At 33.7% G+C, this 54015-nt stretch overlaps 1 protein-coding gene across 1 annotated transcript; it reads left to right on the plus strand.

Annotated features, from left to right (window-relative positions):
* The first annotated feature begins 28303 nt into the window (after positions 1-28303).
* Positions 28304-28954, plus strand: LOC18040612 (NEDD8-conjugating enzyme Ubc12). The gene has a single exon (XM_006431732.2). It carries the CDS (start codon positions 28312-28314, stop codon positions 28861-28863), a length of 552 nt encoding a protein of 183 aa, XP_006431795.1. The 5' UTR covers positions 28304-28311; the 3' UTR covers positions 28864-28954.
* Positions 28955-54015: the final 25061 nt, after the last annotated feature.

The following is a 54015-nucleotide window of genomic DNA, read 5'->3' on the forward strand; positions in this document are numbered from 1 at the left end:
AAAAAAAAGAATATATAAGGCTTTTAAAGCTTTTATGTCAACAAAATAGACAAATCAAAATAAAATTAAAAATTAGCACCGTTAAAACTAATTTCACAAATAAAAATGAACAATCAATCCGTGGCAACTAGGGGTGGGCAAAATCGGATTCGGGTCGGGTTCAGGTTAACCCGATTGGATTTTGGGTTATTTGGGTTGGGCAAAAATTAATCCGAATAGAACCCGAACTTATAACCCGACTTGATCCAATCTAAATTTAATCAGATTAGATCAGGTTATAAATTCAGATTGAATTCAAGTGGAATTAGGTTGGGTTTAAATGGAATCAGGATGGTTGCTACTTGTTATATACTATAGTTACCATAGATAATTATACATTATCAAAGCTTCAAAAGCAGGCTCTCAACCTCTCAAAAGGGGAGTGACTCGGGTCGAGTTGGAGGCTTAAAGTAGCAGAATGCAGATTGGGTTTCGATCGGCAACAAATTGGTGGCACTTGGCAGTTGGCAGCAGATCGATGGCCACAGACCCGCAGCAGTAGATCGATGGCCACAGACCCGCAACAGTAGATCAATGGCCACAGACCCACAGCAGTAGACGGGTGGACGAACAACAACAAATCCAGGACCAAATCGGGAGCGTGGCAACAGATCGCGGACCGGCAGACGCGTAGCAGCGGACAGGCATGGAGACGCGTAGCAGATCAAACACTTCTTGAGGGTGAGGCTGTGGCTTGTGTGGCCTCCGTTGGCGACTTGGCGTTGGGTGTGAGTGATTGTGTATGTGTTTTGTGTAATAAGGAAAGTTGTGTTTCTGTCTTGTGTGTGTATTTTAAAATGTGAATATGTGTTTGTGTGTATGGCGTAGGAGAACAACTTGGTGTTTGTGTGTATGGCGTTTATGTGCTTAGGTTTAGGTTTATGATTTTTTCTTAAGAAGCCCGATCGGGTTTTCGGATCAAATCGGTTTTACCCGATCGGGTTTCACCATTTTCATCCGATCGGGTTTCCTTTGCGACCCGATCTGATCCGATCCGAACCCGAAATGTTTTAGGTTGGTTTGGGTCGGGTAATTTGCCCACCCCTACCGGGAACGACACCAAAAACTTATTGATATAAATTCAAATGCTATTGGTGTCAATGTGCAAGTGTACACAATAAGTAATATAATGATGAGTATTCAAGATCGTCTCCACAAGGATTGATGTTATCGGATTTACCACAACAATTCTGACAGTGCAGTTTAGATTAAATTAAAATAAAATAATTAAAGAAACTAATAAACTAACTAAATTAAAAATGCAATAAAGGAAATCTTAAATCAAACACAAAGGTGCAAAGGAAATGAGTAGTTGAGTGGTTAAACTCGCTTAATGGTTTAGATTATTTTTCTAATGTTTGGCTCGGTTGCAGCATCTGATACAACACTGGGCATAATCCTTATGTATCCTCAGCTGTCTTATATTAGATATCTTATATCTATATGCAACCTAACAATGACCAATTGTTATGCCAACATAAGATATAACATTACACGCTTAGGTTCTAATTACCCTACAAGGTGAATCCCTAAGTCTAGTTCATCACTAATTTTATATTAAGCATGCCCTTTTAGAATCAAGTAAAACTCAATCTAGGAAACCTAATCTAAAATCAAGTATTGTTCTGATATGTTCCACTAAGACAAACTTTTTTGTGGCCTCTTTTTTAGCTTGTATCATTAAATGGGTGATTAGCCGAAATAATGAATAAAATAAGTTTGACCAAAACAAAGTGCCATAGCAAACATGCATCAACATATAAATTCAGTTAAGGAACCATTAAAGTTATTTATTACTCAACCACAAGTAAATTTACTTCATAAGTTGTGAAAGAAAAGTAAACAACAAAGTTTCAGCCATTAAATACATTCTCATGACTAAAAAGTAAATAAGAAAACAAAAAAAGAATAAGAAGGATTGAGTTCCCGATTGATTTCTACAAATTCTCCTTTTGTGCAGCCCTCAATCTCTCTCTTGGATTCTGTTTTTCTTTTGTTTCTTTGTGGTTTTTCTCTTTGGGTGACGACTCCCCTTATTTTTCTTATGATGTGTGCTTCTTTTATAGTTGAAAATTAGGGTAAACAGAAGCCTAGGGCGCGTATCTTCTAGATTAGGAAACTGCAGATCATAATATTATGAGTATCTCACGTAAAATTTTCTTTGTTGTTATTCTATGATTGCTACAACATTGGTTGCTACACCAACGATTGCTACAACAAAGGCTACAGCAACTGCACTGTTCTATATTTGTTTCAATTCTTCTGTAGCTAAGTTCTTTTCTATATATTGCAAGTCTATTGCAGCAGCATTCCTTCCTTGAAATTTGAGCTTCCAATCACCTACAATTATGCACACAAAATTATTCTAAAACAACGCAATTTATTAAAAATAAACTAAAATGGTTATTCATGCAAAATAAAACTAAAATACAATAAAACATGTCATTTACTCTCTAAGTAATAATGATTTAGTCTAAAAGTACCATGATAACTCTTATTTCATATGAGAAAGACTTGGCAGTAGAAAAAGGCAATAGGTGGAAGAAGAAAAGCATTGCTCTTAAAGCCTCAAAACATGAGAGTGATGAGGAAAGCAAGTTGGATGATGATGAGATGGCTATGGTGGCTAGGAGATTCAGTCCTCCAAGAAAACTAGTGAGCGAAGAAAGTTCAAAGACTTCAATAATCAAAATGAGAAGAAAGAGCCAATCACTTGCTATGAATGCAAGAAGCCCGAACACATACAATCAGAATGTCCTCTTCTCAACAAGCTCAAGAAGAAAGCAATGGTAGCCACATTGGATGACATTGATGAGGAAATAAGTGATGATGAAGAACAACAAGAGATAACAAATCTAGCTCTCATGGTAATCGGGAAAGAATCATTTGATAAACTTGATGAGGTAAGTGATCTTCCAACATATGATGAGCTATATAATGCCTTTAAAGAATTGCATGATGATTGGATAAGAATAGGTAAAAAGAATGCATCCCTTAAAAAGAAAATGCTAGAAATTTCAAATGAAAATGATGCTTTACAAAAATGCAATGATTCATTAAATAAAAAGATTAAAAGACTAGAGTTAGATAATAAAATGTTACACGATTAAGCTGCATCACTTAAGGGTAAACAAAGTTTTGCATATGAGTATGAAAAATCACATGTTGATGAATTGATGATAGAAAATGAATTGCTTAAGAAAAAGATTAATGAAATAGTGTTAAAATTCACAAGTGGTCAAAAGAACTTAGAAAAATTTTTGAGCACTCAAAAATATCATAAGAATTATTTTGTTAAAGCTACATCCACAAGTCATCATAAGATTATATGTCCGTTTTGATTACAATAATGACATATGAAATATAGATGTCCAGTGAAAAGGAATGCATATTTTCTCTGCAGGGTTTAAAGAAGAAGAATAATAAATGGTACTTGGATAATGGTTGGTCAAGACATATGACTGGAAACTATACATGGTTTCCAAGTTTTACCAAAATAAAAAATGGTGGAGATATTTTCTTTGGAGATAATTCAAAGGGAAAGATTCTCGGAATTGGTAATGTTAGTAAAATTTCCTCAACTCTTATTGAAAATGTATGTTTGATTGAAAATTTGAAACACAACTTGATTAGTATTAGTCAATTGTGTGACAAAGGTTATAAAGTTGTTTTTGATAAAACTAGATGTGTTATTGAGAATGCATGTGATAACGAAATTTTGTTTATTGAAAATAGATGTGGTAATGTTTATACCACCATTGACATTGAGTGTGCATTTACTCATGATAAATGTTTTTCTGCATTGCATGATGATGGTTGGCTATGGCATAAAAGACTAAGACATGCAAGCATGGATTTAATTTCAAAGATTTCCAAAAATAATTTAGTTAAAGGTCTTCCAAAAATCGATTTTCAAAAAGATAAAATTTATAAAGCATGCCAATTTGGTAAACAAATCAAAACCTCTTTTAAAAGCAATCATCTTTCTACTTCTAAACCTCTTCAACTACTTCATATAGACTTATTTGGACCTTCAAGATATTCTAACTTTATGCTTTTGTAATTGTTGATGATTTTTCTAGATACACATGAGTATTATTCTTAGCTAATAAGGATGATGCTCTTGATGCTTTTAAAGTATTTTGTGAGAAAAATCAAAATGAAAAAGGGTATGGTATTGTATACTTTAGGAGTGATCACCGTGGAGAGTTTAAAAATCTTGGCATCGTGCATCAATTCTCTTTACTAAGAACTCCACAATAAAATGGAGTTGTTGAGACAAAAAATAGGTTTATTCAAGAAATGGCTAGGACCATTTCGAATGAAAATGAATTACCTAAGTATTTTTGGGCCGAAGCCGTCAACACCACTTGTTACGTTTTAAATTGTGTATTGATTAGACCTTATATTAATAAAACTCCCTATGAGCTTTGCAAAGATAGAAAACCTAACATTGGTTATTTCAAAGTTTTGGATGCAAATATTTTATTTTGAACACAAAATACAATCTTGGTAAATTTGATCCAAAATCTAATATTTGTATTTTTCTTAGTTATTCAAACACAAGCAAAACTTACAGAATTTATAATAAAAGAACTTTGGTTGTGGAAGAATCTCTGCATGTTACATTCGATGAGTCTAACCCTTCCTTTATGGAAAAAGTTGTTGTTGATGATGATGCAGATTTACAATAAGAAGAATCTATAAAAGACAAATAAGATGATACATCACGAGAAAATCAAAAGGAGCAACAAGAAGAAACTGATTTGAAGCAAGATGAAGGTACTTCTCAAACACTCCCCAAGGAATGGAGATATGTTTCTTCTCACCCTTAAGACTTAATTTTATGAGATCCATCACGAGGTGTAACCACTGGATCATCATTTAGAAATACTTGTGAGCACGTTGCATTCCTACCTCAAATTGAACCAAAATCCTTTGCGGATTTGGAAAATGATAAATTTTAGATTATGGCAATCCAAGAGGAGTTGAATCAATTTGAAAAAAATAATGTATGGGAATTAGTTCCTAAGCCGGAACATCAATCCATTATAGGCACTAAATGGGTATTTAGAAATAAAATGGATAAATCCGGTGCGGTTGTAGGAAATAAAGCTAGATTAGTGGCTCAAGGTTACAACCAAGAAGAGGGAATTGATTTTGATGAAACATTTGCACCTGTAGCAAGATTAGAATCCATTAGGATGTTATTATTTTATATCAAATGGATGTCAAAAGTACATTTTTAAATAGTTATATTATGGAAGAAGTGTATGTGAAACAACCCTCTAATTTTGAAAAAGAAAAATTTTCAAATCATGTTTATAAGTTGTCAAAAGTATCGTATGGATTAAAATAAGCACCTAGAGCACGGTATGATAGGCTTAAAAATTTCTTGCTGGATAATAGTTTTTCAATGGGTAAGGCTAACACAACTCTCTTTATTAAGCATAAGAATCAAGATATTCTCATTGTTCAAATTTATGTTGATGATATTATATTTGGATCTACTAATGAGTTTCTGTGCAAGGAATTTTCATCTTGTATGAGTAAGAAATTTGATGAGTATGATAAGATAATTGAAGTACTTTCTTTGACTTCAAATAAAACAAACCGAAGAAGGAATCTTCATCAATCAAGCCAAATATCTAAGAGATTTACCATTAAGCTTGACAATGATGAAAAAGGTAAAGAAATTGATGTCAAAATATATCGAGGTATGATCGGATTCTTACTTTACTTGACTGCTAGTAGGCCTGATACTATGTTTAGTGTATGCTTGTGTGCAAGATTCAATCATGTCCTAAAGAATCTCATTTGCTTGCGGTAAAAAGGATTTTTCGTTATTTGAGTGGAACTATAGATCTTGGCCTTTGGTATCCTAGGGGAACACATATAAACTTAAGTTGTTATGCCGATTTTGCTAGATATAAAGTTGATAGGAAAAGCACTAGTGGAACATGTCACTTTTTATGTCACTTTCTAGTCTCTTGGTTTAGCAAGAAACAAAATTTAGTGGCACTATCAACTACCGAAGCTGAGTATATTGCAGTTGGAAGTTGTTGTGCTCAAGCCTTATGGATGAAACAAACTACCTATTATGTGTGATTAATATCATAAATTTTTCAAAGAATCTTATCCAACACTCAAGAACCAAGCATATAGGGATTAGACATCATTTCTTGAGAGATCATGTTTAAAAAGAGGATATTTCATTGAATTTTGTTTCAACTGAAAAAAACTAGCTAATATTTTCACAAAACCCCTTAATGAAGAACAATTTAAAAAAATTAAACATGAGCTTGGAATGTTGAATGTTGCACAATAGCTTGGCTTTATATGATATTAATCTATTTTGTTGTTTGTGATGAGATTGCTATTAGTTGTTTGAATTGTGTAAATTTGTGAATCATGCATTAAATTGGTCTTTAAGACATTTTGGATCCATGAAATGATTTAGAAATGAATTAATTGTTGACCAAAATTAAAATAGATGTGCAAAATCTTTAGTTAAAGAAAACGGATTGTCATTTATTCAACAAACGAATAACCGTTTTGGGACAGAAGCTAGGAAAATATTTAGGAAGATAATGATTCGCTGACTTCTAACTAACGGCTTGCCATTTTCATAAAACTTTTGGGGTACATTCTTAGTGAGGTTCGCACTCTCTCGGTATAGCAGCAACTTGCATCTCGCTTTAATTCTTTTCAGGAGTTCATCTTAGATCAACAGCAGGAGCTTCGTGATGGTCCGAGGCGCATCCTCACTGCCCTTGGTTTCCCTCCCGCTGAGTCTTTATCGCAGCCACCTCTGTAGTTTACCCTCCTATGTCTTTAGTTTTTCCCTTTCGTTTCGCACATACATTTCTTATCTAATATTTTGGATGATATTATCTGTATATTTTGGATGATTTTATATGTTGGATGGTATTTGGATTGTGGGGTATTCTCTAATTTCACTTGATGATTTTCCTGATTGTGGCTATATGCATGTTGGTTCTATACATGGTTTTGCGTTGTTGGATTGTTGGAGTTGAGAAAATTTGAAGTGGTTGTTGGAGTTGAATTGATATGTGAATATTTGGAAGTGTTTTCAAAATTTGTTGTTTTTTAGGATATGTTCATTTTTATGGGGAGATTCTGCCAAAAAAAAAATTAATCTTTTTTTCTTTTTCACAATAAAGAGGGAGAAATATATCTTTTTGATAAAAACATAATGTTTTTGATAAAAACATGTTGAATACAAAATTGATTTGCAACTTACTAAGGGGGAGCAAAATTGCCTAATCTTGAAATGTTTATAATCATCAAAAAGGGGGAGATTGTTAACTATTTTGTTTTCATAATAATGATTTTGATGATAACAACCATGCTTTAAATTGATAAGTTTGAAAAAATGTTGTTAATTGGATTAATTTTTTAAGCTGTATAATTTTCAAAGCATAGAAAAACCTTCCGGCAATAAATGGCAAACTGTTTATTGAAAACGGCAAACCAATTACATTCCAAAGAGTGAATTTCTAGATAAGGGCAAATCGTTTACAGAAAACGGCAAACCGATTACATTCCAAAGAGCAAATCTCAGATAATGGTAAACCATTTATGGATAATGGTAAATCGATTGTATTCGAGAGAACAAATCTCAAGTAACGGAAAACCGTTTATGGATAACGGTAAACCGATTCCATTCCAAAGAGTAAATCCTAGATAACAGCAAACCGATTATGGATAACGGTAAATCGATAACAATCCAAAAAACAATCATCTTGCAAATGGTAAACTGTTTATGACAAATAGATAATTGACATCTTTGGTCAAGATTCTGGAGCAATAACGGTAATCTGACTTATTGCTAACGGTGTTCCAACAATTTGAATTTTGGTGCAATGGTCACTTGCTCAAGTCAAAACGTCGATCTGACTGGGTGCAAAAAGTCAATAACGGCTAGTTTCAGCTCTATCTATAAAACGTCTCAATCAAACTCAAACAAAAAGTGATTCAACCGTTACCATTGAGTTCGCTATTGAGTATACAACTATTATTGAGCTTCAAACTTGATTGCATTTCATTTTATTTCACACATTAAGCTATCATTTGTAATCAAACACATTTTGTGAGAGAGATTTATTTGTAATCCTTTTTTAAAAATCAAATTGAGAGGTTGTAAGTGTTGGGATACACTTGGGTTAAGAGATTAGGGATAATCTCTTGTTGTAAAGATTCATTGACACCTTGGAAGTCAATTGTAAGAGTGGTTGAAAGCTTAGAAGCTTTCTTAGCGAAATCCTCAAGCCTGGTGAGCTTGGAGGCATGGACGTAGGCACGGTTAGCCGAACCACATAAAAATGATCTATTTTTCTTTACTCTTTTATTATTGTGCTATATCAAATTTATTATTTTTTATTTTATTAAGGCTTTAGATTAAATTGTTGTATGATTTGTTTAGCTTTATTTTTAAAAATCTCAATTCACCACCCTCTTAAGTTGCCTAGTTATTATTTCATCTTCTTGGGGTATGCTAATGGAGTAAAAGGGTCTCGTCTGTGGGATCCCACTGGCCATTGCCTACAAAATAGTCATCAGCAAAGTTGTTATCTTTGTAGAAGATCAACTGCAAATGAGAGATGAAAATGATAGCACTGTGAAGAAAAAGCCAGATATTGTACCGTTATATATGGAAAATAATCCAGAAGATTTAGATTCTTCTAAAGTAACACCGAAGCACGAGGAATAAGAACCAGTCGAGTCCGAGGCCTAAATAATTCGACAGTCAACTTGTGAGAGACGACCGCCAGCGTGGCACTCAAAGTATGTTATAGAGATCAATATTGCATATTGTCTTCTAATAAAGGATGGAGAGCCATCAACTTTCCATGATGCTTTAAATGGTTTAGATGTTACATTGTGGATGACAGCAATGCAGAAAATTGAAGCTCTACAGAAGAATAAGACATGAGAACTTGTACCATTACCACATGAAAGAAAAGCCATTGGGAACAAATGGGTCTACAAGATCAAGCGTGATGGCAATGATTAAACGAAGCGGTATCGTGCAAGATTGGTGGTAAAATGATATGCTCAGAAAGAAGGTATTGACTTCAACGAGATATTTTCTCTGGTGGTTCGACTTACGATAGTCAGAATGGTCTTGACAATGTGTGCTACATTTAACCTACATCTAAAGCAGTTAGATGTGAAAATTGCATTTCTTTATGGAGAACTTAAGAAGAGATATATATGCTCAAATGAGAAGGTTTTGCTAAAATAGGTAAAGAGAACTCAATTTGCAGGTTGAACAAATCTCTATAAGGTCTCAAACAGGTGCCGAGGTATTGGTATAAGTGATTTGATTCCTTCATCATGAGCCTTGGACACAACAGACTCAATTCATACCATTGTGCATATTACAAGAAGTTTGAGGATGATGATTTCATCATTTTGCTGTTGTATGTAGATGACATGTTGGTAGCAGACCCCAATAAAGATCGAGTTTAAGAATAAAAGGCACAGTTGGCTAGAGAGTTTGAAATGAAGGACTTGGGACCAGCAAACAAGATTCTAGGGATATAGATTTACCGAGACAAAAATAACAGGAAGATTTGACTTTCTCAGAAAAATTACTTGAAGAAAATCTTGTGGCGCTTCAACATGCAAGATTGTAAGCCAATTTCTACCCCACTTCCTGTTAATTTCAAGTTATCCTCAAGTATGTGTCCTACCAATGAAGCAGAGAGGAATGAAATGTCTCAAGTACCGTATGCATTAGCGGTGGAAAGTTTAATGTTCGCTATGATATATACTAGACCAGACATTGCACAAGTAATGAGAGCAGTTAATTGATACATGACGAATCCTGGTGGAGAGCATTAGAAAACTATTAAGAGAATTCTGAGATATATCAGGGGAACCTTAGATGTTGCATAATGTTGTGGAGGATCAGAGTTTACTATCAGGGGCTTTGTGGATTCAGATTTTGTAGGAGACCTTAATAAAAGAAAATCCACTACTAGCTATGTGTTTACATTTGTAAGAGCAGCTATAAACTAGGTTTCAAAACTACAGACCATTGTGACTTTATCTACAACAGAAGCAGAATATGTGGCAGCTACACAAATTTGAAAAGAAGCTATTTGGATGCAAATGGTATTGGAGGAGCTTGGGCACAAATAAGAGAAAATTCATATGTTTTGTGATAGTCAGAATGCCTTGTATATTGCAAGGAATCTAGCCTTGCATTCCAGAACAAAGCATATAGAAGTATAGTATCATTTTTTTCGAGAAGTAATGGAAGACGGAAGTGTGGATTTACATAAAATCTATACAAAGGAGAACCTAGCAGATGTTACGACCAAGCCAATCAATAATAACAAGTTTGTATGGAGTAGATCCTCGTGTGGCCTAACAGAAATGTAAGCAATATAACAATGGCGAAACAAAAAGGATGGTGTAGACATATGATTGATTCTCAATCAAATCTCCAAGTGGGAGAATGTCAAGAAAAATTACCTTTAATAAAGAAAGACTCAATAGAATCTTGCCTCAAGTCTTTCGTTAAGGCTGACATTTTATCATAGTTTAATTTATGTTTTTGGGCATTTGTAAAGAAAGACCTAGTAGCACATATCAGTCGTTGCATTTAGTGTCCCCTCTGCCCCCCCAAAGCTTAGGAATTTGCATTAATACGGTAAAATTGGTTAGTAATATAATGTAGGCCACATCGGTATGAAATACAATATTTAAGCGTCCATAAAAAAACTTCAGTTAGAGCAATGTCTATCAATATAATTATTCAAAGATGCAGACTTTTGCATTTTATGGGAGAATGATTAAATACTAGATAATGCCGAAAACAAAACATTGTACCTAACAAAGAATTGTTCCCCATAAAACTCGACTTCAATTTTCCTTATTTAATTTATTGTCGCACTCAATTTTGATGCAATGAAGGTAAAATTTAATGAAGTAAGACTTGTGCTAAAGTATTTGTTCTCTAATCCATCAATGTTTTTGTTGTACCCATGGTGGTAATGACTTAAGCATACGGCCACATGTATAGTGACAACTACCGCTTAAATAGTTTATGCTGCATTTATTAAACTAGAATCAGAATGAAATAGAATCCGAATGGGCAGGAATGGGAATGGGTTGGAATTGAAATGGAGAATGGCAATCAAAATTGGGGGTGGGCATCGGATCGGATTCAGATAAATCTGATCCGGTTCGATCCGATCTGATCCAATCCGAACTAATTCGGATCGGATTCGGATCAATCCGAATCATCCAATCGGATCTGTACTATAAACCAAAAAAAAATTAAATAAATAAGCTAAAGTGCTAAAAAAATAAGTTTAACTCATGTTCGGACTTCGGCCATCGGATCACCAGTACAGTCAGTCACCACTCACCAGTCACCAATTCACACTTCCCATTGTTCACTCACTCTCAGATCTTACATCTCAGTCAAGACTCACAGCACATGTCACAGCCAACTGAGCCAAGTACCAACTCAAACTGTCAAACTGATATTAACAAAAGACATAGGAATCAGCGAGCATGAGCAGCAGAGCAAAAGTAAAATGCCAAAACCAGCTTCATCTCGTCATCCGTCTTGAACCTATTAACGAGTAACGACCATGCCAAAACTCAGTTGCCGCCGGCCTGCTAACATCAATCGACTGGAAGCTAGTCGATTTTGACTGAAACCCAGGCGAACAGAACCCAATTAATCGACCTAAACCTAGCTGAAACCTAGCTGACAGCTACCTCTTCAACCACCGAACTGATCACGTCCAGCGCTGGCCAGTTGCCACGCCAAACGCCGATAATCCACTTCCACTATTCCCGAGCACCTAGCAACTTTATTCATGGTAAGCAATTAAACCCGACCCATGACAATTGAAAGTTAACACAACTCACTTAGAATTTCATGCTTCTTTTCGACTTTTAGGGTTTTTTTAGTTGCATTGCGGCCTTGCGGGTAAGTTGGTAACTGCTTGGAAAATGCCCCCAAATGGTTTGGGCCAAACCCGAGAGCAAGCAGCTAACTGCTTACAAACTGCCCCCAAACCCGAGAGCAAGCGGCTAGCCGCTTTCTCACGGGTTTAAGGTTTTTTCTTCCCCTTTCTCTTGCTTTCTTCAACCTCTCTCCATTCTCTCTCAAGGCCTAACACATCTGTATCTATGCAATTTGTTTGAAACTTGGAAATTAAAAAAATTATTGTTCTTGAATTATTCTGTTTTGATGTATGATTATTCATTTGTAATATTAGTTGAGAAAGACATGAATATGTATTGATGTAAAATTCAAATTTATTAATTATTAAATAATCATCATTATTTAATGTATGATTATTCATTTATAACATTAGTTTATTAATTATTAATAAACTAAGGAACAATATCAATTCTTTAAAATTAAAAATTCAACTTCATACCGTACATTGTGGTAGTAGAATTATTTTATGATAAGTTAATGTCATTAATTGCTTTATTTCCAAATAATAATTTAATGAATGAATTTGTATAGCTAGTAAGCTAGGCTGAAGAGATTATATATAGTCAAAAGTTATATTTATTTTTTAGTTGAAAATTCATAAATGGAAGTTACAGAACAATGATGATTGATTTGATTTTTGTATTTTCAGATGACTGGACATTCAAAATCAAATTCCAATGATGATGATGAAGTTGAAAGTGTACAAGTACCCACAGAAAAGACAAATACAAGGCGGAAGAATTCAACTTAGAGACGACCAATGAAGAAAAGATCTGAGACATGGAATCATTACACTGTACTTGAGGACAATCAATATAAAGCAAAGTGCAACTGTTGTGGCAAGATATATCAGTGCCATTCTAGGTTTGATGGGATTAGCAATGTGGGAACTCATTTAAAAGTATGTGAAGCATACTTGAACGTGAAGCGAGAGCAAGATGAAAGACAACAAAAATTGGCAGCCGAGAGTGGTGAAGGAAATGCAAGTAATATGGTTTTGGCCAAAGGATGGAGTCAAGAAGCTTGTAGAAGGGCAGCCAGTAAAATGATTATCTTGGGTGAGTTGCCGCTTAATTTTGTTGATAACAAAGGGTTTAGGCATTTTTGCAATGTAGTTATTCCTCAGTTTATTAGGCCATCTCGGAGAACTATTAGTAGAGATGTTATGGATATGTTCTTGGAAGAAAAGGAAATTTTGAAGAGTTTGATATGTAAGAATAAGCATAGAGTGTCTCTTACAACTGACATATGGACTTCAGTTCAGAACATGAGTTATATGGTAATCACAGCTCACTTTATTGATAGTGATTGGTGTTTACATAGGAAGATTATTAGTTTCAGCGTGATTGAAGACCATAAAGGGAAGTCGATTGGCAAAAAGATTGAGACTTGTTTGATTGAATAGGGAATAGAGAGGGTGTGTGCTATAACTGTTGATAATGCATCGGGCAATGATGTTGCTATTGATTATGTGAAGAACCAAATGCTTATGTGGAAGAATGTTGATGCACTTGTGTTGCGGGGTGATTACATGCATGTGCGTTGTTGTGCACATATCTTAAATTTGATTGTCACTGGGGGTTAAAAGAGTTGCATGCCTCAGTTGTCGGTATTCGGAATGCTGTGAAGTATGTAAGACCATCCACTTCGAGATTAAAAGCATTTAAACAGTGTGTAGATCATGTGAAAGGCCCTAATGGAACTGTGGTTTTGGATTGTATCACTAGGTGGGAATTCCACTTATTTGATGTTGATGACTGCTTTGAAATTTCGGGAGGCATTTGAGAGGATGGCAGAAGTGGATAAACCGTATGAAGCATACTTTAGAGAGGAAGAAAATGGGAAAAAAGGGTGGGGCCACCTGAGCTTGAAGATTGGGAACATGCCGAAAGAATTGTGAGGTTTTTAAAGATCTTTTATGATGCTACATTGACTTTTTCAGCCTCTTTGAGTGTCACTTCTAATCTTTGTTATGATACAATTGGCTTAATCGAGAATTCATTTAGTGCATTAGAAAAAAGCAAAGATGTTTATGTGCATTTGATGGCTTCTAGTATGAGGGAAAAATATGACAAAATTGGGAGTGCACGGAGAAAATCAACATAATCTTGATTATTGCCTCAATACTTGATCCACACTGCAAAATGGATTTTACTAAACATATTTTTAGTATGATATTTTCCGATGATAGTGCGAAGATTGAATAAATGGTCGCGGTGATGAAAGACTTTTTGAATTCACTTTTTGATGCATATAGTGGATGGAACTCCTCACCACCATTGCCTAGTAAGAGTTTTTGTAGTGGCAGTGCCAGTGGTGGCGATGGCGGTTCTAGTTCTTCTCCGCACCTTATAGATGACTTGGATCGGCAACAAGGGTACATAATAGAACATGGTGATGATACTTTACGAGTTGCTCGCCCTTTTCTTGGATATGCTAAGAAAGTTTTAATTCAAAACGAGGGCAAGCTTGTGACGAACGATGTGGAAAGATACTTACTTGACCCGATTGAAGATTCTAGTAATGATAAACTAAAAATTTTATTATGGTGGAAGGTGAACGGGTTGAAGTATCCGATATTGTAGAAAATAGCAAGGGATATCCTTGCAATTCCGGTATCCACTGTGGCTTCGGAGTTCGCCTTCAGCACTGGGGGTCGTATCATTGACGAATATAGGAGTTCTTTAACTCCCACTATGATTGAAGCATTGATTTGCACTGAAAATTGGTTGCAGTCTAAACTTTTTGCCACTCCTATCTATGACCTTAATCAAGAGTTGAAAGATCATATAATACCTTTTAAATTTATTATAACACATTTTTTATATTACTCATGCACTAATTATAATTTATTATTTTTTTTTCATTTTAAAGAGTATGTACAATCACAAGCTTCAGCAATTACAACGATGGGTGCTAGTATTCGTCATGATATTTGAATAGGTAAGGTAACTCTTAAATTTAATAAATCTTTTGGTTTCAAGGTATTATATTTATAATTGTTTTACTTTTGGTTTTAAGTCAATTGTAACATGATAATTGTTTGTGATCTTATGTTAGGAAAATTGAAGTTGGTAGTTGGAAAGCAAAAGTTAAGGACTCATCAAAGTGTGTTGTGAGTTTAATTTGATGTTATTGTACTTTTGGTTTGAGGAACTTGTAGTCTATCTAAATGTTTTTGGATGATAATTTTTATTTTGGTTTATTTTATTGTTGGATGATATAATGATAATATTTATTTTGTGATTTTGTGTTGTTTATTTATTTGGAAACTTGGAGAAATATTTAATTGTTTATTTTGTGTTGTTTGTTGGGAGACTTAGAGTAATGTTTATTTTGTGTTGTTTACTTGGAGACTTAGAGTTGGAGCAAAGTTTATTTTGTGTTGTTTATTTAGAGACTTGGAGCAATGTTTATTTTATGTTGCTTATTTGGAGGCTTGGACTTGGAGTAATGTTTATGCACCTAACTTGTAAGAGCATTACTAATTAAATGAAATGGGAGTGTTTGTACAAAATGAATGCATATGAGAATATAAATAGGTCGTTGATTATAAATTATTAGATTATTAGATTTGATTACTTAAATGTTTTCATTTTAATGGTTTATAACTTTATATTTTTTTTATTTTTGTGAATGGAAACTTTGCTTCGGTTTGTTTTCTTGGTATATGTCAATGCCATATTGTCAAGGAAACAATACAATATAGATTGTCATTTGTTAGCTTGTTTTCATTTTTTTTTTTATGGTTAGTAAGTTTTCATTAATTATAGATTTCATAATTTTTTGTGAGAATTGTGAAAAAGGTCCAAATCTGATTTCAATCCGAATTAATCCGAATCCAAAATATAATTCGAATCCGAAAATTAATCCGAAATCCAAACTCATCCGATCCAATCCGAATCCGAATTCAATCCGAATTTTCATTTGATCTGAATTTGATCCGAATTATTCGGATCGGATTGAATTCGGATGAATTTTTTTCAATCCAAATTATCCGAAATCTGATCGGATTCATCCGAATTCGATCCGAATCCGAAATTGCCCACCCCTAATCAAAATAAGTTGTTTACTGGAATTGTAAGAATCAGAATTGGAATGAGTTGGATTGCTATTAATGTATTTACTTTGTCTTGAAATCGGAATCGGAATAAATTAGATTGTTACAAATTAATAAAAAGTATTTAATGATAATGACAATAATATTCATTAAAACAATAAAATTAATAAATTTTAATAATAATAATAATAACAATAATTAATAATAAATAAAATAATAAATTTAATATAATATAATAATAATAATGTCATTATTATTATTATTTTAATATTATTTTATTAAAATTTGTTAATTTTATTATTTTCGCAGATGCCATATTTCATAAGGCACCTAACCATGCCACGTGTCCATCCTATAAGATAATAGAAGTTATTCTGGGGAAATAACATCCAAGTTATTCTGAGATAAATAACACCCAAGCTATTCCGGGGAAATAACACCTAAAGAAAAATTCCCCTGGAGCTTATCAAATGACAAGAGGGGGAATTAGTTCTGCAATCCATTAGTCTAGGGAAATCATGCCCAAAGGTCATACAAGTAAGGAAACACAAAGGAGTGGAATAATTCCTTAGATCAAATGCACCTCCACGTGTACAAAAATTATAGGTGACACATGTCGTTAGATTGAAGGTTCAAAGCAAAACTCTAAATCCACATCACTCATCATTTATAAATAGAGACCCATCTCTAAGAGAAAAGAGGTCTTTGGCCTCCAATAGCACTGTTCATACTTAGAGAGAGAAACCTATCTTCTCCATTTTTCTTCTTTCTTTAATCTTAATTAAACACTAACTTGGGCGTTGGAGTGCCTTTTTCAAGTACTCACCCCTCCGGATTCGAGGCCAATGATCGTGACAAGTTCTCCACAAACTAAAATACATGTGAAGGTAAACAAATCAACACTTTCATTGGTGTTGTCTGTGGGGAACTTGCAAAATAAAAGTCATTTTCTCTCACTAAAACCCAAACAACCACCACTCTACACCCACTTTTTCAGATTAGATTTGATTGTGTATGGTTGTAAAAAGAGGTGAATACTTGTATTTATTCATTAAAAATTGGTTTATGTATGAGACCCAAACTTCAAGCAAGATTAAAAAGGCAATAAAGCCAAAAATCCAAGCTCAAAAATGGAGGTTTCTCCTCCAAGTGAGTTACTGGAGATAAGGAGTAAAGAAAATGAAAAATCTATTTAGTCAACATTAAACTTTGACCGAACAATATAAAGTCAATATGGTTGAAAAGGGTCAAAATGGTCTCTGAAACTAAACCCAAGGCCAATTTATCTTTTATTTTATTTATCTTCATTTTCCTTTTAATTATGCTAATTATGCTGACTTATTTACATTTTTGCCATTTTGTTTATTCCCTCAGAATTTCTTCATTTTTCTATGAGTAAGGCTAAGGAAAACCCAAGCATTCACCTTACCAGGGGGAATATATGAAGGTTATTAAGTTAACGTGGATCAACATAACTCTATGTTCTAATCTAACAACTATGATTCCGCATCTAACATATTAACACATTTCATTTTCAATTTTCTTATGCCATTCTTGACTTTACTTGATCTACCCATAAGTAAGGCTAAGAAAAATCCAAACATTCACCTCCTCATAAGGAATAAACAAATGGGTATTACGACAACATGGAATAATCTAACTTTCCTAACATATTATGCAACTAATGATTACTCTTAAGTTATTTGTAAATTTCATAATGTTAGATGCTAATTCTGGAAGGAAGTGGAAACTATGGAAAACCCAAAAGAGTAGCCCAAAAAAGCTAAAAACATGCAGAGAGGCAAATTGCCTACTAAAAGAGAAGGATAGAATCCACACAAAACAAACCTAAAAGGGCACATAGAGAACTGATTGTGATGAGGAGTAGAGATTCCAAAGGTGCTTACAGCAGGAAAGGAAATTTAAAAGATTCTAAGGAGACTCCAGAAAAAATATCCAAGTGGCTTCCACACAAATGATGTCATGGTAGCATTCCTCATGGAAAAAGCTAAAGACCATTTGAATGACATTCTAGACTAGTCTAAATGTTTATTCAGATTGATAGCTTGTAAAAAACGAACATTTCATTTTAGCTATTACGACTACATGAATGATTTCAACTCTTGAAAATATTGATCAAATTAATAATGCACAACACAAGTGACTGATCATAAAATAATGTACTAATGAACATTTGCATACATAAACATTCATATTTATGCATTGTTAACATATGTACATTCATAATGTTGATTTTGATGATAATAAACAAGATTAAGAATGATTAAGCTTTTAAAGCTCAAATTATTTTTTATACTTTTTAAATAAATGAAATTGGTTGTTTTTCAAGTTCATGATCTAATTGAAAAAGTTTTGAAACTCTAGAAATGGAATTATTTGTAAAGTTTTATGATAATTTGGGCCATAGTATAATTATAGAAAGTTTTGAGGTAAAATTATAATTTTATAAAATAATTTCACTGTAGCAAACAACTAACCATTTGTTTAAAACGGTAAACTGATGATTTCTAGAAAGCTTGTTCTACAAAGGGTTGTTAAAATAATGATTCTAGAAAACAACGGCAAATTGTTTATGGAAAACGGTGAACCGATAATTTCTAGAAAAGAATTGGATTCTAATCGTGATTTGTTTAGCAACGGTGAACCGATAATTTACAGAAAAGAGTTGGATTCTAATCGTGATCTGTTTAGCAAGAACGGATAGCTAAAATTTATTTTGCAGGTCTTTGGAAATAAATGGCTAACCGATAATTTCAAACGGTGGAACCGACTATTTGAAATCTCAGCACAACGGTCATTTGGACTAGTCAAAACGGTGATCATATAAGGCTTAATGGTGATTTGACTTTGTACAGAAAGGCAATAATAGCTATTTTTCTAATCGAACTATAAAAATGCTACATTAGATCCAAATCAAAGTGAACCAACAAATACCAAAGAGCATATTGTGGAGAATACAACATTTCTTGAGCTTTAATTTATTCATTTATTCTTTAAATCACACCTTGGGCATATATTTGTAAACACATAGATTATGTGTGAGAAAAATCTTGTATTTGAGAAAGTGTGAGTGTGGGAAACACTTAGATTAAGATAATTGGGATAATCTCTTGTTGCAAAGGTTGATTGACACCTATAAAGTCAATTGTAAAAGTTCTTGAACCCTTGAAGGCTTGGATAGTGGAATACTTAAGCCTGACGATCTTGGAGGCGTGGACGTAGGCGGGGTTGGCCGAAGCATGTAAAATTCTTTGTGTTTGAATCTTTCTTCCCTCATCTCTTTACATTTTGATTGGTTTATTTATTATTGTTTTGAATTTGTTTAATATTTGCATTAAGTTTTGTTCAAGCATTGCATAATTTTTAGAAACCCAATTCACCCCTCTTCTTATGTTGCATAGCTAGTATTTCATGCATCTCACAAGAATTTATATTCATCATTGTTTCATGAGCGCTCATGATCACCTCATACATTGTCATATATGCTTCCAAAAATCTCAAAATCCATTTTAAAACCGACCAAATTGCCAAGGAAAAATTCTCATTTCTTACTAGAACTTTAATGTGTGGAAAAGTTCAAAGAATGAGAAATATTCCCTACTACGTCAAGGAAAAGGAAGATTCCCTCCTAGAACTTCAGTTTAAGGGAAAAGTTCAAAGAACAGAAAATATTCCCTCATACGTCAACGAAAAACCTTTGGAATATCAGTTTAAGGGAAAAGTTCTAAAAACAATTAATATTCTCTCTTATATTTAGGGAAAATTCCTCGTAGAACTTCAGTTTAAAAGGAACATCAAACAACAATTAATATTTCCTCTTATGTCAAGGAAGAACAACTAGTATATTTCCACAAAGAATTCTAGTTTAAGAAAATAATTTAGTGAAATAGTTCATTTTTCCTTACTCCAAATAAGGAAAAAAATTTCCTTAATAAAATTCCTCCAAAATAGCTTATTTTTCCTTAGGCCAACGTAGAAGAAAACCTCGATAGGCCAATAAGGAGAAACGTTTCCTTTGAAATAGCTCACTGTCCCTAGGCCAACATAGAGGAAAAGTCTCCCTAGGATAATAAGGAGAAAAGTTTCTTTATAAAATTCCTCCGAAGTAGCACACTTTTCTCTAGGCAACCGTAGAGGAAAAACTTCTCTAGGCCAACAAGAAGAAAAAAAATCTATAATAAAATTCCTTTAGAATAACTCACTTTTCCTTAGGCCAACGTAGAGGAAAAACTTTCCTAGGCCAATAAGGAGAAAAATTTCCCTAATAAAATTCTTTCGGAATAACTCACTTTTCCTTAGGTCAATGTAGAGGAAAAACTTCCTTAGGCTAATAATGAGAAAAGTTTCCCTAGGAAAATTCCTCTAGAATAGCTCATTTTCCTAGGCCAACAACAAGGAAGAACTTCCCTTTCAAGCAAGGAGGAAAAATTATATAGGCCAACAAAAAGGAAAAACTTTCCTAAACTAATAAGAAGGAAAAGTTGCCTAGGAAAATAAAAAGGAAAAACTTTCCAACGCCAACAAGAAGTAAAAACTTTCCTAGGCCAATAAGAGAAAAAAATTTCCCTTTTCCCTAGGGCAACGTAGAGGAAAAACTTCCCTACATCAATAAGAAAAAAAATTTTCTAATAGAATTGCTCCAAAATAACTCACGGTTTCCTAGGCCAATAAAGAGGGAAAACTTCCCAAGGCCAATAAGGAGAAAAAGTTATGTAACAACCTTCCTCCGAATAGGTCATTTTTCCTTATGCCAACGAGGAGGAAAAATTGTCTAAGCAGACAATAAGGAAAAACTTTCTTAGGCCAATAATAAAGGAAAACTTTCCTAAGCCAAAAACGAGAAAAAACTTTTCTAGGCCAATGATAAGAAAAAACTTCCCGGGCTAACAAGGAAGAAAATTTCCTAGCAATATTTGTCCAAAACAGGTCACTTTTCTATATGCCAAGAAGTAAAAAAAAAAAAATTCTTAGGCCTACAAAGAGGAAAAACTTTCCTAGGCCAAAAAAGAAGGAAAAGTTCTCTCATAATATTCCTCTAGAAAAGTTCACTTTTCCCTATGCCAATAAGAGAAAAATATTCCCTAGGTCAACAAAGAGGAAAAACTTTCTTAGGCTAACAAAGAAGAAAGACTTTCCTAGGCCAAAAAAGAAAAAACAGTTCTATTAAAATATTCCTCAAGAATATATCATTTTTTCCTTATGCCAAGGAGGAAAAAATAGGCCAAAAAAGAGGAGAAGTCTCACGATTATTACCTTTAAATATTAGCAACAACAACCTAATTGTTATTAATTTGAGGACGGAGTAATATCCTATTAAATATTTAGTATATTGAAGGCTTAAGGCTACCCACATTCCATAAAGAAAATTTCAACAAGCAATATTATTGGATGATAATATTCAATGTTGTGACAACCCCAATTTCATAAGGAAAAATTTCATAAGCAAAGTTTCTATATGATTAAAATTCTAATCACCAAATCATTATAATCAGAATAGTACAATTATAGAAGGTAATTACACAAGTTTTCAAATGTGCACAACCTTTAAGTTTAAGGATATATTCATCCAGAATCAAAAGAGACATGAGGAAACAAAACTTGCCACCATAACAAAAAGTGAAATTGAGAATAATAGACATTCAGAATCAAAAGCTACATCTAGAACTTTAAAGGCACTCAAGCAATGGCCAAAGAAAAAAAAAGAAAAGAAAGAAAAGAGCCAATAAGAGAGAATTTGACGTTAAAGACTATGGTACTCCAACGCTCAAGTTAGGTAAGTGCTGGAGAGGGTGATGGTTTTCTGAGAAACCCTAATGTCACTAAAAAATTAAAAGTTGTGGGGAAGAAGCTAAACCTATTTTCCTGAGACTAACCTGACATTTTGTAGGGAGTACCCCTAAGGGCATCTTAATGTCTTTTTATACACACAACAGAATATAATAAGTCATTATGCTCCTCATGTAGGCAATTTTGGATAATTTTCCTATTAAACATGAGTCCTTTAGCCTCTTTAGGGAAATAAATATGTTAGCTGAGACTACCCCTGATGGAAACAAGTGCGAATCTTTGATAGGCTTATTTGTATTAAGTTAATTAGGCACATGTAGCTATTGACACATTTGTTAGTGGCTAGCCGAGTTGGTTTTCTCCCTCACTCTTGGTGCATGTGACGAGATACTTTGAGAAAATCCCTATGGGGACCAAATCATGTTGACATATAGTAACCTAGAAAGGAGCTGTCATTGTTACAGTGATGTTCCATCAATATGTTCAATCTAAAGACATCTTAAGAGACATTCTCTGCACTTTCTAGGTTAATAGGGTGGCTTGTGCTTTCATTTTTAGATATTTTCATTTTACCCTTACTCTTTGAATTTCCTATTTGAATTTCCTATTCATATTTTGCAAAGGACAATTGGTCACAAGACCTGTTGTATACGTGTCATGTTTAAATTGTTTGACCCAAATTTTTCCACTAAGAAGTATGGTAATTTTTCAAAGTAATTGCAGAGGTGACAAAATATCATTTGGTTGTTGTATGGCTGATGTGATATCTCTTATGTATTATTGAATTTCTCATAAATTGAATTGCTAAGTAAATATACAAGCTATCCAAGACTTTCTTTTAGTTTAATCAACTATGAAGTTAATCAGTTAAATGTTTAGTATTTTTTTTTACTACAAATGCTGTGAGTTTCAAAAGGTATGTGTTTGATGAATCTTACTGCAAAATCGATGAATGAAAACAAATGACTAAAATGAATGTAATGTTGAAAATTTTTGACTAATATGGACATAATGTTGAAAGAGATTTACTTACACATATATAAGCACGTATATAATAATATTTTTAATTGTGTGAATATAAAACTTAGTAACAAAGCAAATAAATAATATTAATTTTATTTCTTTTATTTTTTTATCTCAAATAATTTATAAAACAATTAATTGAATCTATCGATTTTATTTTCTAATTAAATAAGGATAATTTTATGTAATAAATGTGCGAATATATCTAAAATTGTAAAAGTAATAAAAATGATTCTCATAATAAGATTTTGAATAACTACTCATGTTAACATTTATGTATCCACAATGTTGATTTTGATGATAACAAACAAAATTAAGAATGATTAAGTTTTTAAAAGCCCAAATTATTTTAAATAAATCATTATTTTCATAATATAAATGTTTTATACTTAATGAAAAAATGATTTTATGAAATTGGTTATTTTCAATTAATGGTCTAAATTGAAAAGTTTTGCAACTCTGGAAATGGACTTATTTGTAAAGTTTTCTGACGATATGGGCCATAGTATAATTTTATGAAGTTTTGCGACTAAACTATAATTTTACGAAAATAGTTCACTATAGCAGTCATTGTAGAAAACAGCGATCTGATATCTTGATAAAGGCTTGCCGACATCGAACAGAATTGAAGATTAGCCTCTAGACACTAACTTTAATCCGACATATTGAAAACGACGATTCGACAATTTAAAAATTTAGCCCAACAGTCATATTGACTAGTCAAAATGGCGATCCGACATACAGATAACGGCAATCTGACAGTGAACAGAAAGTCAATAACGGCTTGTTTTCAGCTCCAACTATAAAATAGCTCAATCAAATTCAAACAAGATGAGATCTAAGAGTTATCATTGAGCTTGCTATTAAGGATATTGTCATTGTTGAGCTTTAAACTTGTTTTTATTTCTTTGATTCACACATTGAGCATTCATTTGTAATCAAACACATTGTATGAGAGAAAATTCATTTGTAATATTTATCCTTGAGAGGTTGTAAGTGTTGGGATACACTTGGGTTAAAAGATTGGGGATAATCTCTTGTTGTAAAGGTCTATTGACACCTTGTAAGTCAATTGTAAGCGTTTGAGGCCTTGGGAGGCTTGGATAGTGAAATCCTCAAGCTCGATGTACTTGGAGGTATGGACGTAGGCGGGGATTGCCGAATCACATAAAAATCCTTGTGTTTGAATCTCTCTTCCCTTATCCTTTTATATTGTGATTGATTTATTTGTTATTGCTTTAAATTCGTTTTAGATTTGCATTGAGTTTTGTTTTTAGAATTGAATAATTTTTAATATCCCAATTCACCTCCCCTCTTGGGTTGCCTAGTTAGTATTTCATCTCATTCCTTACTTTCCAAAATTTGGTTTGATTTTATCAAAAGTGATTTGAAAGAATTACCAAACACATAGATCAATTTTTAGCTTCTCTAATTTGCTTTTGAACCACCCAAGAAAAAATCCCAAATGAGCCCTAATTATTTGAAAAATTCTCTATTGGTCTATGGATAATTTGCAATTGTCATATTTTTCTTTGATTACCCGTTGTTGCCTTTGTCATCCATGTTTTGTATGCCTGTTTTTTAACTTCCGAACTCTATTGATCACAATCAACAGGTGAGAGGAGAAGAGAGATATATAATCATACTCAAAAGTTACTTCGAAATTAATTTTCCGCCAATGTGAGATTATGTCCTAACGCAGATGAGCTCAAACTAAACTAATTTGAGCCAAAATCTTTTTTCCGATCAATTTCAGACAAAGAATTTTTAGGACCAATAATATAATCATTATTCAGCAATTCATCACGATGAACCAGCAAAATTGCATTTAATCCCTGTATATTTAGTTATTATAAAACAATTATAAATTACGGCTTTCTTCCATCTGATTTTCCTTTGATATCTAAAATATATTAATATTTCTTCATCTGATTTCGCTCAAATAATATCAATTACAATTTTTTTTGTGACAAGTATTAATTGGAGTATAATTGTTTACCACCAAGGATGCGTTTGGGGAAACTACACCACCACACCGACGCTGCTTCACTCTTATATTTGAAGAAAATTTTTCTAGGATATAAGGGTTGGAGCAGCTATGTTGTGGAAACATAGCTGTCCCAAACACTGCCCAAGTCTTTTCGTGGATGGCAAAGTTTTCTAATTACATTATTTATGTTTACATTGATGGCCGTAACTTCTATCTTTTTGTAACTATTCATTGACATTAATTTTATGAGTGGTGCTATTAATACCCCTCCATTAGCTAATATTTGTCTTTTGTTTCCTCAATAGGCCCATGTCAGATGGTCTCCTTCTTCACTTTGAACCCCCTTTTAGTTCTTTCTCGTCAACCACCCCCACTTTAAGTTCCTTCTTTTTTGTAGCAATGACTACTGATAACAGCCCAATATTTTGTGTCCCATGCGCTTAAATTTATTACAAATTTTCTATTTGTTTTAGTTATATTCTTTTTTAGTTTATGACATTCCATTTCAAAATAAATATGTATAAAATACACACAAGGCTTAGTTATCCCCTAGAGTTCTAATAAACTTATTAGGAATTTATGAAACTTTTACAAAAGGGAAATTATCAATCGTATACTCTTAGTTTATTCCATTATTAAATTTATTACAACACTTTAAGGGTATATCAGTCATCTAGCCTAAGTTGATAAAATGTATCTGCCGTCCACCAAACCGTTAGTTACCGTTTAAACATGATGACGTCAGAAGGGTAATTTGGTCTTTTCATATGATATAAGTGATAATTTAAGGATATATATGTGATAATAAAAGATTTTAAGGGTATACAAGTAATAACTTTTAAGGATAAAATTATCCATTCACTATAGTTCCGTTAACTTTCAAATGGCAGCTAACGGTTTAGTGGTCGGCAGATAACTTTTGTGAATTTAAGGTGGACAATTGATACACCATTAAAGTATTGTAGTATTTTTTATAAAAGCGCACATTTAAGGTATACGAATGATAATTTCCCTTTACAAAATTATCTTTCCTACAAAAATAAATTATTAAGTCAAAAAAGTTAATCTACACCAAATTCTTACTCTTTTACAATTAACCTTTTTCTTAAAAAAGAAAATTGTAAGTTTTAAGAGCTTTTAGTGAAGAAAATTTTCGGAGATAAAAATCATATGTGAATTTAATTAGATAAGATTTTACATCTAATTCAATTTAGAATATAAGGGATAAAACTTTAAATGGATAACAAGAGCAATTTTATAAGAAAAATAGAGGGGTGCCAGTAGTGTCACTCTAATTTTATATAGGCTATATATCCCAATTTTTTATTCTAAAAAATAATATCAAAGGATGTAGTATTCATCAATTGGTTAGTGAAAAAATTGATTTAACATTGCCAACTTTTTTTTTTGAAAAAAATTTTGATTAATTGATAAATTCCATCAATAAGGCCAAGTTCATATTAATTATATCTGGCCTTAAAGTTTTTAGCATAAATTATTTGTTAATTCTTACTATCTAAACTTATGGATAAAGAATGACCTTTAATCATATTCTTGTCTTGTTAGTTTTTGGGTGTCTGTTAATAAAGAAAGACTTAATAGCCATCCTGCCTCAAGTCATTCATTAAGACTGATATTTTATCACAGTTTGAATTTATGTTTTTGAGTATTTGTAAGGAAAGGCTTAATGGCACATACCGGTCGTTGCCTTTTGTGTTTATTTTCCCGCCCCGGAAGCTTAGGAAATTGCATTAATACGGTAAAATTAGTCAGTGATATAATGTAGGCCACACCGGTTTGAAATACAATATTTAGGCGTCAATCGAAAAACTTCAGTTAGAGCAATGTCTAACAATATAACTATTCTAAGATGCAGACTTTTGCATTTTACCAGAGAATGATTAAATGTTAGCTAATGTCAGAAACAAAACCGTGTACCTAACAAACAAATCTTCCCTGCAAAATCGGATTTCAATTTCCCTTATTTAATTTATTGTCGCGCTCAATTCTGATGAAATTAAGGTAAAATATAATGAGTTAAGACTTGTTCTAAAGTATTTCTTCTCTAACCCATCAATTTTTTGGTTGTCCCAATGGTGGTGATGACTTGCGTATACGACCGCATGTCCAGTGACAGCTACTCCTTTAAATAGTTTACTATAAAACACAACATGAATGAATGTTTTCTTAGAGCTGGGAAATTTTGACATAACCCGATTATCCAACACAAACACAACATAAATGAATGAATACGGGTCATAAATTTAACACAATTATTAAATGGGCCTAGATTGGGTTTACTCGATTTTTTTTCCGTCTCAAGTTAGGGTTAAAGTTCAACTAAGAAGAGAAGAAAGAAGAGATTGGCAATTGATTTTGGAAGAGATAACCAAAAATGTGAGACAATCATACTCAAAAGTTACCTCAAAATTTATTTTCAGCTGATGTGAGATTATTTCCTTACACAATGAAATCAAACTAAATAAATTTGAGCCAAAATCTATTTTCTCGGTTCATTTCAAACAATGAATTTTCAGGACCAATGATAATAGTCATTATTCAGCAATTCATCTCTACGTACAGGCAAAATTTCATTTAGATGCCTCTACTTTAACTTACGGCTTTCTTCCATCTGATTTTTGCTTGATATCTAAGATATATTTATATTTTTTCAACTGATTTTCCCTCAAGTGTTATCAATTATAATTTTTTAGTGACAAGTCTTTCGTGGCCTCTTTTTACCGCTGTGTGGATTGTGATGGGAACTTCCATGTAGAATTCCTTTCCTAAATACAATCAATCCAACAATTCCCGATGAATTAAATAAAAAAGACTATAAATTAAGGTTATCAATTATATCTTATCAAAGGTAAAATTAAGTTTAATCAGCAATATTTAGAGAATCCTCAACGAACACATAAATAAAGACAAATAGCTTAGAAAATACTTGTGAAAATGATTTGTATTTTGTTTAATTAATCGTTGGACTGGCCTTCAATTCCACAATGACTAGTTAATTTTGTTCAAAGAAACGAAATTAAAGCCTTGCCTAATACAATCAACCCAGCAATACCCAATAAATTGATTAAATAAAGATTATAATTAATAATGTTGTTAATTTTTTTTTTTCAAATAGAAGGTTGTCAACTAATATATCTTATCGAAGACCATAGTGGGGTGTAGCTGCAACTGCGGAAATAGGGTCCACGTATGACGTATCTGTCATCTGCCACTGCCACTCATTCTCTCTCTCTTCTTTTCTCAAATTCCACAAAACCACCCGATAATCTCTTCTCTTCTCTCGTGGGTTAAATCAATTCATTCATTTCCCCCCGTCAATTTCTCTGTTTGGTGTTTCTCTTTGCGCAGGTCTTTGCTCAAACAGTTGTAGGAGATATGATTCGACTATTTAAAGTAAAGGAAAAACAGAAAGAAGATGCTGAGAATAACACAGGAGGTACACCTGTTAAAAAGCAATGCGCTGGGGAATTGCGTCTTCACAAAGATATCACTGAGCTGAACCTACCCGAAGCTTGCAAAATATCATTCCCCAACGGCCAGGATGATTTAATGAATTTTGAGGTCTCAATTAAACCTGATGAAGGATATTATCAAAATGGCACATTTGTGTTCTCTTTTGAAGTTCCCCCTATTTATCCACATGACGCACCAAAGGTTAAGTGTAAGACCAAGGTCTACCAGCCAAATATTGACTTGGAAGGAAATGTTTGCCTCAATGTCTTACGAGAAGATTGGAAGCCTGTCCTCAACATAAACACTATTATTTATGGATTATATCATCTTTTCACGGAACCAAATCATGAGGACCCCCTTAATCATGATGCTGCTGAATTGTTGAGGGATAGCCCAGCTTGTTTTGAGACAAACGTGAGAATGGCTTTACAAGGTGGGTATATAGGGGACGAATATTTTGAGCCAGTTATGTAGCTTTTGTTCCATAGAACTCAGCGCCAACTGACACAATGTTATTGGTAACTTGAATGCTCGTGGTTTGCACAAGTTATTGAAAGCTTTTAGTACTTTCTGTTCATTCCTCTTGTGATCTTAAAATGAGGGTTTAACTCCTGAAAACGCCAACTGTATAACCTACACAAAAGTATACTGATGTTATGCTGTGAGTTGATACGTTAAAAAAAAAAAACTAATATATCTTATCGAAGATAAAATTATGTTTAATTAGCAATATTTTGAGAATGGTGCGAACGTATAAATAAAGACAAGTAGCTTAGAAAATGCTTGTGAAAATGATTTGTACTTTGTTTAATTAATTGCCCGACTAGCCTTTCAATTCGGTAATGACTAATTAATTTTGTTCAAAGAAATGAAATTAAAGGCTTATCCAATACAATCAATCCAAGAATTCGTGATAAATTGAATAAAAAAGTACCATAATTAAGATTGTCAATTTTCTTTTGTTCATTTGGAACGAAGGTTATCAGTGAATATATCTTGCGGAAGATAAAATTATGCTTAATTAGCTATATTTTGAGAATCGTCCACGAACATTTAAAAAAGACAAACAGCTTAGAAAATGATTGTGAAAATGAATTGTATTTTGTTTAATTAATCGTCCGACTAGCCTTTCAATTCGGGAATGACTAATTAATTTTGTTCAAAGAAAATAAATTAAAGCCTTTCCTAACACAGTCAATCCAACAATTCCCAATAAATTGAATAAAAAAGACTATAATTATAAAGGTTGTCATTTTTTTTAATAATATATCTTATTGAAGATCCGATAAAATTTTGTTTAATCAGAAATATTTTGTTTAATTAGAAATATTTTGAGAATCGTCAACGAATATTGTATGGTGTGTAAACTTATATATAGTCGTATATCATATCAAATCAAAGATCACAACGAGAGTAACACGACGCTGCAAAAATTAGCTTGATCGGAGACCAAACGCGAATTTTTCTGTCCTGAAGCTGACTCGACTCACCGAGTTAAACCAAGTCAAACCAAACCGAACCAAGCCAAGCCGAGGCGAACCAGACCAAGTCGAACCGAGCCGACCCAAGCCACTGAGCCAAGTCAACTAAGTAGAAACGTTGACCGTTTAATCATTAGATGAAGATGCTTTTGAAATGATTGCTGGTGCAACCTCCTCAAAAGAAGCATGTGAGAAGCTAGAGACCTCTTACAAAGGAGCGGAGCAATTTAAGAATGTTCGTCTCCAAACATTACGAGGAGAATTTGAGTCCTTACACATGAAGGCATCAGAGTTAATTTTTGACTACTTTACTTGGGTTGTGACTGTTTCTAATGAATTAAAAAGAAATGACGAGGAGTTAAAAGAGGTAAGGATCATTGAAAAGATACTTCGATTAGTAAACTCGAAGTTTGACCATATTGTTGTGACAATTGAGGAAACAAAAGATCTAGAAGATATGATGATCGAGCAACTTCAAGGAAGGTTCCAAGCCTATTAAGAAAAACTGAAAAAGAAGTAAGGAATCGAAGAACAACTTCTCAAGATGGAAGTCAATCCAAAGAAAAGAAAAGAAAGCTCTGACAACAAGAGAAGGCATTATGTTTGAGGTAGAGGTCGAGGACGAGGTAAAGGTCGTGGTCATGGACGAGGTAAAGGTCGTGGTCATGGACGAGGTTGGAATTTCAACAACAACAACTCCAATTATGCCAAAGGAAAAAGCTCAACTAGAGGACAAGGCAGAGGCAATCCAAGATCGAGGTATGATAGATCCCAAGTACAATTCTATAATTGTCAAAAGTTTGGGCATTATGCTTCAGAATGTAGAGCTCCAAGTGCCACAATTGATGAGAGAGTGAATTGTGTTGAAGAGAAAAATGGTGAAGATAGCACCCTTTTACTAGCACGCAATGACACAAGTGGAAGTCAAGAAAATACATAGTATCTTGACACAGGTGCTAGCAATCATATGAGAGGAAATAGAAGCATGTTCGTGGAACTAAATGAATTTGTGAATGGTAGTGTCGCTTTTGGAAATGATTCAAAAGTACTAGTAAAGGGCAAAGGTAACATTCTTTTGCATGCAAAAGATGGTAGCCACCAAATAATTTTGAATGTTTACTATGTGCCCAATATGAAAAGTAACATCCTTAGTTTGTAGTCGTTTTCTAAGAGATGACAAAGGAAATCTAATTACAGAGGTGAAAATGTCAAAGAATTGAATGTTTCCTTTAAATATTCAAAATGATGTTGCAAAATGTCTCAAACCCTGTCACAAAGATCCATCCTGGATTTGGCATCTTCAATATAGGCATCTCAACTTTTGAGGACTGAAGCTACTATCCAAGAAGAAGAACATGGTGAAAGGCTTACCATACATCAACCACCCTTATCAACTTTGTGAATGATGTTTAACTTGGCAAGCAATTGAGAAAGAGATTTCCAAAGGAGTCAAACTCAAGAGCTCAGAAGCCACTCGAGCTGAGAGTTTTCGCAAGCATTGCCTATGTATATATATTAGACAAAAGAAAAGCCAAGCTGGATGACAAAAGTGAGAAGTTCATCTTCATCGGCTATGAAAACAACTCTAAAGGATACAAGCTTTACAATCCAAATAACATTAAGATCGTGATCAGCTGAGATGTAGTTTTTTATGAAGAAGGAGAATGAGATTTTGGCTCTGGTATGGATGGCTTCAACTTCTTTCCCATAGAAGAAGATGATCATATACAGATAAAACAAGTAGAAGAACAACAAGAACCAGCTACTCTACGTATCTCACCAGCATCAACCATACGTGGAGATTCACCGCCATCTTTCTTAAATGAAAGACCCGAAGAACGTATGAGGAGTCTTCAAGATCTCTATGAGGTAACTAAGAGACATGATAATCTCACTTTCTTTTGCCTCTTTGATGATTGTAAGCCAGTCAACTTCCAAGAAACTGTACTAGATGAGAAGTAAAGAATTGCAATGGATGAATAAATCAAAGCCATTGTGAAGAATTTTACTTGGGAGCTTACTACTCTTCCTAAAGGTCACAAGGCGATCGGTGTCAAATGGGTGTATAAAACGAAAAGAAATGCGAAGGGAGAAATTAAAAGGCACAAGGCGAGGCTAGATGCAAAAGGCTATAGTCAAAAGGCTGGCATAGACTACGACGAGGTATTTGCTCATGTAGCCCGACTTAAAACTATTAAACTTATTATTTCTTGGCTGCTCAGAACAAATGGAAGATTTTTCAAACGGATATAAAGTCTGCTTTCTTGAATGGATATCTTGAAGAAGAAGTTTACATCGAACAACCATTAGGCTATATAGTGAAATGACACAAAGACAAAGATTTGAGATTGAAGAAAGCTCTTTATGGGTTAAAGTAAGCAGCTAGGGCATGGAATAATAGAATTGACAAGTATTTTCAAGAGAACGGCTTCACCAAATGCCCATATGAACATGCTCTCTACGTTAAAGAAAAAGATGGAGACATTTTGATTGTGTGCCTGTATGTGGATGATCTCATCTTCACTGGAAGTGATCCAAGCTTGTTTGAAGAGTTCAAGAGAGTGATGATCAAAGCATTCGAGATGACTGACATCGGACTGATGGCATATTACCTCGGCATTGAAGTCAAGCAAAAGGAAGAAGGCATATTTATCTCCCAAGAAAGCTATGCAAAAGAGATTCTCAAGAAGTTCAAGATGAATTATTGCAAGCCTATAAGCACGCCGGTGGAATGTAGAGTCAAGTTATCCAAATATAATAAAGGTGAAGATATAGATCCAACATTTTTTAAAAGTTTGGTTGGAAGCCTACGTTATTTGACATGCACAAGACCAGACATCATTTATGTTGTTGGACTTGTGGGTCAATATATAGAGAATCTAAAGACCACACATTTAAATCTGCAAAAAGAATCCTTCGCTACATCAAAGGTACAATTAATTTCGGCTTATTATACTCATTTTCTAATGACTACAAGTGTTGGTAAATTTTAACTCAATTGTTATTGGTGTCAATGTGCAAGTGTACACACAAGTAATAAAGTAATAAGTATTCAAGATCGTCTCCACAGGGATTGATGTTATCATAAATGCTTCAGCAATCACAATAGTGCTATCTACCTTAATTTCAAGATGAACAAATTCAAAGTTGTTTACTACCAAAATTGACAATGGTAAGGAAATAAGACAAATAAATGCAATAATAAAATAAACTAAGTAAATTGCATGAAAGAATCAATTGAGAATAAGATAGTTGAATGATCAAACTCTCTTCATAGGCTGACTGCTTTTCATCAAATTAATACCAGTTGCTACAACAATTCCTACAGCACTGGACAGAATTATGTTGCATCCTCAGTTGTCGCGTGTTGGATTTCTCATACCTTTAAGTATTCTAACAATGACCAGTTGCTATTCTACATGAGGCATTGCATTGTGAACATCCATTCTATCAACTCTACAAGGTGAATGCCTATTTCTAGTTCTTCACAAGTTTTAACTTCAAGTATAGCCCTTATGGGATTCAAGATAAACTTAATCCAGGAAACTCAAATTTAGATCAAGTATTACTCTAATAATATCTACTAAGACATGCCCTTTTGCGACTCTATTTTAACTTGAACCATTAAGTGGGTGGTCAACCGAAATAACAGTTATAATGATAACTACTAGAGTAACTTGCTACAACAATTATATAGCAACTTATAAGAACAGTCAAGAACCCATTAGATTGTTTGTCACTAAACTACAAACAAGTTTAGTTCATACTTAGAAAAAAAGAAACAAACAGCAAACTAATGGCCACAAAGTACATTGGTTCAACCAAAGAGTAGAGAAAAGAACAAGTAAAGAACAATGAAGACTGAATCCAAACAACTCTATTGGATTCTTTGCTAGTGCAGACTTGGTTCTCTTGACTTCTACTTGTTTTCTTCATTTCCTTTTCAATTTTCTTCAATGTTACTCCTTGCTGCCGTTCTATGTGTTGCACACCTCTTTTTATACTGAAAATTAGAGTAAGCAAGAGCCTAGGGCGCACATGAGTCAGATTAGGAAACTGCAGATTGCAATCCTGTAGGTTTCCCGTACTAAAGTTTCTCTATCGTTGTTCTAGAATTGCTACAGCAATGGCTACTCCAGCAACTGCTCTAGCACTGCACTGTTCCAGATTTTGTTTTACTTCTTTTGTGGCCATATTCTTCATCTTTTGTGCCAGCCTATTGCTTCAACATTCTTTCCCTAAATCATAAGCTTCTGAAAACCTACGATTATGCACACAATTTGATCATAAATTAATTAAATCAAGCAAAACTTATTAGGACGAAACTAAAACGAATGTTTATGCGAAATGTAACAAAAATGCAATAAAAACACATAATTTACTCTCTAAGTTATCTTAATTTAAGTCTAGAATTGTTGTAATAACCCTCATTTCATAGAGTTATCAACAAGCTTGTTGGATATAGTGATAGCGATTGAGGTGGAAATGTAGATGATTGAAAGAGTACCACATGATTTGTGTTCTTCATGGGAAATACTGCTTTCACATGGATGTCAAAGAAGCAACCGATTCTCACACTATCAACCTGTTAAGCTTAGTATGTAGCTGCCACATCAAGTGTTTGTCAAGTAAATTGGCCCATAAATTTACTGAAGGAGTTGGGTTTGCCGCAAGAAGAGCCAAGCAGGATTTGTATTGATAACAAATCAGCAATTACTACATCCAAAAATCCAGTCTTTCATGATTGAAGCAAACACATAGATACTCACTATCATTTCATAAGAGAGTGTATTGCAAGAAAAGAAGTGCAAATCAAGTATGTAAAATCACAAGATCAAGCAGTTGATATCTTCACCAAGCCGCTCAAGCAAGAAGACTTCGTAAAATTCAGAAGTTTGGTTGGTGTCACAGGATTAAGTTTAAAGGGTTGTTGGATCATAAACTTGATCCAAGTGTTAGCCTATATGGCTATAATTATTGATTTTGATAATAACAAACCACATGTGTTGGTTAAACAAAGATTTATGTATTGTGTTTTTATAAGAAGAAAATGATTTTATAGAGTTAAGTTATTTTCCAAGTTATAGACTAAAATGAAAATATTTTACAATCTTTGATATTGTTTTGATTTTCAAATTTGGACCTATTTGAAAATATTTAAATATTTTGGGCCATTCTATAATTTCACATATTTTGGGACATATCATAATTTTAAAAAGTTTTGGGATTGACAAAGCATTATTTAGAAATTCTAAAATTGGACCAATTTGAAAAATTTCATAACCTTTTGGGCCATAATATAGTTTTATAAAGTTTTAGGGTCAAATTATAATTTTAAAAAATAGTTCACTGTAGCAGTTACTGTAGCAAGCGGCTAACCGGATGTGACAAGCGGTAGACCGAAGTTCTTTTATTATACACTCTATAAGCTTGTTGATAATGCAGAAGAAGATTATGCAGAAGAACAACAACAAGAAGAAACATCAAATGACAACAAAAAATATGCGTCATATGAAATTTAAGAGGAACATCATGAAGAAACAAATGTAGAGCAAAATGAAGGTAATTCTCAAATACTCCCCAAGGAGTGGAGGTATGTTTCTTCTCACCCTAAGGATGTAATATTAGGAGATCCCTCACAAGTTGTTACAACTAGATCATCTCTTAGGAACACATATGAGCACGCTACATTTATTTTTCAAATTGAACCAAAATCCTTTGCGGATGCAGAAAATGATGAATATTTGATTATGGCAATGCAAGATGAATTGAATCAATTTGAGAGAAACAATGTAAAAGAATTAGTTCCTAATCCAAAACATCAATCCATCATAGGTACTAAATGGGTATTTAGAAACAAAATGGATGAATCCTGTGTGGTTGTAAAAAATAAAGCTAGTCTAGTGGCTCAAGGTTACAACCAAGAAGAGAGAATTGATTTTGATGAAACATTTGCACCTGTAGTTAGACTAGAATCCATTAGAATGCTCTTAGCTTTTGCATGTCATAAAGATTTTATTTTATATCAAATGGATGTCAAGAGTGTTTTCTTAAATGGTTAAATTATGGAAGAAGTGTATGTGAAACAACCCCCTAGTTTTGAAAATGGGAAATTTCCAGATCATGTGTATAAGTTATTTAAGGCTTTGTATGGATTAAAACAAGCACCTAAAGCATGGTATAATAGGTTTAAAAACGTCTTGTTAGATAACGATTTTTCGATGGGAAAAGCGGACACAATTCTATTTGTTAAGCATAAGAACCAAGATATACTTCTTGTTCAAATTTATGTTGATGACATTATTTTTTGTTCTACTAATGAATTGTTGTGTAAAGAATTTTCATCTTATATGAGCAAAGAATTTGAGATGAGTATGATGGGAGAGTTAAAGTACTTCTTTCGACTCCAAATCAAACAAAACGAGGAAGAGATTTTCATAAATCAAGCCAAGTACGTGAAAGATCTACTCAAAAGATTTGACTGTGATAATGGAACGATAAAAAGCACTCCAATGAGTACTACCATCAAGTTGGACAAAGATGAGAAAGGTAAGGAAGTTGACATCAAGACTTATCAAGGTATGATCGAATCCTTACTCTATTTGACTGCTAGTAGACCTAATATTATGTTCAGTGTATGCTTGTGTGCTAGATTTCAATATTGTCCTAAAGAGTCACACATGCTTGCTGTCAAACGAAATTTTCGATATTTGATTGGCACCATTAATCTTGGACTTTAGTATCCTAGTGTTGAGTGTTAGAAAATGCATATTTATAAAGGAGAAAATCGTCATTTTATATTTCAAGCCTTACTAACAACCCTTACTTTTATGTATTTAAGCTTCTTGTAATTTAATTATGTGTGTTTTATTTTAATTAAGTATTTTATGTATTTTAGGGGCATCATAGTTATTTCACAATGAATGAGAGATCAAACGGCAAAACAGACATCACTTTTGAACTCAGGACGGTCGAAAACCTTAGGAGGAGCATAAAAGGAAAATGACACTGTTCACATGTACGGTACTGTTCACATGTACAGTACTGTTCACATGTACAGTACTATTCACATGTACGGTACTGTCTACGTTACTGTTCATGACACTGTTCACATAGATGGATCGATGACGTGGCATTGACCGATGATGTGGCATTGACTGATGAGGTGTCACGATCCTATTGGACTAAAATTCTTATGCACTGTTGGTCGATGACGTGGCAGCATATCAGTGGACCAAAAATCTCGCATATAGTACATGCATTACACATGATTATTTTCAACCAAATCACGTCACTGTTCAACCTGGGTCAAACTGTGTTACTGTTAACCCACGTGGTCAAACCGCGTGCTGTTAAATGATGACGTGGCGCAATCCTAAGCGTCCAAACTGTTTTTAATCCGATGGCCACGATTTACTCAATGTATTTATAAAAAGCGGGCCTCCCCCCCTAATTTGATATCTCTGAATCCATTTTTGGACTCTATTTTCTGTAATTCCTTCTCCATCTTTTATTTTCTACGTATTTTAATAAATTGTCATTTTGCCCCTAGTTCAATTATGAGTAGCTAAAATGATTTAAAATTGATCAATTTCTAAGCCGAAAATAAATTGGTGTGTATAATACAAGTCTAAGAGCTTACCGAACTTCAAAATTTTTCTTTTGAGTATTAACCGGTATATTGTTCCCTATCAATTGGACCATTTCTCTCATTGATTATTCTCTTGATAAATCTGGATAACCGGATTCAACAAACAGAAAGTCGGATTAGCTTTAGTTGCTCTCGGGTCAAATTTCGGATAACTGGATTCTTCAAACCGGTCAGCAGAATGAGTTTTGAACAATCTGGAAACTATCCAGAAAACCGGATAAAGAAACCGGCAAGCCGTTTTCGGCTTTCATAATTCTGGACATTAACCGGCTAACCAGTTAGTGGGATCCGGTAAACCAGATTCGGTTTTCACTTCACTGGACACTAACCAGCTAACCGATTAGTGAAATTCGACAAGCCGGATTCAAGGATTTTTAAACTGTTCATCTTCCCTTTCCTTCTTTCGGCAATTCGGATACCACTCTCTCTCTAAAACCTGATTTCTTACTCTCTCTTTCTCACTCCAAAATCCTTCATTTCCACTTGTTTTCGATTCCAATCGATCCATAAAACTTATTTCCCATCCATTCATGTGTCCAAAATCATCTTTCAAATCCATTTTCAACCTCAAAATCACTAGATCCGAAATCAATTCTAGGGTTTCAACTGAATTTTTCTCTCTCTAGATTTCTTCATCTTAATCCGTTTTTTAACCAAATTACCTCCCAAACTCTCTTTCAATCCTCGTTATCTCCTTTCTCATTGCCTCATTTCACTTCAAATCATTCAAAATCATCATGTCAAGCTCGTGGCTGGTTCGAAGAAAAAGCAAAGAATCGGTTTAACCCACCAATCAATCACGGTAAGCAGGGGGCACCTCTAATCAATCCAACTTTGAGTGTACACACTTTCAGAACAACAAACATTTAGCCAAACGTTTCACCAAAGTTTCAGGACTCGTGAGGTACTCAATACATTTTATATTTTACCGAATTATCTTAATACTCTCAATATTAGTCATAGAAATTTATTTCAATTGTTGGGAGATGTTGGTTAGATTAATGCACTTATTATTGAGGAGAATGTGTATCCCGACTTGGTAAAAGTGTTTTACTCGAATATGGACGTTTCCAATGAGAACAAGACTCGAGTAATCACCAATGTTGGAGGAGTTATGATTGATTTTGATGTTTCGGTGTTAAACTCTATCCTAGGATCATCTGACTTTGGCCTAGAAATTTTTTCGCCTAGGAAATCTCCCAAACTCGATAGTTATGTTTATGTTGTCGTCGTTCGTAATATATGTCGGCGTAATGATCTTTCTGTTGAAGATTGTACCATTCATTTCCGTACTTAGGGTCTTTGTCTTCAAACCCATATTTTTCTTCGCTTTATTCAATCCATTGTTCTTCCTAGATCAGGTCATTTGGATGAGGTTTCTCATATGGACGTTGCTTTGATTGATTGTATTCTTAGACGTCGTCTGGTTAACTTGGGATATACCATCATTTGAACCATGTTGACCATACCTGCCTTGATTACCCGCTTTCTTCTGTATGGTCACTTCATTACCCGAATCCTTAAATACTTTCATGTATCGATTCATGAACCATCGTGTAGACCGTCTAAGGGTATAAGGGATGATGCTGTGTTTGGCTTAGGTTTTGAGTGGAGTAATAGCACTTGGGTCAAGTTCACTGAAAATAAGTTCACCTTTCTTGCTCCAAGTGATGATCGACCGCTTAATGCTGTGGTTTCAGCCGATTAGCTACCTGTTTTTTCACTTTCATTTTGGGGTCAGCGTAAACGTTGAGATCCTTCAGTGTCTACCTCTGCTCCTGCAGCCTCTGCACTTATTTTACCACATCCCGAGCCTCCTATTTCTGAAGAGGTTACTCTTCAACAACTTATGGATGAGGTGAGGACACTCTCTGTGCGGCAGACTGAGTTTCAGTAGTAGCAACAACAGCTTATTCATGGACAATGCCTTCTCTTTGAGCACTTTGGCATTCCATATCCGTATCCTCCTCCATCACCACCATCGTCACAACCTCAGTAGTCTCTTATTCTTATATTTGGACACACCTACATTTCATTTACTGCTTTATGTACTTTTATTTTCAATGGTTGTTATGATTTTGGATTTTGTATTTGTCTTGGATAATATGGATTTGCTTTGATTGATTATTATGTTCTTGCCTTATGATTTGGTTGTTTTTTTGAAATAATATGCTTGTATTGAGATTGTGATGATTGATAGGGGGAGCTTTACTTCTTTTTTATAATGAAGGGGGAGATAAAATTTGTAAAGGGAAAATATGAGAAATTTATTTGTTATGAAAAACATTCATATGCATTTATGCAGGGGGAGTCTTCTAAATTATTTTCAAATTAATTTTTAATCTTGCATTGATTAAGGATGAGCTTTTCATAACTAAATCAATTTTTTATAATGTGTTTTGTCATCATCAAAAAGGGAGAGATTGTTAGCCTATATGGCTATAATTATTGATTTTGATGATAACAAATCACATGTGTTGGTTAAACAAAGATTTATGTATTGTGCTTTTATAATAAGAAAATGATTTTATAGAGTTAAGTTGTTTTTCAAGTTATGGACTAAAATGAAAGTATTTTACAATTTTTTATATTGTTTTGAATTTCGGATTTGGACCTATTTAAATATTTTGGACCATTCTATAATTTCACATATTTTGGGACATATCATAATTTCAAAAAGTTTTGGGATTGACAAAGCATTATTTAGAAATTTTAAAATTGGACCTATTTAAAAACTTTCATAACGTTTTGGCTCATAATATAGTTTCATAAAATTTTGGGGTCAAACAATAATTTTAGAAGATAATTCACTGTAGCGTTTACTGTAGCAAGCAGCTAACCGGATGTGACAAGCGGTAGACCAGATTTTGGGCAGTAAGTTTTTGAAAAATAAACGGCTATCCGGATTTCGTAAACGACATACCAGATGTTCTGCAATTTAAATTTTTGTTGTAACGGTAACATAAAAGCGGCTAACCAGATTCCATAAACAGTAAGTCGGTTATCACCAAAATATGCATAACGGCTAGTTTTTTAACTCAAACTATATAAACTCAAATCCAATTCATTTTCAAGTTCCCTAGCAAGAAAAATAAAAAAGCACACAACATTTATTGAGCTCTCATTTCATAAATCATAAAACCTTGAATGATGTTTTGTTCTTCAATTTGTATATCTACTCTTTAAGAGAGTTTTTATTGTAATCTTCAATTCCTCATCTCAATTGTGAGTGTTTGAGTGTGTGAGACACTTGAGTGAAGAGATTAAGAGATAACCTCTTTGTTGTAAAGGTTCATTGACACCTTGAAGTCAATTGTAAACATTTGAAGCCTTGGAAGGCTTGGATAGTGAAATCCTCAAGCTTGGACCGCTTGGAGGTATGGACGTAGGCGGGGATTGCCAAACCACGTAAACATTTGTGCGTTTGTTTCTCTTCTCTCTTACTCATTTGTTATTGTGCTTTCATTGAACTTATTGTTTTCGAATTTATTAAGGCGTTAGATTGGATTGTTGTGTGGTTTTGTTAGGATAATTTTTAAAATACTAATTCACCCCCTCTCTTGGGTTGCACACTTATATTTCACCAAGATGAATAAATTCAAGCCCAAATACATAGAAGCTTCTTGTGGTAGGTGTAGTAGGTGTGGTTGGTGAAGTAGGTGAGTGGTAGGTTTTAATTAATGATGAGGATTTGTGCAGTAGTTGAATAAATGAATGGTTGTGATTAGTTTGTTTCATGTATGAACACCCGCTCTCCCCTTTGGTTTATGCATCAAGTGAAGTAACAAAATCTCTAAGTTGTAGAGAGTGAAAAGTAAGAGTTGTAGTTAGTGAAGAGTGTTGTTGAAGAAACAAAATAGTGTGTTTTTTGAGTGTTTAATTTGTTAATTCTCCAACACACGTAACTTATACAATCCATTAAAAAATCCAATTGTCAATAAAATAAATAAACAAAGATTACAAATGAATTTAACTTAGGAATAAAAAAAATACTATAACATAGGTGGTCCATATAACATTTTGAAGATAACGTGCTTTAGCCTAGAGCACATCTGGTGACGATGCCATTATATGAGCAGATTACAAAGTCAATGTATCCTGCAATGGGATCAATAAAAAAATCAAGGAGGAAAGAACATTCCCCGGCCAGCTAAAGGGCATTTGAGGCCTTGGCCAATTCTTTTTACAAGGCCTCTTAACAGTAATATAAAAATTACTTAAAATGTTTCACAAATTTTCTGTTGATAGAAAGATTTCGAGCCAATTTGGAATTGTTGTAACTAGTAACTTATGAAAAGATTTCGGGCCAATTGCAGATTTTTGCAACTGATGAAATAAGTTTCGTCAACTATGCAAATGAAATAAGCCACTAAACAAACATGCAACTAAGTGTTTAATTAACTATGTTGTTTGGTAAATTTTATTACTAAAGTATTTGTTTTATTGTACAATAACTAAAATGGACATAAGTTGATTTTTATTTTTCTAGAGAAAATTTGATAAATTTTCCAGAAACTTTTTTTCCTTTTAAAGCTCACAAATTTAATTAAATTGAAAAAAAAATCAACTCATTAAAATATAAGGAAATTAATAATAGTTATAAAAAAATAATAAAATTCTTACTATAATGTGTGTGCGTGTGTGTGTGTATCTCTGTGTGTGTGTAATAGAAATTAAGTAATATGAAGTGGTGATAAGAGTTAGCTTCAGATCCAAAATTATACGGTGCTGTAAATAGTTTAAAACATTGTAAAAGTCTATTTATGATGTCATAAATCCTTTCTAGTTTTATTCCCAGACTTTAACTCTAAATTGAAAATTTTTTTATTGTGGTAATATGTTAAATGCACTAATGTTTTACTAATTAATTTGTATTTATTAAAAATAATGAAAACATATTGTATATATTTTCCAAGAAATGGGTGAGTTTACACAATAAGTAACGTGAAAATATCCCGCTCTTTCTAAAATAAAATATGTTAGCTTGGTATAGGTGTGGCATTAGGAAGTTACAAAATAAAATTTTTTTCTTGGTCAACCATATTAGCGAAATCGTGGAAATACGCAAAAATTTTATTTATTGATTAAAAAGAGACAATTACGATCAATCTTAAACTTTTTACCAGCCTTACCCCTTGTAATAACAAAATGCAATAAGCCAAAAACAGAAAGAGCGACAACATCTTAAATTCTGAAGCTAAGCCTTCATTCCAAAATAACAATGTGAAAACGATTGTGAGAGGGGAAGAAATCTATATCTTTATTGTATATCACACGGTTATTTATATATACACCTATACCCAAAATCAAAGATAGCTACGAAATCTCTAAATAGTCTCCTAAATATGCTCCTTCTATTTCTAATGGAATACAAATGCTATACAAAGAGAATATTACAACAGCTACTGCACATGCACATGTTAGTTATTGCACATGCACATGTTAGTTGCTCCATGCACACGTTAGTTGTTGTACATGTTCCCAATACTCCCCCTCAAGTTGGAGCATGAAGATCACGAATGCCCAACTTGCGAAGGATATTCTCAAACTGGGGTCGACCAAGCGCCTTTGTGAAAATGTCTGCAAGTTGCTCTGAAGTACGAACATGAGAAGCAACAATATTACCAGCATGGATTTGGTCCCGTACATAGTGGCTATCAATTTCAATGTGCTTAGTGCGCTCATGAAAAATAGGATTGGCAGTAATATGAAGCGCTGCCTGACTATCACAGTGAAGATGCATCGGTAGAGAATGCGAAACACCAAGAGACTTTAACAAAGCCTTCAACCAAGTTAATTCACAACAAGTGAAAGCCATAGACCGATACTCTACTTCAGCCGAAGAACGAGAGACAGTATGTTGTTTCTTTGTCTTCCAGGAAATGGGAGAACCACCCAAAAAAATGAAATAACCAGCAAGAGAACGATGGGTAAGAGGACAAACGCCCCAATCCGAGTCACAATAGGCAATAAGTTGAAGGGCACTATTCCGTCGTAAGAAAATACCTTGACCTGGATGACCTTTTAGATAGCGCAAGACACGAGTAGCGGCCTCCCAATGAATCTCACGAGGACATTGCATAAATTGAGCTAGAACATGAACTGAATAACAAAGCTCGGGATGAGTAATAGTCAAATAAATTAAGCGACCAATGAGCCTGCGATATTGTACAGGATCAGAATACATAGGACCATCATTAAGAGCAAGACGATGATTTTGGTCAATAGGAGATCAAGTTGGTTTTGCACTAAGAAGATCGGTTTCAGCCAAAATATCCAATGTGTATTTGCGTTGAGATAAGAACATGCCAGTAGGTCCTCGAGAGATCTTGATGCCCAGAAAATACTTAAGAACACCCAAATCCTTCATGTGAAAACAACGACTTAAATAGGCTTTAAAAGCAGAGATAGCAGTAGTATTATTCCCCGCAATAGTCAAGTCATCAACATAAACAAGCACATGAATAGAAATATCATGACGCGTTAATGTAAAAAGAGAGTAATCGGCATATGATTAGTCAAATCCAAAAGATTTCAAGGCACCAGCAAGCGTAGCAAACCAATTAGGAGGGGCTTGACGAAGACCATATAAAGATTTACGAAGACGACATACTTTACCAAAAGAAGTAGTCGAAAAACCTGGAGGAAGTTGTATGTACACTTCCTCAGCAAGGTCACCATGAAGAAAAGCGTTATGTACATCCATATGATGTAACTCCCAATCTCGAGCAACAGCAACAGCTAAGAGAGTTCGAACAGAAACCATTTTAACAACCGGTGCAAAAGTCTCATTATAATCCACCCCTTCAATCTGGTTATTACCAAGGATAACTAGTCGAGCTTTGCACCTCTTAATACTGCCATCAGAATGGTACTTGATGCGGTAGACCTATTTGCAACCAATAGCCTTTTTGCCCAGAGGAAGATCGGCTAGTGTCCAAGTCTCATTTTGTTCGAGAGCGTCAATCTCCTTGGCCATGGCTTCACGCCAATGGGGGTCTTTTACAGCCTCAGAATACCTAGTGGGCTCAGTAAAAGTAGTAATGGCCGCTAGGAAACGAGAATGATTTGCAGAAAAATTAGCACAAGTCATAAAATTAGCTATGGGATAAGGCGTACCTGAGGACAGTGGTGGTGCAGGGGATAAGGAGACGGGGTCTATAACTCGAGCTGTATGACACACAAAATCACGCAGACGAGTGTTGGGAATTTTTGGCCGTGTACTCCAACGAACAGAGATACCAATATTCTCATCAGCAGGTGATGGCAAAGAGAGTGAAACATCAAAAGAAGAGCTCCCCCTGTCATGGAGGGCAGCTAAATCAAAGGACAAATCGGTCACTGCATGAGGGGAGGATGGGCTCCCCCTATCATTAGACTTCGGTTCCTCCTGAGCGTCATTGGAGGAAAAGTCTCTGTTACTACCAAGTGAAGGAAGAGGAGACTCAACATGTTGCACCCGTAAAGAATCATGTGTGATGTAAGGATCATGAGCAGGAGAGCAATCCAATAAGATATCATGATATGGAAATGTATCCTCAAAAAACACCACATCACGGGACACAAAAAATTCATTGGTTTCCAAATCAAAGACTCTCAAACCTTTCTTTCCATGGGGATAGCCGACAAATACACACCGCCTACTTCTAGGATTAAATTTATTCTTGTCACGAGGAACATAACGAGCATAGCACAAACACCCAAAACTACGAAAATGAGCATACGGAGGATGCTTACCATGCAATAATTCATAAGGAGTTTTTCCATCAAGTAAAGGAGTGGGAGTGCGATTAATTATATAAGCAGCACTTAAAATACATTCTCCCCAAAAATTAAGAGGCAAGTTGGCTTGAAACCTTAAGGCACGCCCAACATTAAGAAGATGACGGTGTTTCCATTCTACACAACCATTTTGTTGAGGCGTATCCACACAAGAAGCTTGAAATTCAATGCCATTTTCAGCAAAAAAAGAATTCAAAACTTTAAATTCTGTACCGTTATCACTTCGTACCATTTTAACTTGCCTATTGAATTGAGTTTTGGCCATAGCACAAAAATTTTTGAAAAGTTGAGCCACCTCAGATTATGTGCCATCAAATAAACCCAAACTCCTCGTGAATAATCATCAACAATGGAAAGAAAATAATGAGCACCACAAGATGACGGAATACGATAAGCACCCCACATATCACAATGCACTAGAGCAAACATATCATTGGCTTTATTCATACTAATAGGAAAAACATTTCGAGTTTGTTTTGCTTTAAAACAAATATCACATGGTTCATCACGAAATTTCTGACATTCCATTTTGCTAACATCAGGAAGTAAAGAAATAATCTTATTAGAAGCATGACCTAAACGCCGATGCCATAGATAATAATTTCCTTCTGCAGAGACACGACATGCCTTTGCTGATGCCGGACTCCAAAAAATATAGACCCCGTCTTCTTGCTCACCCACACCAATCAAAGTCCTCATAGTGCGGTCCTGTATCACACACAATTTGTCAGTTAAAGTGACAAGGCACTGTAAATCATTAATCAAGCAAGCCAAAGAAATTAAATTGAAATTAAGATCAGGTACATATAGAACATGATTCAATCTCAAATTGTTTCCAAACTCAACAGTGCCCTCGCACTGAGCATGAGAGCATGTGCCGTTTGGAAGACCTATGGGTGAAGGCCCAATATTTTGCAGACCAGTCATTAATTCTCTGCTTCCTGTCATATGTCTCGAAGCCCCTGTATCAAGAATCCACTTACCAGAAAGCTTCTCTTTTGAAACATCCTTATTTTGTGAATTAAGCATATTCACCATAGTTGCCCATTGATCATCCGTGAGAGTAGCTGCAAGGGCAGCCCAATCTTGTGCTGACAGAGTCGGAATAACCTGGTTTCCTCCTTCACCAGTAGGTATAAGAGCAGCGTTAGCCACAATAGCATGCGATTTACTACGCCCAGCAGAATTATTTGTCTGCCCTCGTCCGCCTGTGTTACCCTTTCCATGATTAGCAGTCCACCACTCCGGATATCCAATAATCTTGAAGCAAGATGATATCTCATGACTAGTTTTGCCACAGTGTTTACACACTGATTTTTCTCCATTTGCATTATTCGAAAAAGACGCAGCAGCTCCTTGTTGTGCCTTGGGTGCTTGGACAACAAAGCTCACGGCTTCGACACGCACATCACGTGTCCTTGTAATGGTTTGATGTCTTTCATCTTGTACCACCAAGGCATAAGCACGACTTTGTAAGGGAAGAGGATCTTGAGCAATAATATTAGAACGAACCGTCCCATAAATCGTATCATCAAGTCCCATCAAGAATTGGTGAACACGTTCTTCTTCCCTTTGTTTTTCCCACAGCGTTGACAGATTACATGTGCAGTTGCCGCAAGACCAGACAGGAGGTTGAACATATTGCTGAGTTCATCCCACAGAATCTTGAGACGTCCAAAATAGGCTGCTACTGTCTGCCCATCTTGTCTACATTTGGCCAAATCGGATCGTAACTGCAGCACCCGTGGTCCATTCCTAATTGAGAATCTCAATTTTAACTCATCCCAGAGTTCCTTAACAGTATCATAGTAGGAGATTGTTGAACGAATATGCGGTTCAAAAGATGTAAATATCCATCCTGCAAGCATTGAATTCACACTCCACCAATCTTCAATTTCAGGAACATCTTCGGCAGGTTTCTCAATCTTGCCATTCAAAAACGATTGTTTTCTTCTTGCTCGAAATGCATTACGCATCGAGCATGATGATGAGCATAGTATATATACATATTTTACCCTTAATAATATAATTGCTAGTTATATTTATTTTTTATTTTTAATTAATTGAATTGTTTTATTGAATAGGGAATTAATTGGAGATTGTTGATAAAAAGGGCATGAAAACACTTCAAATTGAGAAGGAATAAAGATTAAATTGGAAGACAAAAATGCAACCAAGAATTAATGGAAGTCAAGAAGACCAAAATTGGAAGTCAATCTCTTCAAAGGATGAACGGTGGGCATGCATTTGGAAAGCAAAGATTTGGCAATTTGGAATGCATGTGCTGGGCATTAAAAGAAGAAATCATTAATTGGCCTTTTGCTTTTGTGGTCAAACGTGTGCTTTGCTTTCAAAGTTTAGTAAGGAAATAATTTTAAAAGGCCTTGGTGAGTGGGCTTTATAAGTCGGTGGAGAAGAATTAATGCAATTAGAATCCAATAAGGATTAAGCAAGTCAGTAACATTATATAAAGGCAAGAGGGCCACGGGAGGAGAGAGAACTGGAGACGCAAGGATTCAAGACAGAGAAGAAAATCTGCAGCAATTCGGCTTCCCCATGGTTGAATTTATTTATTTTGTTGCTCCCAATTCAAGTATGTCTAACTAATTTTCTTATACTGAGGTTAAGGATGAAACCCTATTCAATGAAATAATTATCTTTTTATTTAATTAATTCCCTATATATGTTCTTTGATGATTATGGTTTTTATTTCACATGATTAATTAGATGTTAATAAAATCTTTTCATCAATTCTGTCATGCATTATTGATTGTTAGGATTAATATTCAATTAAATCTATGCTTGGATTTATAAAGTTTATACATGATTATCTTTGATTCTATGTCTTTCATTAAATTGTTTACATAGAGTGCTTACGAATACTTTGACTCTTTATTATTCAATATGTTTACATGAGATTCTTAGATGTCATATTATTAAGCAGAAAAAGAACCTACATTAGATTTAATTACTTGGGCTTAATTGTTATATCCATGAGATGACATAGATTGATTTCGAGTTGTCACTCCAAAATTGGGGATTAATTAATAATTAGATAATTACTAGTTGAATAGTGGTGGATTCTGAAACCCTGGTAATTCTTATCTTATTGAATTCTCCTTTATTTTAATTGCTTCTTTAGTTTAATTGGTTTAATTTTCTTAAAAACTCAATTTGCTCAACTAGGTTAGAATTAATATTAATTTTAGATTTAAATTAGACTTTTTAATTTATAACAATCCCTGTGGGATCGACCTCGTTACCACCATTCTATTTCTAGATTCGTGCGCTTGCGAGTATATTAAAATTTTCACAACAAGTTTTTGGCGCCGTTGCCGGGGATTGTGCTAGAAAGTCAAGTTTAATCTTGGTTAATTTGATTTTTCCACTAGTTATAATTTAGGTTGTCTTCTATTTTATTTATTTGATTTTTATTTTTATTTTATTTTATTTTGAATTCATTCTTTAGTTGTGGAAAAATTTTGATTTATTAGAAGGTTCGGCTCAAGGCTCTGATACCATGAAAACGTTTGTGAGAGGGGAAGAAATCTATATCTTTATTGTATATCACACGGTTATTTATATATACACCTATACCCAAAATCAAAGATAGCTACGAAATCTCTAAATAGTCTCCTAAATATGCTCCTTCTATTCCTAATGGAATACAAAAGCTGCTCCTTCTATTCCTAATGGAATACAAATGCTATACAAAGAGAATATTACAACAGTTACTGCACATGCACATGTTAGTTGCTCCATGCACACGTTAGTTGCTGCACATGTTCCCAATACAATGAAAATGCAGATGCGAAGAGGAACCAGCGATGAAACAAAGACTTAAGACTTCATTCCAAATCCAGTGGGAGACCTAAAAAGGGTACACGATCGATAATAAAAGTTTTAATTGATTTGATGAAGCAGTGATTAAGGAATTGGTTGTAACCACGATCAATTCCTCTTTCTGTAATAGCAGCAAGCGAGTCCTCCTTGGAAAGTGTTCCCTCAGTGTCGGTAGGTTTAATAACATGAACCTCCGCACCAATGTACATGTATTATTATTAAGAAGGTACTCTTTTAAATGTTGATTAAATTCTGCCCCATTCCCTTGTCTGCTGATCATAGGTCCTCACTTGAGATTTAGCATCTTGGACTGCCAAGTAAGCCTTCCTAATCTTATCATACAAAAACAATCTGTAGTAGACATTAACACTCCAGGCAGCATTAGAATAAGAATTGCTTTCATCTATTTTTAGGTAAAGGGAAAGATGACGTCTATGTTCTTTGTGACCTACTGTATTTGCATTTGATGAGGGGTAAGGTTCATAGTACGTATGTCCTCTAATTAAGTGTTTCTTTTCTTTTTTGATTTAGAAAAAAATATCTACAGTCTACCCATAGTTTCACCATTTTTCAAAAACGTTTCTACTTCCAACTTAATACCGTTAGTAACTTTAATAGAATATTAGCAAAATGACAATGTTGCCCTTTAATTGACACCATAAATTAATAAAATTATAACAGAAATAGAAACCAAAATTAAAAAAAAAAGAGGAGATATTTTTCAGAAATCCTATACTTACAAAATCAAACCCTTCATTAATCACAATCTCATAAATCATAACCTAATCTTACGACTCAAATCATAAGAAATCAAAATCCCCTGAATCTTGTCCACTATCTTAGGGAGAAAAATAAATAAATAAAAGTCTAAAATGATTAATTTTGACAAGTTCGATTCTTCTTATTCTTTTTATTTTAGCAGATTAATTGACAATTCTGAATGTAAATGACTACTTTTTGATGAGTAAATTATAAAATGAGGCAATAGATGTGAAGAGCGGAAAATGGAAAATAGAGGAATTATATACTGATTTGACCATAATGGATTGTTCTTTATACTAAATTACGTTTGGGCTATCTTATATAAAAGTGTACTAAATATTTTTATAGTACAAATAGTGCCATAATTTTTTATTTTATAGGTAACTGTTGGATTAATTTTATTAAGTACTTCTTTGATTCGATTATCAATCTCAACCTTATGTTGATTGATTCATCTAATTGTTCCCGTCATTCTTCAAAGTAACCTAGTTGGTTTGATTTCTAATCTCGGTTACAGAGGTAAAAAACTGGCATTATTAGTCAGACTATTCATCCTAGAGATGGTATTGCAAATGTGTTTTATCTTCAAAACATTTGTATCAACCACCTTAAACCTTTTATTTCCACGCAAGAGATTTTAGAGAAAAAAACTAGCTAATGCCCACAACTTTATTTGAAGTCTTTGTTTATTCATTTTATTGGCAATTACTATATGTGTTACATCGTCTTTAACAAATGAAACTTATACTATTGACTAGCATAGGCTTAATTTACACTTACCTTCCCTAATTAAAGTTTTATTACAAGCCCTAATTGAAATTATTAAAGAGCGAAATTTATTAACATTGGCTAATACAGGCTAGATTTATTATATAAAATGACTTTACTTAACAAAAAATACTACAATATGATATTTATTACTAATATAGCTAATGACTTTATTGGCTTTAACTACGGTTTGTGCTATAGTAGTCATCTTTGATGCCAACATCTGAAACTTTCATGCGGCTGCTGCGGAGTCCTATTGGTTAGGGGTAGTTGTTGTTATAGTGAAAATAAATCTTTAGTTTTTATTTACTTGTAGATGCGTCCACTAAGTGAGCACTTGTTGCTCTCTTTTAGCTGTGTCTTTGTGTTTTCCGTTAGAGTCTTTGTATAAATTCAGAGTTCAAAGATGAATAATGACAGCAGATTAATTTTCTTCAAAGTTCATCTAGTATTGCAGGCTTAGGGAACGTTTATCTAGTATTAAGAGTCCAAAGATGAATAAAGGCAGCAGATTAACATCTACTCATTTATTGTTAAGACCTTCACCTTTACCTAACAAAAACTATTAAAGAATGAAATTTATTATTAATGTTGGCTTGTATAAGATTTTACATCTAATACAATTTAGAACATAAGGGATAAAACAGTAAATGCATAACAAGAGCGGTTTTATAAGAGAAATAGAGGGGTGCCAATAGCGTCACTCTAATTTTATATAGGCTATATATCCTAATTTTTTATTCTAAAAAATAATATTAAAGGATGTGGTATTCATCAATTGGTTAGTAAGATAATATAATTAATTCACTTACATCTTATAAACAATTACCAACTACTCAATAAATGTCATATCATTTGAGATAGAATTTGGGATAAAAATTTAGGATGTCTATCATTATTTATATATGTGTGTGTACGACCTTAACTGCTACAATCCTTCTCTGGCCATTTTCCATATGAAAATGTATAATTAGGAAATTATTATTTGCTTTCGTTTGCTTATTTCCTTTCCAGTTTATTTGTTATCTCATACTTCGTATCCCTTTCTAAATTAGTCTGTCGATCATGTATAGATGTTGAAGTGCTCAAAAGTAATTATCTTCAGCAATTTTCTGTTGTATAATTACATTGACCTTACTCATGGTCTTTGTTTACTCATTTGATAAGCATTTGGTAATTAGATATATTGTACCTTCAAGCATGTATATTGACCGCCTTAATTATAGTCCTTGTTTATTCTTTTTTTTTTTTTTGGGCAACTGTCTTTAATTTCCTTATAAATCTCAATCTTATGTCGATAAACGTTTAATTATTGATTTATTTTGTTAACATGAAATAAGACAAAATTGTCAACAAATTAAAATTATTGACATGCGTGAATGTACCTGACTTAATTGAACATGACCTAGCTGTACTTGACGTAGCTATAATCTTACTTTAACCATTTAATTGGCATTAGCATACAATTTGGACACTAATGTCATATTTAATTTTTTATTTATCACCACCTACCCATTCATATTATCCTTGAATATCCACATTCATATTAATTATATCTGGCATTAAAGTTTTTAGCATAAATCATTTGTTAATTCTAACTATCTAAATTAATGAATAAAGAATGACATACAATCATATTCTTGTCTTGTTAGTTTTTGGATGTCTGTTAATAAAGAAAGACTTAATAGCAATCCTGCCTCAAGTCATTCAATAAAGACTGATATTTTATCATAGTTTGAATTTATGTTTTTGAGTATTAGTAAAGAAAGACTTAATAGCACATACCGGTCGTTGCCTTTAGTGTTTATTTTCCCGCCCCGGAAGCTTAGCAAATTGCATTAATACGGTAAAATCTACATTAATATAATGTAGGCCACACCAGTTTGAAATACAATATTTAGGCGTCAATCGAAAAACTTCAGTTAGAGCAATGTCTATCAACATAACTATTCTAAGATGCAGACTTTTGCATTTTACCAGAGAATGATTAAATGTTAGATAATGCCAGAAACAAAACCGTGTACCTAACAAAGAATTGTTCCCTGCAAAATCTGACTTCAATTTCCCTTATTTAATTTATTGTCGCGCTCAGTTCTGATGAAATTAAGGTAAAATATAATGAATAAAGACTTGTTCTAAAGTATTTCTTCTCTAATCCATCAATTTTTTGGTTGTCCCAATGGTGGTGATGACTTGAGTATACGACCGCATGTCTAGTGACAGCTACTCCTTTAAATAGTTTACTATAAAAATCACACAGGAAGCAAACGGATAGGTTTTCTTAGAGCTGGGAAATTTTGACATAACCCGATTATCCAACACAAACACAACATGAATGCATGAATATGAGTCATAAATTTGACACGATTATTAAATGGGCCTAGTCTAGGTTGACACGATTTTTTTCCGTCTCAAGTTAAGGTTAATTAAAGTTCAACTGAGAAGAGAAGAACGAAGAGATTGAGCAATTAATTTCGGAAGAGAAAACAAAAAATGTGAGACAATCATACTCAAAAGTTACCTCAAATTTTATTTTCAGCTGATGTGAGATTATTTCCTTACACAATGAAATCAAACTAAATAAATTTGAGCCAAAATCTAATTTCTCGGTCGATTTCAAACAATGAATTTTCAGGACCAATAATAATAGAATCATGGCTAACACTATGTTACGTTGAATGTAACATACACTCAAAAGTAAAAATATCTATTAGCACCCTTACATTTTATGGAAACTACATTAATCGAATTAAAAGAGATACTTTTAAATCTTAAAGAAGAAATGAGAGAAATTAAACAAGAAATAGGCAAGATAAAAATAGAATTATCAACAATTCAGATAACCCGAAAGAAAAATAAAAAAGTTGAGAAACTTGAAATAATAAAATCAGGAATAATAGGGACAAGCATTGAAAAACATATGACAAAACCTCAACCAGGAAGTTATGATGATTGGTTTATAAAAAACCAGTATCCAAAAATATTAGAGGAATCAGAAAAGTTAAAAGCAGAATTAAAAAGAGAAGAAAAGGGAAAAGAAAAATTAGAGATAAAAGAAAACACACCTAGTGATAGAGAATAATGGAAAATACATTAGAAGAATTAACAGAAAAATTTAGTGATATTAACCTTAGTGATTTAGAAGAATTTGAAAAAGAATACCAAATAAAGATGAATGTCGCTGGAGGTCCAGAATTAAAACCTGATATTGGAGAACCTAGCCATAGATATGAAACAAATAAAAAGAAAAATAGACCATTTTATGAATACTATTCGCCCGTTAAAAATACCCCTTGGAAAAAAGATTACCAACCTAATAATGACCATCTGATGCCAATA

The sequence above is a fragment of the Citrus clementina genome, unplaced genomic scaffold (assembly GCF_000493195.1).
Source record: "Citrus clementina cultivar Clemenules unplaced genomic scaffold, Citrus_clementina_v1.0 scaffold_5, whole genome shotgun sequence".
In the NCBI taxonomy this organism is placed as follows: Eukaryota; Viridiplantae; Streptophyta; class Magnoliopsida; order Sapindales; family Rutaceae; genus Citrus; species Citrus x clementina.

What these genes read in the sequence shown, in the direction of transcription:
- LOC18040612 (XM_006431732.2), top strand. Translation starts at nt 28,312, where the DNA reads ATGATTCGACTATTTAAAGTAAAGGAAAAACAGAAAGAAGATGCTGAG.